Genomic DNA, 72,089 nt, shown 5'->3' on the forward strand with positions numbered 1-72,089 from the left:
GGGTTATAGTTTTAGAATTCTGGTTTTAGGAAAAGAGGAATATAGACCCAGCAGAGTAACAGAGGTGCTAGAACTGAGGGCATTCTGGAGTAGCCTGGGGGTTTCTGATGTGCAGTTAGTTCCCAGACTAAATTCTTCTTTCAGCTTTAGTGTTGGAAATGAACCCATGCTGCCTCAAGATGAAACTCCCCATTCTCTGTGCCTCCTAAACTGCAAAGAAGGGTTCTGATACCTTTGTTGTAGTATGGTTTTTAATGGAATTTAAATGTGAGTATTTACATTTCTTTGGATGATACATATGCAAGACTGGTACTTTCTGAAAGGCTGGCATTTACTGTGCTCTTACTGCTTTCTTTTATCTTCTGTCTTCCTGTTATTCACATATATGCTTTGAAAAGAGAAGGTAAATAAATTGATTCCTGAAGTCAGGGTATTGCATTAGAACGTATTTAAAGTATGACCTCCCCATTCCCTCTTAGAAGTAACTTTCATCTAATAATACTTAATTTCTGGCTTTAACTTTGTGCCTTCAGCTGGTTTGCCTTGACTCTCCTGAGCATGCCACAGATAGATAAGCTCTTTATGTTAGGCTGGGATTTTGCTGCAGTCATCTTTAGGTGGATATATATCTGGGCAGAAGCATGTTCCTCTGCACATGTGAGCCGGCTCCAGCTGGCAGGCGTATCGTCACGGCACTGGCACAGAGCTCGTGCTGCAGGGTCTGCCACCTTGGTCCCAGGGCCGCGTCAATGGCTTGTGCAGGTACCGGACTAGAGCTGGCGTACAAGTCGTGGTGAGGACTGGGAGCTCGGGTCCTCTCGTGCTCCTTTGGGCAACTGTTAATGCTGAGGAAAAGCAAACGCTCATTTCTGAGCAGCGTTATCAAAATAGGCATTTTTTCCCATTTAAGTGTTAAAAAATCGTGTGGTTAGAGGTGCTTGTGTAGAGTGCCAAAAAGCACTTGAGTTTACAAAAAGCTTCTCCTAAGTTTTTGTGCATACTGAATGACATTTTAAAAAGTCAAGCACAAAATGGAATTCATCAAAATGTTTTTCTGGTTGACAACAACAAAATTTTATTCCTTATTACTTTCATAGCTCTTATAGCTACCATTTTTCAAAAAAGAGGTAAGCTGTTTCCAGAATTCCTACCCTGAACAATGAACTTGGTTTTGCTGAAGGCAATGTGGAGTGGAAAATTTTCTATTGACGCAGGCATTATTCTTCAAGATTATTCTGACATTTTTACTGCTTGTTAAATGTGGGAAGGGTAGGAGAAAGTGGCAAGCTCAGGGTGTGCACGTGTGTATGTATGCATGCACAAGACTATGTGTGACTAAAGTTAGCTTTTTATGAGTCTCCAGAAAATTCAGCTCTTATTTTGAACAAAGCTTTAGGAAGGTTCATAATTCTTCTGAATTGCTCATGTAAATCATTCACCTAACCTTTTTTAATTAACAAGAAGAGGGCTCCACAGTGTCTAAATCAGAAGACCGAGGTTTGTTTCTGCCAATTACTTGCAAAGGATTTGGGGATGTTGTGTATTTTAATTTTTATCTTGCTGTAATACTGCCTTGATTCCCTGGAAGCATGCTGACTAATCTTGGTAGGGAAAAAGTACTTGATCCCAGGTGAGTGCAGGAACAGTTGGTACCAGGCTTCTCTGCCAGAACACCAAAATAATTCTGATTAGAAATAAGCACCTTATTTTAAAATATTTTCCATGTTAAAAGTAAAAAAATTATAGGCAAATAGAACTGCAAATTCTTGTACAAATAGTGTGTTATAAAACTTGTCTTTTCTGTGCTTTAACCTATGTTCATTGTGACTTTCAAAGTCAAATGGAACTACTTTACAAAAGCCAAACCTATCCTGCTCTATTCTTCACACTGTGTATGTTTAAAGTAAACATTATCTGTGGCTCATTACCCTGTAGGTTTAACAGTCCTGGAATTGATTGTGATGGCTCAGAAAAAAATTGCCTTTCCCCTGCCCCCTGAGCCCTATGCTGCAGCAGCAGCTGCTCTAAGGCAGTGAAGGGACCTTGGAGGGGAGGGTGATGTGGGTGATGTAGCTTTGGGGGTGTTGGTGCCAGATAGAGATTAATCCCCTCAGCCAGAGACGACTGTCCTGCTGAACCTGTCAGCTGCATGTGAGAGCAGTGCCTGCCTCGCTTCAGTTGAAATGCAAAAGTTTGGCTTAAATTATGCAGGGAGAAAAGTTTATTAAACCAGCTTCTGATCTGGGGAAAAACCCTTTCCTCAAGTTAACATTGAGCTCACTTTTTTAAAAGCCAAAATTGCCACCGCTACCACTGACCTCCCTGGGAGCAGACCTTGCATAAATGCTTGCCCATCCCTGTCGTGCCTGGCCAAGGTGGGGTGTTCTCTGGCCGTGACCCCATGGCTACTACTGCAATGTGTGCTGGCACCCCCCCCAATGCCTGTGGGGCACAGCTGGGGTCCCTTGCTGCTTGTGGGGGTAACTAATGCCATGAACTTGGGTTGAGTAGGCTGGCCATGGACCCTTGGCTGCTGGGACTCCCACCCCAATGGCTGGGAAATAATGCAGGTTAAATCCTCTTCCTCACAGTGTGTGTGAGGTGGTTTGTGTGCCTTGCTGAGGGCTGTTTGTTACGGGTCGCTGGCTGTTGCAAACAAGTTTAATGTACTTTATTTTTGTTGTTTTGATTGTGTGAGGTTTTGACAGATAAAATGTGGTACGTGATGCTTCTAATTCTTTGAATGGTTTGATCTTGATTGTGCCCTAGGTCACTGTTGTAAATATTCTTGCACAAGAATTCCCCATTTGCAGCCTTGTTATTCCGAGTAGTCCTAAAACCCATTTTTGGTACTAAGGCATATGCCACTTTCTGGTTTTGCATCTACAATATATAGCTTTAATGCAAATTACTCAGCAGTCCCAATGTGCTCATAGTCATTCATTAGTGCCATAAAAACCTTAAGATTTATTTAGTAAGTCTTGATATGCAGAATATTTTACTTTAATTTTAAATGGTATTGTGTCAAGGCCTTTCTGAAATTATATCTGTATAAAACTTAGTAGCTATGGGCTTTAGAACTGTGTTTAAAATAACTTTGTCAAGGCATATTTGAGTTTTTATTGCTGTATTAAACCACTTTTTATTGTGTCATAAAATGCATAGGCAGTATTTACACTTCCAAATATTTTAAATATGTAGCCAAGCCTTTTAGAAAAGATGAGATATTGACATCACTCACTTTGGCGAGGTCTTGCTTCATGCAAGTGCTGCTGTGTCATCCTGTTGTTGTGTGGATGTATTTGCTGGAGTATACATACCATATTGGTTAATCTATCTTATATGGGTAGAGAACCCACCTGATAGGCAGCCCTTAATGGAAGGCTTGCCACACGTTGCTGCTGCGGAGGGGCACTGCTGGCCTACTTGCTGGGCTGGGGAAGTGGAAATCCAGAGAGCCGGAGTCTATTCACAGGGCTGTTGCTGAGCCATTGTTGAGCCATTGTTGACCTCGAATATTCTTGAGTGACTAACTTAACTCCTCTGAGTTACCGTGAATTATTGGCTTTTTTGTGAAAACAGGTAATAAGTTACTTGAAATAACTACTCCTTGAAAAGAAATAACTCTTCTTGAAAAGTGTTTGGATACCTGTAGCTGAAAGATTCCAGCAACGTATGTTATTACTGTGAACCCTGCTTTTAGGTACGATTCAAATATCCTTTGCATCAAAGAGGATATTTTTTGACCATTGTTCTTCCATTAGGCATTGCTCACTGAGAATAATCCTGGGTATGTTCCTTAGCAGTGCATAGAAACCTTTACATGCTAAGAATGATGTGATTGTTTTGCTTGAGTGCCGGTGAGCTGCTTTGGCAGAAGTACAACTTCATATATTAAAATATTTATTCCACATTGCCCCATTAATGTACCTTAGCACTGTTCTTCAGCGACTTGTTCTAGCACTGATGGGTTGTATTCAAATTTCTGTGCTAGTGCAATCTCTTGCATCAGCTAAGGCTGCTGACAAGTGTACTATTTCTACAACAGGCACTTGACCTTTAAAAACTAGCCTTGGATCACTTAACCACTTCATATTCATCCCCAAATTGCTATGACAATTTAATGGGGATGAGCCTGATGTTCAGGTTTAATTGTGAAGCCTATTTGGAAGGGGGATGCAAAGTGCACATCATCTGCAACTAAACATTGGATGCTCTAAGTAAACCCAGAGAGAAGCTCGTAGCTTTGATGTGCGTTTTTCTTGGGTCTTAGTGGGTAGGTGGATAACAAAACTTTTAGCAGAATTGTCATCTAGATAATTGTTGGAGCCAAGCTTGGTCAGGATGTTTTAGCTTTTTGGGTTTTTGTTGGGAAGCCAAGCTGTTTTGAAACATATCAAATAACCATCCCTTCAAAATTATCTGAGACCATAAAAGCATTTCTGTTGGAAATGAAACAGTGATGTTTTTTTTACTTTTGTATTCTGTTAATTTTTTGTGCACGCCTCAAACTGTGGAAGAAAACAGTAAAAGTTGCAACAATTTTTTTATGTAAGTCAACAACAATATTTTAATGCTGTTAAAGTGTCATTTTCCTAATATAAGGTACATACATTAATTTGAAATGTTTTTTTTTTTAAAATGATGGTTTTATGATAGAACCGTTTCCTCAGTTTTTGACTGTTCTAGGGATAGCTTTGTGGGATTCGTATTGCAAGTGTGACTGACTTGAACACAAGTTATCCTGAAAACCATATTTCAGCTCAGCAGCTCTCCTTGCTTCCCAAAGAGTCTAACAAAGTTTGTCATAAGGGGAATTCTCCCTTCTAAATAAGTGGGGGGGGGGGGGGGGGGGCCCCCCCCAACACAACAACCCACAAACAAAAACCAAACACCTACCACCTCTCTCAAGTTCCTAATGCAGAAATCAAGGGCTCTTCTAAACTAGGATCCTGAATGAGACCGCCAATTTCAAAGGTTTCCTTTGGAGATTACGGATGGCAGATAGAAGACATCACATCTGGAGATAAAGCTTTAAGAGGTTCAGACCATATGTTTGACAAGTGCTTTTTGTGTAAATGAGCAAAGTAAGTATCTGACTAAAAATGGTGGAGAATTTAAAAAAAAAAAACCAAAACACAACAAAGCCGACACCCTCAAAACGTAAAAACAAGACATACTTTTTTGAAGAGTATACAAACATCTGTTACATTGCTGTGTTAGAGCCATGTGTAACATCCTCTGGGCTGTCCCACCCTCTGCACAGCTCATCCAGTCTTTGATCAAGCATGCCCCCTTCACAAGGGTGGCAGGGTTTTACAGGTGGTAAATATGGGGTAAATATGGCACAGAGAACCCATGAATGTTTCCAGGTGTGTAATTATTGTGTGAGTTTAAGAGTACCTGGGTATTCTATAGCACACTTTGTCATCTGCTGTTAGTGGCTCTTAAAGGAAGAAGCTCTGATGCAGGTGGTGCTTGGGTATTGAGAGGTAATCACCTGCCTCAGGCCCAGGTTTCTGCATCTAGAGCTCTGTCAATACAGCTGCACAGCTTGCACTGATGGTACAAATGCTTACTGCTTGCGAGTTATCATTCTACTGAGTTCACAGTAAACAAATCACTGCATCAGGTTTGAGATTAAAAAGTATAATTTCTGAGTTTCCAATGAGTGCCTGTGCTCAGGGGAGGAGGAGAGATGTGCTGTGTGAGCCACATGCCAATCAAAACAGCTGGAATTTTCAACACTGAATAAGAGCAACTATCTATTCAGGCAGAAGGTAGAAGTAAATAGTAATTCATGGAGATGATTTCATAGATAATTTCTGAATAACAAAATTTATCTGAAAATCATGAGCTGTTCCTGCTTCATTCTGGTGGAGGAATTCAATGAGTTACATTATTTATGACTTATTCATACAGCTCAGGCTGTGCTTCTAATATATATGCTCTGCATCTTTTATAGATGAAGGACTTCCTTCTGCAGGGCTGTGTATTGAGGATCTTTCAAAGCTGCTAAATTTAATTTAGGAATCAGGTGTATATCTGTGACCTCCTTTGTCTCTTCAGTTTCCATTAAAGTATACTTGCTTCCTTTTTTTATTGCATTGATTGAACTTTTTCCATGTAATCGGACAAAATCCAAAGTCCTTCAGAAAAATAAATTTGAAGAAAATTGGTCTTGTTAAAACAACTGATTAGAGGTGTTCTTCCAGTAGTATTCTGGCAGTAGTGGGCTCTGCTTTTCCTTTGAGAAATGAATTCATAATAACCATTGCTGCACATCCCAGTGTGCAGCACTGGAGATACTGTGAAAAAGATGAGCTAAGTCACAAAAGCAAAGGAGTAGTGGTGTGGTGTTGGCAATAATCTTTGCCATCCTGCAGTCACTCAAGCAGTCTCTGGTAATCAGGTGCAAGTTGACTTAGTGGACTGGAAAAGTGGTCAGTTATAAAAGTTGAGGGGAATGGAGGGAGAACACACCTTTGCAGATGCATACAATCCTGGTTTAATTTATGCCTAGTTGTCCATCCAGCTGACTTTGTGGTTTGCATTTGTTGGATATGATTACCAGCAGTAGAAATAAAATAGGTAATACTGATTTAGCATTTCATTTAATCTCCTGATTGGTGCAGTGTGATTTCCTTCAGTAGTGACTTCATGGTGTACTTTTTTTTTAAAAAGGCTGTTCTGTTGCTTAAGGTTTGGCTTAGAAGCTCAGATGGGCCTGGAATACTAAAATCAGAATGTTTGGGTCTTTGTTCATCTAAGATTAATACATTTTTCTTGGGCACCTTTATCTGGCAGGGAAGGTGCTTAGGTTCCTCCTCTTACCCTGTGTTCCCTTTCCCTGTGTTTGGCATGCTTGATGCTGATGACAGGAGGTATGAACGGGTCTCCTGTTGTTGCTTGTAGACTGGCATGTTGCATTACTCTCCTAGTCTGTTTTAGGAATGCATGCCTCACTTCTGCAAGTTAGTCCTGGCTCTGGTTGGAGAATCTGTAAATTAGTAGGCATATTTATCAGACTGATCTAAAAGCAGACATGCCTCACTCAATAGGTATCTTTCCATCTGATATGTGCTTATGATACTACTTAATGCGCTTTCTTTTGTGCAGACATAGGCTTTTATTTTTCTGAAATTTTGCCATTTTCTCTTGTCCTTCTGATTGTTATAAATCAGAATGGTGAGAAACCATTGATGCAATTATGAGGAAAGTTTTTTTGAGCCATAGTTAGTTTTATCTTAAATTTTCAGTTCAACTTGCATTCTTTCCCAATCCACTAGATGGTTGGATTGCCTGTGACTGTCCTTAAAGTGCCTGTGTGCTTATGATGATCAGTTTTTCTGAGATGATTTAGGAAACTGTGGGCACAGAATATAATGGCCAGGATCAACTGGAATTTCAGGACAGGGATGCTTTATTGGGTGCCAAAAACTGGGTAGTCCATGTGTTTAATACTGCAACTATAATTTAGGACGTGTCTGACAAACTTTATGAACTATGATTGTAGTGAGATCATTCAGATAGCATCCCCTCCTCTGCTCCCCTGGTCTCTGCCAAGTGATTGCAGAGATGCAACCTAGACATACTTTCAGGAAAAAAAGGTGAGGAAAACCAATCATTTCAATGTTAAAGCCAGGTATCCATTCCTAGTGGAGATGGGCTTGCTAGCTGCCACAGTTCTAATGAGGAATCAAACAAGTGACAATATGGAGAGGTGGCTCTTGGTGGAGCCTACAGGAGTGTCAGACCCAGTATTATCTTGGCTCAGCAGTGGGGGGTTGGAAAAAATCACAGCTTCTAGTTAAGAAGTTTACGCTGGCTAGACCTCTCAAAATTAATAACTTTACTGCCACATGAGGGACTATGATGAGTTGAAAAAGTTTTATGGAAAAAGAAGTCTCAGTAAGTTATGATGCTGAAAACATAAGTAAAAGCAGAGCAGGATCAGAATGGAGTAAGAAAGCTGGAGATTGTCAGAGCTTTTACCATGGATGTGACTAAGAGGGTGCAGAGAGGGACATGATCATTGGTTACTCAGACAAAATCTGTTTTGATTTGTAACCAGACACATGCTTCTCAGGGTGTTGATCCTAGTGCTTTTGAGAGACCTGCTATGGATGTACTTTATTTCAGGATTCCCACTTAACATATCACCCTGAACAAGAGGCTATAGCTTATAGCTACCACACAGGGGAAAATGGCCAGCAAGGAGCAACCAGAACAAATCTATCCAGGAAGAGATGAGCATCTCTTGCTGTTGGTGTGGTCAGTTTTAAGTGCTGAAAGCTGCTCAGCTGCATGCTTGTCCCTCAGTATGAGCCATATCCAACCAACTTAATCTTGTTTCAGTGGGGGGAAAACTACAGTTTAGCTGGATTTCTCTTTACAGTGAAATATTAAAACTAGATGCTCACTCCAACATTAATGCACATTTTGAGCTTTCAAAAGTTTTGCTACCATAACACCTTTGTTGACTTATGATCAGTTCAGGATACTTCAGCCTATTTCTATTCAAAAGGCTAAAGCAGCAATGAAAATCCTAATGTTTTGATGCTTGCTTGTGAAGTAGTATGTTTTTCTTGTTTTTAAGCAGCTCTTCGGAGTCAATAACTATATTCCTTCTATGTATGATGCAAAATGAGTATTTTTCTGCTTAAATCTCTTATCAGCATGTGCATATGTGGACTGAATCAAGGCAGGAATTTGCATGTTAAGTTATTGCTGTGTAGCTGTTGCCCTTTTCATGATGCACATGATTATTTTAAAAACAAGTTTTTTCACGAGTACATCAAAGATCTCTGCCCGGAAATGGTCATTCTGCTCCCTCTGCAATTAAGCCCACTGGCACCTCTATCTTGATTTATTCTTTATAAATTATCCATATCTATTATGTTCCTATAGATTACTTCAAGATGCTTGCTTTCCCACTTTAAATCATATATTTGATTGAGTTCTAACTAAAATAGAGTAGATTAAAATGCCCATGATCAATCAATCACTTGATTCCCTGGGAGGAATCACTTGTACTTCTCACTTCACTGAGCCAGTGGTTTTGTCAGTGTCTCCTGTTGTTAGTAGATCTCAATTTCAATTGTTTGATATCTTTTGTTTCCTTATTTTCTCAAAACCCTTTGTTTCCTGTACATCGTTGTGAATATCAGAACATGTCTTGTCTCTCCTTAGTTCCATTTTTAAACTTAAATCATGCTGTGATAACACTAGCCTCTCTAAAAGCTGCCACTCCTACTTGTTAAAAATAATGTGGTTTTAAGAGCCTTCAGGCACCACTCATTTAGAGTTATGCTTTTTTGAGTTTTCTTGTTCTTGTAATCTTGTAAGTTCCCATAAAGTTAAATGTGTGTGTGGTGTTCTTGTTTTCTGATGGTCTTTTAAGCAAAACCTGAGTCACTAAAAAAGGCAACCAGAAAAAGTGAGATGGATTCCAGCAGAGACAAGCTCAACTTCAAGTTTTGTGGCTACGTACATCTGGGAACAAGGTGTTCCCTCTCTGGCTTTAGATGGAAATTATGTAGTTGACCTCTCTACTTCCAAATCTTTTGACACTTTTCATATCTTAATTACTATTCCTCTATAGCCATATGACTGCTCTTAATATCTGAGTAGCTCCCAGTATTCATCCTCCCATTCCTGAAGATGGGTGTGAGACATGGGGAAGGTAAACTACTTATCCAACATAATACAGGAAAATGGTGGTGGATCCACTGCAATGTAGCTTTACACACTTATTTTTCATTTTCTCTAAGTTTGAGTCCAATTTTTGTTTAATCCTGTCATTGGAATGGTTACTTCAGCCCCAAATTCCCCCCTCCCCGTGGATGCAAATGTTGAGATAAGTCTAGTGATGTGGGACCAAGTTTTGACTAAACGAGCACTGTGGATACCAAAATACATATGACTGTATTTTAGTGTGTTTAGGTTGGATGAAGATGGCCAGTGTCTCCCAACTGTCACTGTTTGAGAATCTATTTGGAAAAAAAAGTAAACCAAAATCCTGCAAGGTGAAACTAAGCAAAAATGTCAGCAGTGCACCTACAGCACTTCAAAAGCTGATGACTGCTCACTCCACAAGACCATGCTAGACCTAGCATGAATTAAAGGTCCTAGAATGGTTATGGAGTGGACACTGGCCTCCAAACTCTCTGCCTAGCCTGCAGATCAACCTCTGCTGAGCTGCAGTACTTGCTAATGCAAGTGTAAGTTAAGTCTATCAAGTGCTATAGGAGGCCTGCTTTCAAGGCATTCTCATTTTGATTTGCTAATATTTCTGTAATATTTTTTCAGTGAGCCTGAGTTACACGTGCATACTTCTATCCTTTGTGAGCACTAAGATAAACACCAGATATTGGTTGAATTGTGTAAGGTCTTCAAGCATTTGTTGCTCACTGTGGCTGGACTATATTGATGGTCACTTTTTTGGTGCCTTTTATTTGGATGCATTTAGCTAGAAGCCCTTACCGTATGGGGAAGTGTTAGTGCACACTAGCTCTTCATCACATGGTTTGTTTGGGTCATCCAAGCTGTGTGCTATGGTTTAAATGTTGTTGTCCATCTTTGTCTTCCCATTTCCAGCTGGGTAACAGAAATACTCTGAACAAGCAAATAATTGAGACTAGAAAAAGTTGCTTAGGGTTCTACTAAAACTCGCAAGATTTGGCATTTTCAGACACTGCCCAGGATGTCCGGCACAAATGTAAACGTGAATAACAAATCACTGAGTTCCAGTGAATGAATTCTTGTTAATAAGCAGTCTTGGTATGTTTTTGTAATAAAACTTAGCTTTCTGGATAGAATTTTGCTAAAATGTAGGCAATAGGGGGGTAAACATTTTCAAAATAAATCTTAGTCCTGTCCCTGCAGGGTGCTGCTAGGTACTGGGAAGTCTTAAAATCCCTTCCATTACCTCTCTCCTTCAAATCACTTTTTTAAATTTTTTAAAAAAGAGAAATACTGTCAAATAACAGGGCTGCAGAATAAAGCAAGAGACTAGTTATTGTTATGTGTGGTTTGCAGAAAAGGGTGTTATTTTTCTCTTATCCCTGTCTGATACTGCATATCATTAATTTCTGCTGGAAGAAGAAACAAGCAGGTGTCCAGCTCACACCCATCTTCTGCTTTAAATTCATTTAATCTCTTTAATTTCATTTCACTAGTTTATCTTCTCTGTTCCTGCTCTTTCCACTAGGTTCTTTACTACTGTTAGTGGGAGTGAGCAGGACACCCAGAGAACTATGGAATTCAGAGGAAACATCTATAAAGCTCAGGGTGTAGCCAGAGCAGCATTGCTGTTCTGCTTGATGGTAGTGTGCACAGAACTGGCAGCAGCAAAGTACCTTGTGCAAAGGATCCCTTGGGAACTGGTATTGGGGAATGAGACTTGCGTGCAAAATCCCCCTCTCCACGCCCTCCTGCCCCAGGGCAAAGATCACACTAAGCTTGTGACTGGTGTGGTCTAGTTTAACAATATCAGGGTTAGAATAACCTGTATGTACCAAGATGTAAACTTTCGCCAGTGTTAGTTTTTCAAATTTCTTTCACATAAACTTGGGGTGTTAAGTATTTTAAAACTTTACCCTCTGCCCTGAGTCTGTACTTAGTGAATATGCACCTGCAGTGTGGAATAATTCACCTGGGCAATTTATATAAACGTGGTGGCTCTTGATGCATGAAATGATAGGTTATGCAGTGCAGTGCCTGACAAAACGGGGTAGCAGGTGGCAGCTTCTGGCTCCTGGAGCGAGTGAGGTGCTCTTTCCCAGGGGGATGAAAACTTTGGGAACAAGAACATAGACAAACTTGTCACTGGCAAGAATCTAATACAGGGGAAAGGTAAGGGGGGGCAGAAATGAAAACAAAACAAAAACCCCACAAACCAACCTAGTCCTGGTCTTCTTTACCTGGAACTTGATTGATATAATTAAGTTTTGTATAACTCATTGCTTTATATTTGTGTTGACCTGCTTTGCTGGATTAGGGTCTAGTTAAGACATTTTAGCTTCTATGTAGCTCTAAGCCAGTAAGCCCAGTGGTACAGTTGAGGATTATTAACAAAAGCAGACCACTTGCAGTTCTGTACCTGTAAAATGAAATTAAACCCAACTCCCAACCTTGAAATGGACTCTTTTTTCCTAGGCTTTGCATGTGTCTCAACACCATGTTTTAAAAATAGTTTGTCACTGTATTCAGCAACTGCAGCTGAGCCTGGGGCTGAAAGTAAATTTACCAATGTGCAGGGATCCATAGTGCTGGCTGCTGAGGCTGGAGAGCAGTGCAGCACTTGTTTCTTGGCAAGAAATCATGTAAGTAATCAGCAGGGTCCCAGAAGGTCATCTTCCTTCAAGTGTTGCCTAAAAGGCTTTTTGCTCTTTTCCTTTCCTCTGTTTGAATTGATCCTGTCCAACAGGGTCTGGCTTTGTACATAAATCTTCGCTAAGCTTTCAGTCTGCACTCTGGCTGTGCTAAGTCACCTCATGCTTCTTGGTGTACAAAACTCAAAAGATATTCCTGGATGGACAATGCTGATATTTATTAGAGCTGTGCCCTGAAAACAGACTGCTCCAATACTGTACCAACCACTGTGTCTGTAACAGCTGGTCCAGGCTCCTGTCTTGCTGTGCTGCTCCAGAACGGGAGCCTGAGTGGCTTGGCAGCACAGATGATGCGGATGAAACTTGTGTGTTTAAACTAGTTGGTCATGGTTGAGAAATCCCACTTTGCTCCTGGTGTCAAGCAACATGAAGAGCTAGCCCCAGGAAAGATGAGGGTGCTATGAGCTCATGCTAATTAAACCCTTTTCTATGTATTGAAGTATTTTAAAAAGTAAATTAAACTCTTTTCTACTTCCAGAAATTAACATCCTCACCAAAGTTAACCTGTTTGGCAAGATCCTTAACCTTGATATCATGCTATTATGGAAAAGAATATCTAGGAAACTGGTTCAACTTCTCAGATCTGTATAATTTGGTACGTAACAAGTTTTTACTGTAATGAACAAAACTCAGGAATCTTTTTTTTTCCTTTTCTCTGTCCTGTTAAGAAATCTTGTGTTTGGGTTTGCCAGTGTCTAATGGACACTCTCACCTTCCTTTACCAAGATCAGGGCTAAGGTGTCTCTTTTCTATCTGCTGATGAATTTCCTAACACATGTAAGAAATAAACAACTCTCAGATCTCTATTCCTTTGTCAGTTTTATTGAAATACAGATGACTGTTTTGAAATTACCCAAAGTGAATTCATAGACAGTGTGGTTATAGATATACTTGTTCAGTAAGCAAAAATTCTTACATTAAGAACTTCTTGTATTTTATCTTAGATTAATAAATGTACTAAGCTTCCGCTTTCAGTTGAGTGAAAAACTGTATGGTATGTGAAGGAGGAGGAACTGCCCATATTCTTAAGGACACCTTTTAGTTGATTGGGCTTTTAAGTAAAAGCTCTCTAAGATCACATATAACTTCTGAATGGTTGGTTCCAGAAAGCTTTCATGTGTAATGGGTAGACATGTGAAATTCAGTATATCATATCTTTCTACGACTTGTGTTCTCAGTCTTGGGATGATGAAGTGATGTGTATGAGTTTAGGTTAATGCAAAAAAAAAAACACACATGCTTCAAGGAGCAGTGTTTCAAATAACATCCTGCAACTTCAAGCATTTTGTCCCCTCTTGACATGCTGTTTTCTAACTCTGCAACCAGCCAGAGACAGCTAGGTGTAGCACTGTGATCAAAATTGCTTTTAACTTTGGTCAGGGTAGGCTTTCACAGGATAAATGTTTGACCTAATAACACTGGACCAAGCCTTTTATTTGGGAAGCGACATGGCAACTTTCATATCTACTCAGATTAGACAGGCACTTTCATTCCAAGGTCACATCACAAAGACATACACAGAATAAACTGTTGTTCAATTTATCTATGTCAGGAGGAAAGAAAGGGGACCTGACCCTGCTAGAACTTGATCCAGTTGTGCTTTCACACCCAGGTACTGCTGTTCTGGTAATGAGACCCCTGTGCTCCTGGGGATAATGGGTGTCAGCATGATTCTTCTCTAACTGGCCCCAAATGCTTTTTTTTTTTAGAGATGTAATGGTTTGATAGACCTGCATCAGGACATGAACTGTGGAGTGACAGCATTTTGCCTTGCTTGAGTTCCTGATTTTTCAGAGTACTTCAGCTGCTTCCTCTGCATAAAGGGAAATAAGAGCTGTTAATGTGTGTGGTGGTTGGAAAAATTAATTGCTGTTATGTATAAGATGAAAAGAGCCATGTGAGTGCAGAGCAGTGAGGATGATGTAGGCTGTATGAAGGAAGCTGAGAAAACCTAGAAAGAGGATGCTAGCTTTAAGAAAAAAGCCCAACAACAAAAAACCGAGGATAAACAGTATATACTGCTACATCTTTTGTGGTTAGAGCAAGACATTAAGAAAGCCAACACAAAGTATAGAAATATTATGGTAACTCTTTTTAAACACTGGAAATCACATGTAAACTGCTTCTAGCATTCAGAAACATGGCTTCATAAACATCAGCTGTGGCTGTAGGTCTTATGTGGAACTGATTCCAAAACTAGTAAGAAACCCACCAAAAGAGATAAATGTCACCTATGGCAAGAACTTTGTGCAGCACTCTAGTAATATAGAGGCATTCTGTATGCCAGTGTTTCTTATTTGGAAGCATGGGACATGGAAGGGGAGCATGGACAGAGGAAGCTGAGAGTGTTTCTAGTTTTTTTGGACAGCTGTTAGTGGGTTTATTGTTTTTAGTGTGCAACCTTCCTATCTGTATGAATGAAAGTTGAAATTCTTGTCCAGGTCCAGAATGGTGTCCTTCTGTTGCATTAACAAATGGCAGCCTGATGGAGTGATAAATAATTTACGAACTTGGAATATTGATTTTTCTTCAGTGCTTATAGGAAATTATACGCTTGTGGCTTCAAGAAATAATTGGTCCAATTTAGTCACATAAAAATTATAGTCCTTTTTAATTCTTTTCAAATGGAGCTTTAATGACCACTGGGTGTGTTACAAAACAGAGCAGAAGAGAAGGGTGTCTGCATGGACTGAAGAAATAGGAGAGCCAGAAATGGCAGGTTTTACAGGTCTAACAAAAATGACTACTATGGCAGTGGTTTTGAATGAAGGCTAATGGACATTTGTCTGCTCACAAATGAGCCTTTCCACAGGGAAATATTGCAAACTCTAATAAAACCACTTAGTAGTACAATGCAAATTAGAGGTGCAGAGTGCCTGGCATATTAGGAAAAAATGTTCCATTTGTAAAACTTCACTGAATAGAAGGTACGTTTTGTTCTAATGCAATGTAATTTTCTTTTTAGTGTATCTGTCTTATGTAAGCTCTGCATCTGGGAAGCGGGGGGGGGGGGGGGGGGGGGGGGGGGGGAATGAAGTATGGGAAGGAAGCAATTTCAGTAACTTCACCAAAAATAAATCCAAATTATTCTTTTTAGGGAGGGAAAAAAAATCCTATTCTTGGTCAGGATATTCCATGATGTTTCTGACTGATTCTAACTGAAATATAAATACCTTGTGAAACACACCTGCCTGAATATTCAAGTTTGAAAAAACTGCATTGACTAGCTACATAGAATATATATATAAAAAAATTGTAAGGATCTTCTGTTCTCTTTGCTTAAAAAAAAAATCAAGAATAGTCATCTGCATGCAGGTTTTAGTGCAATCACATGGTACTCTGGCTTCTTACCATGCTAGATTTTTTTAAGAAAACCACCAGGAAACTGACTTTGTAAACAGGTATTCTAGAACGAGGTTTCAAGTAACTCTAGAGCAATAGTTAAATTCAGTCTTCAAATTGTAAATGTAAATTACTTCAAAATGTAAAGGGATGAGTATTGTTTGATCCGGCTTAAACTTACACTTTTTTCCAGAGTAAAAATGGGGAAAACCAAAATGTTATTTCTATGTGCAGAAGAGTATCACTTGAATTACATGTAGAGCTTACATAGTCTAAATTGGATGTGAAGCTTCCGTAGTCTAATCCATTCTGCCTATCTGTAGCAGGAACAAAACAAATAGGCACTACTTAAAAATGGAAAAGCTGCCAACAATTTCAGTACTAATAATGAGATGGTATTCATAATAACTCATACCCGTGATCCCTATAATGCTAACGGTAGGCTTAATGTGGCATGTTAAATGTTAAACTGATGCCTGGTGTTAGATTTAGGCTGAGAGTTGCAGAGCATCTCAAAATATTTTCCAGGGGAACAACTAGGTCCAGGAGCTATAAGAGGCAAAAAAGCAAAATGTGTTTACATAATATTGTCTACCACCAGCCTGGGCAGTAAACCAATGCTATATCAAGGCTTCAATCGAAAGTGCTGCCTGCTGAGGGGGGGCAGTTAGCTGTATGTACATAACTACAGTATCTTGGGGCACAGCCTGCTACGGGGATGTACTGAACCTGGGTGTGTTCTGCCCGTATGCTGTAGAGAACGTCCAAGTCTTCTGAGAAATGTGTGGGACTTCTGGTGTCTTTCGGGCACCCTAATCCTACGTCAGATTTGGGGTAAATTTGGCCTTAAATAAGCATGATAGCATGTAGACATCAAGATCAGCTTTCATAGTTGGTTCATTTTAGATGGCTGAAGGGAAAGTTGTGGGTTTTTTCCTCCTTCCTGGGACTCTTGACTTTTCCTCATGTATTGCTGGCCAACACAGAGAAGCTGTGAAATAAGTTCTGGTTATTCTCTTCAAAGCACAACACTGTCACTACTGCTGTGCCAGAAACTACTGTGGTGGTTATGCTGGATATAATGCACTGTTTCTAGATGTGATTTTTGAGTCTGCAGGTTTCTAGTTCAAAACACTGATAATGACTGTACAGGAATGGTCCTGTTGACTGTTTTATTTAAAACTCATGCTAGCTATTATTAAAATGCTATAACTATACAATGCATATGCATGCTACACTTCAACACACACTTTATGACCACCAAAAGTTTACTTTATAATTGGGGTAATAATTTTATTAAATATAACATTATGGGTCTTTGTTTTGATGCACAGACATATGCAAATAACTTGCATTAGCATTTTTATGAGTGAGATTTCAATGGCAAGCTTATTAATAAATCCCTGGGTAGCGCGCAGGCTGATAACATTAGTTCCCTGTACTCTTTTATTTGGGCAGCTAATGAATTTTTTTCCCTTAGTTGTCAATTCTGAATTGATGAGAGATTAGGAACAAACAGGACATGTCTGTGGAATGCCAGAACCTGTACTTTTGTTGTTAAATTCAGTTCAGATCTGTTTTGGGCTGGGTAGTTAGCGCTTTCAGAGGCCTTACTGGCCTATGTGAAATAAGATCTTAATGTGTCCTGCAGCACAGGCACGCAGGAAGGGGCGGATGAGGAGGGAAGCCCATGAGTATGCTCTGTTCTACTTTCTGCCTAAATATCTTCTTTATTCTGGAAGATGGCCTTGCTTTCATACACAGGCAGGGTTCCTGGTGGCAGGAGCTGTTGCAGCATGTGGTGTGCTGCTGCAGGCTCACTGCAATACAGGCTGGAGCGCAATGCTGGGGGGGGGGGGGGGGGGGGGGCGGGCAGTGGGGAGAGCTGATATAGTTGCCATTTGGCAATTTGTTGCTGGTAAAAAGGAAAATAAATTATTTGCTTGGACACAGAGATAGGACCACCTCTGTAATCCTGAACAATGCTGTGTCTAAGGAAAATGTAGCTTTCCGTATAGACAATGTAGTCCCAATATCTCTTGGGACTGCGGCTGAAAGCACAGCCAGCGCAGGTTGTGCTGGGGGACAGCTGAAAGCGTGGAGCTGGGGCTGGGTTCAGCACAGCACGCTGCTCGCCGCTGATGCCAGCGATGCGCTGTGGATGGCGGGGGAGCTGGAGAGGTCGGGGCAGTGGTGCAGAGCAGGTGGATGCTGAGCGACATGTGGCAGGGAGGGAGCAGGCAAGTGAAGAGAAGATCTGAGACAGAACTCAAGCACCTGGATTTTGTTCTTTCTTCAGTTTCCTGCTGTCTGTGACCCTGGTTGTTTAAATGTAAATGCTTCAGAGTCTTTGAAAATACTCTGTATAACGGTGAGGTTATGAGGGGAATATTAGAGCAGATCTTCAGGCTTTTGCAGCACATCTAGAAGTTGATGTCTAGCTGAGGCCCTGAATTAGCAAAACCCTTAGAGCTGGGATTCTATTTAATAAAGTGCTTGTGAACACAATTCTTCTAACATCAATGGTGCTGAAAAATGCCTGCAAACGCTTTGCATGTACAACCTGTAAATTTCACAATGCTACAGATATCCACTGTGTAGCCTGGTAACTGTTTCTTATTCTGGGCTTGTTTGTTTCTTTGCTTGAGAGTATGGATCCTGCACACTGGAGAGAAACCAGAGTTTACTGTTCAATTAGAAAAATTTGTTTTCTTGGAGACAGCATTGATCTCCTGGACTGTTATGCTATCTGTCACTGTCTAATCACAGAAAATGTGTTGCTTGTACAGCACAGTCCAAATGAGACTCTGCTGAAAAGGTAGGATGCTATTTCTGTGTGTAGAAGAGGGTTTCAGAACAACAGGGGTTGGCATTTGGTGTATGACTGATTAAACTTTGAGGAAAAAGACAAGTCTGCTTAGCCTAGCTAAGAGGAAGTGGAAAGAAATAGCCAAAGGGCATAAAGTTTTTCCATCTTAGCATTGTATAATTGGATCAGATTTGATTACAAAATGATGGTGGACAGCTGTGAATTAGGAGGCAATATATTAGTGCTTTGAGCTACTTCTGGTGATATGCTGGACAGAAAGGCCAGGAAAATCATTAAACCTAACCCCTGTTCCCTTGTTCTTTGTGAAGCCACTGACTAAAAAAAAGAAAAAAAAATAAAATTAGCTGACTTTCTTACTGAAAACCAGATTGAGAATCTGTGTGCCAGATGCACACAAACAAAGGTCTGCTGTTTCCATACCTGCCACTTATGTTCTATCAGTCTGGAGACTACCCAGACTGTATACACAGTCCTGTGCTGCAGCTTGTTTGGGAGTATTTTTCCTTTTTGTCCTTTCACTCTTCAGCTTTATCTTAAGATTCCAGATGCAGCCTTGCTGTTGAATGTTTGAGAGTTTAGCCTAACACAGGGTGACATTTCCCAGAAAATATAGCTGTTTCTCAAGATCCCAGAACATAAGACACTTTCTGGCAGTTGGCTGGTTGCTTCTTCATGGGGATCAAATAGGAAAGGGGAAGGAGAAATGGCAGTTTGGAGTCTCCTCCTTTACCACCTCCTCCCACACTCCATCTGCTTGTTTGAGAGTCCCACACAGCCTGCAGGAAAGTTTGCTGGGCTGATGAAACAAGACCCTCAAGAGTGAAAGAGATGGCACATATTTTGGCAGAGGTTAGCACTTGGACGGCAAAGCTACTCATCTACTGTTTGACCACTGCTGCACATGTAGTGTAAACCGGGGCCCCTCATAATTTTTTCATTCATAAAACTGACTGCTGCCCTTCTATAGGGACAAAGAGAAAGATGTCCAAGATGGATAAAAGGTGTTGGTATAAACAGGAGACTGAAACAGCCAAGGAGCAGCAGCAGCTGAAGTATCAAGGCGTGGTGCTCAGGAATGGTAATGACTCTGTATATGCTGTTGTGAAAGCCAGTGATGGTTGCAGTTTAGTGGGAGAAGGGTGCAGAGATGAAAGAGCAAATGCTCCTCTGTATAGATGGAGAGGTGACTGAGTGAGCATGGGCAGGACTGGGAGGCAGAGATGTGTGAGGGCTGGGACAGCCGAAAAGGGGTGGGATGTAAATGACTTGATCAGTTGACTCCTAGGGATGAAGGATTTTATGACAAAGCTGGGCAAACCTCAGCTTGGGGAATTTGATGGCTCTTTAAGGGAAGTGCTGGCAGCAGATGGGCTAACAGCAATAAAGGGAAACTGATGGTGTGAGTGAGTGGAGGAAGTGTGTGGAAGGGGACAGACCACAAGGATAAGTATGGACTAGAAAAAACAGGATACTGTCATCTCAGTGATCCTGAGTCAGTATCTCTCATCCTAGGCTGTGATATAGGTATTCCTTGGTCTTCTGTATAATGAGCTCTGTCAAGAGGACCAAGCACTTGAAAGGCTTGATTTTTATTGCAGTCTAAGCCAGGAAAATTAACAGGTTTAAAACAGAAACCTTTGACTATGCAAGACAAAACAGGGATAAAACACTCTTATGTCACTGCATCGTTTCAGGGAAGGCATTTACTTCCAGCTTTGTTTTTTTCAATTATACTGCTGAGTGAATTTCAGGAGTTGCTGAGCAGCCCTGCCTGGTCCCTGGTTCATCAGATGCCAGTCTATGGGTCTGTTCTTATTCTCACTTCTGCCGCAGGCTGTGCTGAGTTTTGCTCAGACTGTGGGATAACTTGTGCAGGAAGGGACTCTGGGAGGTGTCTCACCTGGTCCTCTTTCCCAGACTAGTGTTTGCTGTGATGACAGGCCAGGAGGTTGCTCAGGTGTCTGGGAAACATCTAAGGATGGACCCTGTGTGACCTTGCTCTGTAGCCTGCTCTGCCTCCCTGCCCTCCACTGGCTAAAGGTTTTGTGCTCCTGTCCCAGCCTGGACAGCTCATCCTCAGGCAGCAGCAACAACCCCCTAATCCAGGCAGCAGAACCATTCCCTGTCACACAGGGCTCTGCAGAACTCAGCAATGAAGCATAGCTGGCGCCACGGTGAGCACCCCCCCCAAATCCTGGGGGAACTGGAGTAGGTGTCGGGCGGGAGCGGAGCGCCGTGATGAGCCGCTTCCCGGGAAACGTGTTCCGCCGGGCCGGTTAGCTCAGTTGGTTAGAGCGTGGTGCTAATAACGCCAAGGTCGCGGGTTCGATCCCCGTACGGGCCACAGCTTTTGCGTGCCCCGACCGGGGGAGCTGGGGGCCGCGGGGAGCGGGCAGGAGCCGGGACGGAGGGAGGGTGAGCGGAGGGGAGCTGGCGTCGGTGCGGGGACCCTCTGCTCGCGGCGGGGGAAGACGCAGGGAAGGTTTGTCGTTTCCCTTCCTACGCGGTGTGTGCCTGAGGAAGAGTCAGGGGGAAGGGATTTGCAGGGAAAGGGCATGGGGGTAGGAAAATGAAATTGCAAATGCAGTAGAAAAGTGTAGATAGAAAATCCACTCAAATTTTTAAATCTTTCCATGGGATGTCACCAAATAGTCAATATCTCTTGCCTCAGAGCATCTTCTCATGTGTTAACTAGCTTTGTGCCTGAAGAAAGCTTGCAGGATTTCAGATGGTCCTTGCTTTCTTTCCCTTCGTAATCCTAGATAATTAAAATTTCATGTCAGGTCTTTAGCTCATAAGTCTGGATGGTTCTCCACTGTCCGGGACTGGAACCAGTGATGCTGAAACAAGTGGGTTTTATTTCTCATCTTTCCTTTGGAGTAGGAGGACAAGCTAGTCAGATCTCCCTGGACAGCCTGACTTTGCAGAGGATGTTCCAAACTCCTCTTGAAAGCTATCCTTGTAAAGTATTGAAACTTAGATATCTGTATAGGAGATATCCAGGCTTGCTAGACACTTGGCAGTTTGTGTCAAATTAATTTTTATTTATGAATGCATGTAAGAAAAAATTCCAGGTCAAACTGAGATGTTCTAATAGAGTAGCAGGTCTGCAAGAGTGGCTGAGATGAATTGTTGCTGGCTCAACTGGCCTCTATGAGGGTGTTTTGTTTCCTAAAACTTCTCTTAGGAGCTCAAGACAGATACTATTTTCCCCTGTCTACCTCTGAACTGAAATGGGATTTCTCCAGAGGAGGGAAACTCCTTAGTGCAAATGTTTTCCTTGTAAAAAACCAGTGGTTTCATTATTGGAGCTGCATACAGCAAGGCTGCAGCTTCTTTGGGAAAATGTCTTAACAGCATGCTATTGGCTTCTCTCACAAATTTGCTAATATGCTCCTTTACTCTCTGGGCCTGTTGCTTAAGGCTTGATTCAAAATAAATGATGATGATAAAGAAATAAGAAAAGCAAATGACACTCATTTCAAAGTCAGTGTTTTGACATGGCATCTTCCTTACAGTCTTGCCAAGGTACAACAAGAGCACATGAAAAGTGTCATTCCAAAGTCACAATGAAATTTTTAAATCATACAGATGAATATTCATGTTATCTGGCATCCAAACTGCTGTCATGACTCCATCAGGTGTCAAGGGAGAGTAATGTGGTGCTGGTTTGATGACCTCCTCTCTTGCTACTCCACTCAATGATCCTCCTCAATTCCTTTGGGTCCAGTTATAGTCATCAGGACTTGACTACATATAATGACATCCATTTTAAATGAAAGGAGAAACAGCATGGCGTTTTCTTTCAGAAAAAATAATCTGGGAATAATATTGTTTTGTTTTTGTTTTCCACATGAGGAATCAGAGTTTTATTGCAGCAATGTTGTTGTATAGCGAAGTTCTTACTATAAACCAAGGTGATGCAATGGCTCCTCGGCCACTTCTTCAGTTTGGTTTGCATTGCTTATATTCAGTGTGGGTTTTTGGCAGCCAGCATTGTATGGGCATATTTCCCCTAAATTTAATTTCAGCGGATGGTTGTCAGACTGAGGGTCAGCCATTGTCCCTAGGGGAGTCATTCCAGAGCCTGTTCTTCGACCTCAAAACCAGTTGGAGAATAAAAGAAGAGATTAAACAAACAAACCCATATAGTGGAATAATGCTCTCATGAGGACACAGAGGCATTTCCATTCTGAGTGGTCTGCAGTGGCAGATGCTGGGGCATATTCTGGGGTTACTGTTCAGTGTTTCATTTAACCATAATCAGATTCCATACACCCAGGCCAGAACTGGTATTGGCTACTGTGCACTCAAAAAATGTGGTGTCAAGCACAGCTCCTCTGAGCACAGTGGACAATGACGGAGAGAATGAACCTTTCTTATTGCCTGTGACAATGCTGAACACTGACAGCTGAGGAGGAAACTTCTAATTGGCCTAGCCAAACCTCTTCCTTTTGTTACTGTTTCAGATATTAACTATTGCATTTTACAGTTATGCAGACAAAATAAGCTAATTAGTCTCATTCTTCACTGAGATATCAAAGAAAAATGCAGTTGCATGAAAAACTACTAGGAGGGCTCTTAAATTCAAATACTTGAAGCTAGTTAGAAAGTAGGTTCACACTGTATTCAATTCAGTAGATGTGTATTCATTCACTCAATCTTCTGAAGCATTTTCTTTTCTGTTCACACCTCAGGTTAATTTTATAACTTCTTAGATGCTCTAGTAATAAACACAATACAAGTGTCTTGTCATCAGGGTGCTTTATTCATTCAGTTTTCCATTGGGGGTGTTAATTATGGTGAAAATCTGAGTGGCAAGGATTCATCTGGTATATCAACAAAGTAATACACAAATACAATCCAGAAAACAACATTATTGAAATCAAAGGCAGGATGTGGTGGAATAGGGTTTTCTTTAGATTAATTTGTGTGCAACTAAGTGTAAGCATTAATGCTATCATAGGTGAAGCTTAACCTTACTTAAAATTGGTGAGTGTAATGTTTACCTTCCATGCGCTAGGAAAAAAAGGCAGCTCCATCAAAAAGCCCAAGTCTCACAACCCCAAACAAAGGTTTTCATTTAATGTTGTGAGTAGCGATGCAGGTGGGAGGGGGGTGAGGAAATGCCATAGAAACAGACCCAGGAAGGAGCCACCAGCCAAGAATGTGGCTGAATGGGCCTGGGCAGCCCAGCGCGGGAGGCCGGGAGCTGGCTAAAAGGAGCTGGGAGCTGTAAGCAAAAGCCCAACAACCAGCCCCCTGTTTGGGTTCTCCAGTGTTTCAGAAACAGGGTTTGTTCAGGAAAGGGGACTGCATGAGAAGGATGCTGGCTTCCAGTTTTTTTTTCTTTGCAACTGAAATAACAAGGGCCCTGAATTTTTGTTTTGCAGCTCACATCAGAATGGGTAACTATACTTATTGCTGCAGCTGGAGAGATATTTTCTTCAAATTTTTATATTCTTAGAAAGCAATCACTAAAATGAAGTATGAGCAAGTCTGAGAAATGTCTTAAAACCCGAGAAAGTGTGTGGGCTAGACTTGAACAGGAATCAAATCTTTGCTCTTGAGATACTGTATAAAAGGATTAAGTAACTTTGTAAACAAAGTATCTGGCATTTTCTCCCACAGTTCTGAACTAATGCCTGCCTGTAGAGTTACTAAGTTTAGCCAAACAGTCCTTTTTTCGCTGTGAAAGAATTCACCGGTAATGCCCACAGTACAACAGGGCTGTGTGGACATCACTGAATTCTCATTTAAACATGTACCATATAGAACCAGGTGGAAGATAAATGTGAAAATATCTGGCTCTTGGTGTGTATTTGTGCTTGCTTTACAAAGAATAAATAAAGTTTTCTTACTAGATCAGGAATAGCTATACATCAATTCTGTGTCAGGCTTCTCTCTGTGGTGAGATAAAACAAGCGTTCAGTTTAGTTGGTATCTAGTCACTGTTTCACAGGGAAAGTAAGCTAGAGATAACAACCATTGGTGACATTCTCAAAGCTTAAAAGTAGTATACTGAAGTCTGGGTGTGAATTTTCTTATTTTTGGAGATGAAGAATACAGTTTTAAAGACAAATAATGTTAATAAATTAATGCAATGTCATTTTCCTCATTAACCAACAATGTAAGGATCAGTGACAGGCAATGGGGGTAGTCTGGAGTCCGTGGTGGTAACCAGCCTCCTTGCACGCACTCTCTGTTAAAGCAAACTGGAAAGAGCAGAGCAAGTGGACAAAGCAGGAGAGCAGATCTCCTGTATGCCGCTCTGCAAGCTTGGCAAACCCTTGTGGCAGGCTTCACAGAAAGCAACTCTGGCACTGAGCTCGAGGGCTGCAGCTCACGCTGTCAAGGTGTGGGACAACTGTCAAGGTGGGTTATCTTTAAGAAATGAGCATCTGACACTGTGCCCTTGAAAGAACGCTTACCAAAATGGCCTTCAGCTACAGCTTCCGTTGCTTCCCGAGAAGTGGTTCAGTCTGTGAAGTGCAGCAGAGGTTTCACTGGGGGTCCAAACCTAACTATACACAGGACTTTTTAGTCTCTGTGGCTTTCCTCCTCAGCCAGACAAGATTCTCGGAATGACAGATCTAGTCATTCCAAGGTCAGGAAGACAGGTGTCAGTGTCATGTCTTCCTAGTTGTGCTTGAAAGCCACTTTCTTTTTGGCTAGAGTGGGTTTTGCATTTCTTTGGCTTCATAGAGAATTCCCCTGAAAGTCAGGGAATGGGACAGTTTGAATAGGACAGTTGAAAAAAATATGGTTCAAGGATGCATAGAGGAAAGGCAGAGATAACTGTCACATGCCCAGTGAAGTTTCACTAGCTTGTTAATATACGCTATCATCACTTTCAGTAAGAACAGCTTTTTGATGGGGAACATTTTGCTCTTGAATTATTAAAACTATTTTTTAAGGAGAAAATCTTCCTGCATCCCACTTAAGCATGACTTTTCTGGTTTTACCCTTATGCATACAAATAGCAAAGTGAATATAATTCTGTATTTTGCCACAAAGTATTTCATTTCAGCAAAACCAAGGCAGCATAGGCTCAGCATGCAGCTAGGAATTAAAGAACAAATGAACATACAGGTTCTCAATTCTGCTTTTGACTCCATGCCGAGGCCTTCAGTTTTTTGTCTATCTTTCTCCATCTGTACAAAAAGGGAAAATGCATATTCTAAGTAGGAAGCACTCATGAAAATCCACAGAAAGTGCTACAAAATCTTTCGCTTTAAAAAGAGATGGCTGCCTTACTGTATCCTAGCTGTAGAACAACAACCTGTTGGGCTCATCTGCACACCTTCTAGTGGTGAATGAATACTAGCAAAGGAAGTAGCTGGTCTGGTGATGAGCTAAAAAAATATTAGCCATTAGAATCTGTTTAAAGTGTGAATTTATTTCTGCTAGACAGAAAGCATGCTGAGACTTTCCTATGGTGACAGAACTTTTTAAAGTGGTAATTTCTGCCTAATATTGGTTTTAATGAGGAAATTGGATTTTCTCCTTTCATGTGTATATAATTCTGCTCTTTTCCAGCTTTGTTCTCCAATAGATAAATTTGCAATAGCTCTGCCAGCAATGTAAAGGGCAAGTTTCCTTTCAAGCAGCTGAGGCTCTAAGCAACTGATGTTGAGGCAGCAGGTAGCAAATACATTTTAATGGCATATTTTGGTGGATATGCTGACCAGGGTCTTCAAGAACATTTATGAAAATATTTGCTTTTTAAGGAATGAATGAGGTACTGTAACTCTGGCATTTTGTGGGCAACAAGGATAAGAAAGAGGTTCCACCGCCTGCATATTCCTTCTCATCTTATTTTGTCTCCTTTTAGATAGCTATTCTGGGAATAGGCTGCTGAAGGCAAGCTGACTGGTTTGAAGTGTAATTTTTTAATGAGGAAAGAGTGACTCTGCAGAGATGAAAAACTAGAGAACCCAAACAGGTCATTCCCTTCAACTCTTGGATTATGATTGTAGCTCACATCATGCCTTTCTTCCTTTCTGCCACTCTCTTAACATCACTTGGTCCTAAAAAGCTAAGGTAGTGTTGTGTAAATCACCAATGCGAATGATTCCCCAATTACTTCTTGTCATCACTGGCAATTCTTCTAATGCTACATGGCAGACAGAATCTTTTTTCCTCTTTGACAGAGGTTGTGGGTCTGCAAGAAAAAAAAATGAGACTTCAGTTTTGTGAGGAGTTCAGTGAGACTTACAAAAGTACAAGGATGAGCTTTGTAAAATAAGAATATGCCTCTCTTCAAGGCCAGTTTTGTTTTCTGACTACAGTTGTGCTTCCATTTCTTCCTCCACAACCAAAGGCAAACCTGATTCTAGATTTGGGCCATTGTCTGCCAGTTGAGAAGAAATTTGAGGGAAATGTCATGATTATAATTATTAGTAAGGGAGGGAAGGTCAATAGAGGGTGGCAGGAGCCCAGAATAGTTGGCCAATCTTACAGTTCTTCCACTCACTGCATGTAAAACTCTGGCTGTACCCCAGCACTCACCAAAGTGGAAAGCATGATAGAAAAATATTTTATTTCTCCCCAGCAATTGATTGGGAGTGGTGGTATCTTAAATGTATTATTCAGAGCAGTTCTGCCTGGCCAGGGAGATCAGCGAGAAGCTTCAGGGCCTTTCATTCTCCCTTGCGATGCTGTGTAATGGTCTCCTGCACTTCAGCTGTACCAAAAAAGCCATAAAACTACCATGTCATCAGACACGTATACACCTGCTCTGGGACAGGTGGGGGGAAGAGGGAAGGTGTAAAATTCTGCTCAGACTCCCAGAAAATTCTAATATCAAGTTTCTACAAGTGAGATGCCAGTGTCTTTACCTTGTTGAGTTTGCTTTTGACTCTTCTGGAGAGAAAGGCCTTTCCAAGGCTACATGCTCTAAGTTCCTGTGAAGCCAAAAATGCCAACAAGAAAAATCTTGACATTTCAAAAATATATTTCAGTCAGTGGAAATGCATTCCTTTTGAACAGGGAATTGTTCTGATTTCCCCATGTTAAACTTGGATATTTGGGATTTTGTCCTGTCTTGAGTCAGGGCAAGAGACTAAAGGGAATCACACATAAACCCCAAATTTGGGTCAGGCCAATCTGTTTACATTTTGTCTCTTACTAGATAAACTTAAATACCTAGTGAAAAAACATTCTGTTCAAATTTCTAAACTGTTGAGATGCTTGGGTATATTTCCCAAATAGTGATGGAAATCTTAATTACACTAGGGATATCTCAATGAACATGCATTTTCATAACCTTATGTTTTGATTGAGAAATTCCTGGCTGGTTCTATTCTCTGGCAGCATGTAACATTTGAGTGAAAGGACATCTTTGGCCTTTTAGATTAGTGGTATTTGAAAAACTTAGGTGTCTAAATATTACAAGATTTTGGGGTCACATCTAGGTGTTGACAGAAACAGCCCTGCTATTCAGCAAGGTATGTTTTTCATCACCTCTAGAATGACTTGAATTCTTCCTCAGAATATTGACTTCCAATCTAGTCACTTTAGAATGGTCTTTAACTGCCCTTGAGTTATCAGCACTTTTTGCAATTACTTAGTCTCATCCCATTTCTCACAGAACTTGTATCCTCTTAAACAATTATTTTCTCTTGTTTTTATGGTTTTGAAATACTTAATCTCCTGTAGCTTGCACTAATGTTCTCTTTCAGTCTGAAACACAGGAATCTTCAACCCTGAAATGGTACTTGTCCTCTCTGTTTAGTTGCTTTAATATGTGTATAGTGCCTCTTCCAGCATATGTACTGTCACTGATACACTTACTGACATATGCCTTGAACCTGCCTGAGTGTAGTTAAGTGTACATATTTGACAGCTGAAAACATGCTCTGATCAGCATTGATCTCTCCAGCCTATTAGTCAACTCTGCTAGACTCTGGTTCTAATTTGTCAATCCTTTCCTGACATTGAGATGTAGGTTGGTGGTGTCAAACTTCATTTGGTGACTTAAGTAGGCACTGATGGCCATAAGCTACAGTACTTCTGAAAAATAGACTTAGCATGCCACACTAAAAAAAAGTTCAGCATATCTATCATACTGAGAGACTTACTGCTGTTTTCCTTTATAATTACTGTACATAATTAGATATGACATTAAAACTGTCTTGATCTCTAGCTATTCAATTTTAATCACCAGGAGGCTTGATTCTCAATAATGGTACATTTCTTCTGGGCTCCTAGTGAAAGCAGAAACAGCCTCCTGAAACTTCAAAGGACAAAATGGTTTACTTCTATGTCCCCAGCCAGATGAGGGTCTACACTGTGGTGCTGTACAGGTACTCCTTGCTTTACAAAAACTCTTACCATGACTTTAATTAGAAGTATATGTGAATTGGAGAAGCCTTTAATTCCAGTTGTATGTGAGCAGTAGTGGTTTATATTCTCCTTTTTTCTTCTCTTAATATTTAGGTCTGGAATATCTAAGGTATGTTGTACCAATTTTTCTTCTCTGAAACCTAGAAGACAGTCTTGGGCTGAAGAGTCAACTATTTACAGTTGCTGTACTACATGTATGCTTCTTTCAACACATGTGCTACCACTGTAACATACTAAGTAGTGTGTTAAAAGTCCAGTACCTATTCTAGGACTATCTTTGATTCATTGTCTCTTCAAAAAGGCAGCTATGTGTGTCTGTATGTTTACTTACATTTTGTACTGTGATATTTTAGATTCAGAAGCCAAAAGAGTGAAATCAGCCTAGGCTCCTAGGTTTTCATATCTTTTTATGAATTCTCACCTGAGCACTTTGCCCTCCTGTTGCCTGGCCCTACCAATTCACTCCTTAAACCTAGGCTTCCCTCAAGTGTACACCTATAATCCTTTACTGTGGAAGATATTTTGGCTTGCAAAGATGAATACTTATTTGAATGCTGAGATGTTAACTTTTGAATTATTTGTATTAAACATTTAAACTGACACCAATTCTGTCCATTTATGCAGTCTTGGTAGCTTCTGTGTAGACGAACTGTTTTCCTTCCTCCTTTTCTTCCATGTTGAGATGTGTTGCAACTGTTCTGTTTCATTGAAGTGATCCCATACATAGGGCAGGTTCAAACCTAAGGGACTCCAAAGTGGAGAGTTGTGTATTATCAGTCTCCCAGGGCAGTTGCTAGCTGCAGTATGTTTTGTCCATAGCTGGTTTGCAGTTCTTTCCATCTGATATCAGCTCTGAAAACCTTTATGCTAAAAATAGCAGGAGAGAGAATTATTTTCTATTTATAACATCTGAAGAGAAGGAAAAAACATTTACATCTGTGCAGTTTTTAGAAATTCTTCATACATTGTAGGTGTAGTTCAAATGAAAATGTTGCCTATATATTTTAACACAAAATTAAAAAGCAAAATTTCTTCCAGACTGGATTGTTTTCCCCTCTGAAGTGAGAGCAACTGTTACAGAAAAGTGAATATATTACATTAATCTTTCTTACATAGGTTAACTTTCCAAGGAGCAGAATATTAATGGGACATTAGAAGATCCCTGTTTAGGAGGGGAGGGAAGGGGAAAACAAATTCTGAGAAATTGTGTTTTTCCACTTCAAATGTCAGTGCATCTCCACATTATGATTCAGCACACACCATTCACACCTAACAGCCTGTGTTCTGAGGTTCTACAGGTTTCATCAAATGCCCAGATAGAGCATTGTAACCCTCTACAAACTTGCACTTGATAGGCTGGCAGTGATCCAAATACTGGCAGAAGCACCTGCACAAACACAAAATGTTAGCTTTTTCTTCTATTTTCTGCCAGACACAATTCAGCAGTGTTCCAGATGACACACCTTCTGTTAAGTAAGGGAAAAGGAGTGATGAATGCCTTCAGAAGGGAAATTGCAATGCAGTGGCATCAATTCAGCATGGTCTTCCTTTATGGTTAGTTCTAGTTCTCCTTAGCTGCCTGATTTGGATGATCAAAGATTGAGCTCATAGCTGCAAGGCCTTTTTAGATAAATCCAAAGTGATTCTAGTGATCTTGGAAAGTAAAGGGTGAAACTAAGTTAATGATGGGAAAGGGCAGAGCAAATGGGGGGGGGGGGGAACCCACTATCATGGCAGCTAAATATGTACTGTCTCTTCATGCTGCATCAAATTACACTGAAGGATACTTTCTGTTAAAACTGGTTAGTAGCATGGGGCTTCATTTGCTTTTGCCACCTAGTCCTCCTCTGTAGGCTGAAAATGAGCTGTGAGGCTGACACAGTTGTAGAGACTTTAGGCTTTCTGTGGAGGCAAAGGGTACACAAGTATAGGGAGATAAGAGAACCAGCTCCTCTTCAATTTTTGCTAGAAGCAGCCAAGGTGAGACTGATTTATCTCCAGGAAAGATGTCAAAAGATGTCTGAAGTATTGAAGTCCTATCTCTGAAAGTATAGAAATAAAGTATTTGTTTCTGAGTAATACCTCTTAGGCCTTTTTTGCCTTCTCTTCTGTTCTTTGTCCTGTAGGACTGAGAGGGGCGGAAGAGCATTAGTGTCCTGGGAACTGTTGACTCTTCTCTGAAAATGACTGACAGTAGACACTGCTTACAGTGACCCTGCATTTCACCAAGGGATGCAAAAATCTTCACTACAGGCAAAAAGAAAAGTTACAGAAATACCCTTTAGCTTGTCTCTTTCTCATTCCCTATAAACAGGTACCATGGACCCCTGACAAAAGGGGTTTGTAGTACCCATGGTAGAAGACCTAAGATCAAAGGGTCAATAATACCCTAATCAAATCACTTGTTCAAAAAACACCATATAAACCCAACCTTACTTCATTTTGCTGTAGCCAAGGTCACTGCAGGTCTGAGTTAAAGGCCTTGATCTTAGACCACAAATGCTAGCAAGGACACAATACTATGAATTTTGTGTGTGTGTGTCTGCTAGTTCAAAGCAAGGACCCCTCCATGGACAGTGTCCTTCCTGCTGCTCAAGCAGTGCTTGTGGCAAGCACAGGCACTTGGGCTGTTGCTGCCTGGGAGATAAAAGTTGGTAATTGGGTGTTACAGGCAAACTGGAGCTCTGAGGTGACTGGGGAGGGTATAACTGCAGTTCATAAAGAGATGCACTGAAATGGTGAATGGGGAGTGATTGCTTAGTGTCTATCAACCAGGGCAACAAGTGCAACTCACTGGTGACTCCAAGTGCTCCAGCAGGTGCTATAATTTATATAGTCACAAAAGTGATTGATCAGTTCAGGAAGGAACGTATGTTCCAGGATTTTAAACGCAAAAGTCCTGGGCAGCCCAGGAGGTTCCTGGGCTTGAAGGTTGTTGGACAGAGGGGAAGGGTGGTACTGCAGAAGCATCCCTAGGTGTGAGTTCAGTTCCTAAGGCTCTGCTGTTTCTAAAGGTGAGCAGAGGATACTGGGCTGGATGGACCTTTAGTCCATGTGCTTTTCTCACAAAACCCTGTACCAGACTGAGATCAGGTACATAAGGTGGGGCATTTGGGCTGTGTTTTGCTTTGGAGGAGTGGAAGCAGCAGAGACAACTGCCCTCTGTGGTCAAAGTCTGTCCTGTTATCTGCCAATTGATTTTTTCTTTTTTTTTTTCCCCCAGTGACTTAAGCAATGGATCTGTGCTACTTTTTTTTTTATATCTCTTATATAAGGGATTTCTTTTTATCCTCTTTAGGTAGTGATAATCTGGTTTAAGAAAAACCTTCACTTTTTTGGAAATGTTTTGACTGTCCTCTGTATGTATAAATACATATGTATGTATATTTACATCAGCTTCAAAAAAATAAATTGTTTAACCAATCTGTTATAATGGTAGCAGCATCAGGTACATCAGCTTGTGAGAACTTGTTTTCCTTAAAGTGTAGCATTTGCATATGCTGAAGGGTAGCAAGTTAAATCTTTGACAACTTGATCCTTGTTTTTTCTCACATAAGTTATTCTGAAAATTCTGGGAATAACATAATATGCACCATTCAGGCTTTGCATGAGCTACTCATGTGTTTGCAAAGGCAAGGCAAATATCATAAATGTAGCTACCCTATGAAAGCAGATTAATAACATTTGCAAAGGAAGCAGGGATGAAGAATGCCGAAGCTAATGTAAGAATCAATATGATAGATGGTCTAGAATAAGTTTTCTGCATTTCTGGGGTTTCACAGTGAATTTGGTTGTCCATGTGATAAATTCAAGGCATAGGAATGTTGGACTGGAAAAGACCTGGATAATTAAGTCCATTCTTGTAGGTAACAGTATCATGTAATTATATCATAAGTGTATTAAACCCACATTTCCTCTGGCTTCATGCTATCCAGCAAAACTGATTTATGCTCTCTTGAGTAGCTGAGCAGCACTTGTTGCCTGCCAGAGAATTTGTAGCAAGTGATCAAGATGTTCATCATTTTTAAAGAATAAAATCCTAGTTCACTAGAGGGGAAAAAACTAAAACACAACCGACAAGGAAAACAGGTGAGATGTGTTAATAAGTTGACAGCAAATATTGAGATCACCAATTCAGATTCATCCTTTGATTAAGAGGAGAGGCTGCTTTCTAAGGACAATTGAGTAGAGAAGAGGGACTTCACTTCTCTTGTCTTTGAATCACATACTGTAACTCATATTCAAGTGGTATATGTGGATTTTAGTGCCTGGCTTTGTGTATTCACATTTGAAGACCACACCCTGTTTGCTCCCAAGCTCATTGTACTAAGAGCTAACAATAGAAATTTAATAAATTTTTGTTTGCATTAGACCTTGACTGGAAAAGGTTAAAAGATCTGAGGGGGGGGGGGGGGGAAATATATTTTGTTGTTGTGTGATTTACAATAGTAGCATGTCTCATCTGTATCATTGCTATATGATGAAAGAGAAAAATGTGAGAAGCAACAAGAATGAATCATCACAATAACAGCAACAATGTTCTTTATCACTTTGGACTTGCTACTCTTGGAATGATTAGATACTTGTCCAATACATAGTAGGTGGTGTGTTTCCAAAATGAGTTAATGAATTGGATGTTTGAGATGCAAGCAGAATTTTTAAAAGATATTCCATAAAGGTTTTTTGAGTTTTGATAAATGATCCAAAAGCTATTGGATTTTTCCTATTCCATGTTTTTTTCTGGTGATGTCAGTAATTTTTTTGACCTTACCTTTAGTACACCTCTGAAGTTTCCTCCTGTAATCAGCTTGTTTCTTTTCCCATTTACTGGTTAGTTTGGGGATATGAAGATGTTAACAGGTAAGGCATTCCCTCCCTATTTGTCCTTCCTACTGCCTTCATCCCTGTCCCTTCATACTGCTAAGAGGAATGTTAATATTCAAAATGGAGATGTTTTAAAATTGATAATTCAGCTGCCCATGTTACTAACTGAATATGAATATCTTTGATAGTGTTGTTCATTCTTTTAGTAACAAGTGTTCATTAATGCTGGATGCTCTGTCAGAGCCAGGGGTTATGACTTGCACCTGTTTCACTGTACCATAACCATATTCTGTAGATATCTAGACCTGCATCCCCAAACAGTCTGCATTCTTACAAGAATGATTTTTCCAGCTTGGATAAAGTCCATTTAGCTTAGCATCCTATCTCTTATATGGTCAGTAATGTTTAGCAGAGGGTATGGGAGCAGATCTGGCATTTAACAGTATTTTCCCAGAACATTCTCCCAGACAGAGCGATTTGCAACATGGAGGCATCCTGAACCAGAAGTTGTGATTTGTATTAATAGGCCCCAGCAGCCTTTTTGTACTTTCTTCTGTGTCCAGCCTCTTTCTGACCTACAGAAATGTATCCACAATGTTCTATAGCAAGGAGCTCTGCAGTTCAAATTCCTATTACTTTAAGAAACTCCTTGGGCTTGATACTCCTATCTCCTGAGTTTCTCTTGGTGCTGTACTCATACTTGCTCCATCATTCTTTATCTGGAAGCTGGCAATCATTTTGGCTTTATATTCAGTATCCTCACCTGTACGTGTTTTTATTGTACCTGTCTTAGGTACCTCTTTCCAAACTGTACCCTCACTTCAAACTTTTCTGGGTGAACTGAGATCATCAGTCTTAATGATTCCCATCTGACTCCTTTCCAAATGGGAGGAAAAAATCAACTCATCCTGTTAGTTAACTACTGCAAAGTTGTTGGAGAGAGTAAAGCAGGTGTTACCCCTGCTCTAAACCTGCTTGGGTGGTGTCACTCTTCCGTGCTGCAGCAGCAGGACATGCAGCCACTGCTCACTGGGCACCAGGGCTGGTGCTTGCAGGACTGAGTGGAATTTCCACTGGTTCTGAACCTGATTTGGTTTTTTCCCCTCAGAGGAGGTTAGAGCTCAGTATCTCCTTTAAAGTGAAGAGAGGGCTCAACAGCTATGAAAATCAGGCCATTAATATCTTTGTTACTGGAGCCTCTGAACTTCACTTTTTGGCAATGTTTCCCTACCCTTCCGTTCTTGTGAAACGCATCTCCTGGAGTCGCTTCTTCATGGCTTGGTAGAAGTGTTTTCCTGAATTGCAGGGAATCAAGATACTTTGGTTTTTTGTTTGTGTAATAGTTGCTGCTACTTCCTAACAGCTGAACTGAGCATTTGGAGACTTTAATACAAATAGGACATTAAGAACTAGGTCATGCTTTTTCAAGAAAAAAGACTATCTTCCTTTGGACTGGTCAGTACTGATAATTGTGCAAATATACTCCTGTGAGACAGAGGTGGGCTAAGGTTATATTTCTTTACTAAGCTGGTTGGATGAAAAAAGGGACTCCAAAGAAAAAAGCTTTCTCTGGATTGCCCTTATTGGTATTCTGTTAAGATAATAAAAGATGCAGAGCTGTTTATTTAACCACTTTCTACTCTTTCATGTTTCCCAGGGAACATGGGTAATGTAGAGACCTGCACTTGGAAAGGGAAGATAATTGGCAAGCCTCCTTCAGCAGAAGGCATATAAGAATACCCTTCAATGATCTGCGTTTGCACTGTGTGCAACTGTGGTTTCAGCTCTGCCCTTGAAACACAGATTAAGCAATGCTGCCAACTTGTATTCTTCTGTCAAACATTTTGCTGGTTTGGGAGTCTGTACACAGCTTACAGTGTATGTTCTCTGCCAGGGTTACGGCAGCTTGGTGCTTGGTTGTGCCTTTTTTCCTCTGAGCAGAGGATGCAGTTCATATACTCATTTTATCTGCTCCTGAGACAACATGAGTCCTTGTATTTACTGTTTTGAATATTCCAAATTTGTGTTGTCACTGCTGAGGAATTCACTGACTGTGAAATAAAGTTGCTCCTGCATGGGAAGTGTAAGGGAGGGTATCGCCCCACACAGCATCTTTCTGTTTCTTTCCTATGCTGCTCTGCCTTTTAGGCAGCCAGCCTCAGCTTGCTCTTCCTGGCCCCTTTCCACATAGTTTGCTCTTTTCTTTCCAAACAGACTTTCAACAACAAAGCTTGCACACAAGTCTGCTTATGCAACCAATGCACCCATTGTTAAGAAAAATTCACTGACTTAATATTAACATGCTTGCCCCTTTCCTTTAGAGTTAAGTATTTGTCACTCTTCAGGGCCACCCAAACTAGTGGCTCCTACACATATGAAAACGTTTGAAAGCATGATTTCATGTACATAACTTGAGAAATTCCTAAGGAATGGGCAAATTCTTGAGTATTTTGACCCTCTTCAGCACCAAAGGTACTCATGGGTAGTTCCTCTGAACTTTCCCTACTTAGTTGTTTTCTTTTGCCCTAGTGTGTTTTAAAATGGGTCACTAGATCCTTCACAAACTCCAAAGCTGTGGCATTTATGCTCTTGTGAGGCTCTCTGGCTTGACTTGTGATTCTGAAGTGTTGGTGTTGGGTGGCAGAAATGGTGTGCAAGGCCTGAGATGTAGTGAATGTTAGTGTTATCCAACATTGGAGAATCCTCTTGCAAACTGGTAATCCATTAGTTTTTAGGCTTCTATTAGTATAAATATGCTGGCAAGAAAGACCATACCAATCTTTTAGTGATGTATCCTAGCTGATGGTTCCAGCAGGATGGAGAATGCTATTTAACAAAATCTGGGAACAACTGCTGAGTTGTAGTTGTAAGTAAAATTCATTTGTAGCTTTAATGGATGATGTTTTCTTTTGGCTGGCAGTAAAACGTTTGTTGATGTAGTTTTGTGAGAGAAGCCACTTATTTTGGATCTGTTTTTAATTTACTTTCTTTTAGAAATGTTGATTAGGATATTATGCTTTTGAGGACATGTAGTTCTTATGTGCCCAAATCTGTATAGCTAAAGGATGAACTGGTCTTTTGAGGAGAGGCATGACACTTTCTGAAAACTGAGGGTTTTTTAAACTGTGTGTAAAAGACATTGAAAGGCAATTAAAAATAAGGCTCTAAACTAAAAAAAAATATTTAAGAAATCAGTGACCTATTGAAGGCTTGTATTTTATTGTAGTTTAGAAACCTGATCTGAGAAAAGTAGAGAGAGAGAAGCAAAACTGCTAAGGTTTGCTTAGAATTTAAATCTGCACAATGTGAACTGAAATGCCTTTCAATGTCAGAAGGAAACTGGGATATGTTTTTTCTTGGTTTTTTCCCTACTCCTAAAGAATCACAGAATGGTAGGGGTTGGAAGGGATCTCTGGAGATCACCTAGTCCAACCCCCCTGCTAAAGCAGGATCACCTAGAGCAGGTTACACAGGATCGCATCCAGGCGGGTTTTGAATATCTCCAGAGAAGGAGACTCCACAGCGTCTCTGGGCAGCCTGTTCCAGCACTCGGTCACTCTCAAAGTAAAGAAGTTTTTCCTCACATTCAGATGGAACTTCCTGTGTTCCAGTTTGTGCTTGTTGCCCCTTGTCCTGTCACTGGGCACCACTGAAAAGAGTCTGGCCCCATCTTCTTGACACCCACCTTTTAGATATTTATAAGCATTGATGAGACCCCCTCTCAGTCTTCTCCAGGCTAAACAGACCCAGCTCTCTCAGCCTTTCCTCATACGAGAGATGCTCCGGTTCCCTAATGATCCTTGTAGCCCTCCGCTGGACTCTCTCCAGTAGTTCCCTGTTGTTCTTGAACTGGGGAGCCCAAAACGGGACACAGGACTCCAGACACGGCCTCACCAGGGCAGAGGGGGAGGATAACGTCCCTCAACCTCTGGCTGTGCTCTCCTTAATGCACCCCAGGATACCATTGACCTTCTTGGCCATGAGGGCACATTTGCTGGCTCACGGATAACTCGTTGTCCACCAGGACCCTCAGGTCCTTCTCCAGAACTGCTTCCCAGGAGGTCAACCCCTAACCTGCACTGGTGCTTGGAGTTATTTCTCCCCAGGTGCAGGACCCTACACTTGCCCATGTCGAACTTCATTACGTTCCTCTCTGCCCAACTCTCTAGCCTGCCCAGGTCTTGCTGAATGGCAGCGCAGCCTTTGGGTGTATCAGCCCCTCCTCCCAGTTTAGTATCCTCCTTCTCTGTACCATATTTGTGCACTACTGGCACCTTGTCAATCCTTAAGAAAAAACTTGGAAAACATCTGCTGCATTCACTCAGCCAGTAAAAATGCTCATTTAAGAAATGGAAAGCAAACCCAAAATGAAATAAAAGGAAAACAGGAAACTGATTTGTGATGAGTGTGTGTTCTTTCAACTATCTTTTTCCTCCCCTTCCATTTGGTTAATATGTTTGTTTTTACATTTTTTTCCTTGCTATAGGGCTTGCATTGTACATGTGAGATATCCCTGTGAATCTGGATGCTGAACTCTATCCTCTCTAACTACTGGTATCTAAACAATACTGCATGCAATTTCTGCCCTTGAATTGAGTGCATGAGGAGAGTCAGGCAAGCAGGCCAAGGTAATTTCACCTAGAAGTGAGACTGTAGCTGTCTCTCCTGTGAAAAGCAGGACACAGGTGCAGGGAGAGAGCTAACAGTAATTTTGCAGGATTTACTTCAGAGCATGTTATGTCTCATAGGATCAAATTCTCAAGGGATGTGGGAGAAGTGAAAGTCCTTGGTATGTTGATACCTTCATTGTAGTGAAGTGAGCATCTGGTCAGGGCTCTGGCTCTCTTGATGAGAGAGTTTGATACAGCCATATGTAGCAGTGCTGTGGTCTAGCCCCAGCTGGCATCTAAGCACCATGTTCACCAATCTCTCCTGCCTACCCCCAGTGGGATAGGAAAGGGGAAACAGAAGAAAAAGGTAAAACCTGTGTGTTGGGATAAAGACAGTTTACTAGGACAGCAATGAAAGAGTAAAATAATAAGAGGCTTGGAGATCAGATCCTCTCCTATGAGGACAGGCTGAGAGAGTTGGGGTTCTTCTGCCTGGAGAAGAGAAGGTCCAGGGAGACCTTATAGCAACCTTCCAGTACCTAAAGGGGGCCTGCAAGAAAGCTGGAGAGGGACTGTTTACAAGGGCATGTAGTGCTAGGACAAGGGGTAATGGGCTTAAGCTGAAAGAGATTTAGCTTAGGTATAAGGAAAAAAAATTTTGCACTGTGAGGGTGGTGAAGCACTGGAACAGGTTGCCCAGAGAGGTTGTGGAGGCCCCATCCCTGGAAGTGTTCAAGGCCGGGTTGGATGGGGCTTTGGGCAACCTGGTCTAGTGGGGGATGTCCCTGCCCATCCCCCACTAGATGGATGGAACTAGACGATCTTTAAGCTCTCTTCCAACCCAAATACTCAACCCTTCAAGCCCCACACTAGGTGCCAAAAAGGACTGTTGTGGTTTAGCCACAGCTGGCGGTTAAGCACTATGTGGCTGTTTGCTCACTCCTTCCTAACTGTGCCCCCACCCCCAGTGGGAATGGGAAGGACAATTGGAAGAAAAAGGTAAAACATGTGGGTTGGGATAAGGACAGTTTACTGGGACAGCAAAAGAGGGAAATAATGCTTATAAAAGAATATACAAAATGGGTGATATGCAATGCAATTTGGTTATTGCCTGGAACCTGGTGCTCAGGCCCTCCATGAGCAGCGATTTCCCCCTCCCTGGGTAGCTTTTCCCCTTGTATACTAAGCATGATGTCAATAGTATCAAATATCCCTTTGGCTAATTTGGGAGAGCTGTCCTGGCTGTGTCTTTTCCCAGCTGCTTGTGAAAATTAACTCTATCCAGCCTGAAACCAGGATGAGTGGGACTCCTATGACAATGACACCTTCCCCTCCAAGGTCCTTGGTCTGTTGAACTTGAGATCTGTGATGGTATGCAGTTACTTACATCAGTAAAACTGTAGGTCAGCTGACTCGGGTGCAGACCTGAAATGAAGCTTAGAGCAGGGCATCAGGGGCTGGAAACCAATGTGGTTGCTCAGCAGTATAGTGATTTTTAAGTTGTTACTTGTAGTTTAAACACTTGGTCAATCTTATTCTTGCAAAGCTCAAGTCTTGTGTAGACTTTCAGCTCTTAAACGTTTAACTTTTCACTTGGGTGAGATGCACTCCTATGGGTTGGATTTATTGCAGGATTGACTGAGGAGGTTACATTGATTCAAAGCTGCCTACTGAATTGTTTCAAAGTCTTTGCATGGTGGAAGGAAAAATTCTACTAGCTGTATCTAACAGCCTAACAAGCAAGGCCTTTGCTTCCTTGTTGACAAATAGATATAAATATATATCTGTATACATACATTTGCTTAATTTACCTCATTACAGGAGTAATACAAACTGCCTATTGTTAAGCTGGAAGGTAGTAATAGCTGGCAGGTGGAGGTGGTAGATTTCTCTAAAGAGCCTGAAAAATAACCTTTTAATGACTCCAGAGAAGTAAAAAAGCTGTTTTAGCAGTAATGAAAACAGCTGTGGACAAAAATATGCCAGCCTAAGGAGGGTAGGTACCTATAGCAGGTACATTCAAGCTATAGGCACTGAGAGGTGTCCTTGATTGCAATAACAAGGCATGTTTTTTTGCTACAGGCTGAGCATGTAGAAAGAGTAAGTGAGAGATCTTTGCCTTGATAGGAGCTGAAGTAGCTCCTCCAAACAGAGCTTATGTGAGAGACACTTGAGGCTTCTGAGGTAGGAAACTGCCAAGCCTTTGCTTCTGCTTTATTTGAAAGATGGGTGGATGTTTTTGAGCATGTTTGTAGTTAAACTGATTTGCAGATACTAATTTGTGTTCTAACAGAGGTAGAGCTTTGAATATTAGCCAACTGCTTGGGCCAAGAGACACACACATCAGACCTCTTGGATTATCTGGATGCTGATATGTGAAAACTCATGTTTTGGGTGAATTGATCGAGAGGCTTACAGTCTTTTTGGTGGGTGTGATGAGCCCAGAGCAGGATGTGTGTGGGCAATGTGCCAGGGCTCCTGTGCCCCATCAGAGGTCCGCCGGGTGTTGGGACCTCCGTTGGTGGCATTGCTCTTGTTGTGGCCAGCTTCTCTCCTCTCTCTGGCAGCAAGTGTGACCCGGAGTGCAGCTGCAGACAGCTGATAAGTGTGCAGGAGGTGTCCTGGAGTATGAGACTTGGCAAGTTCAATAAGTCCTTTTTTCACAGGCAAACAAAGCAAGCTCCTGTTTAAACTTTTTCCAGTCATAACCTTTCTAGTGCTAAACAGCCTATAATGAAGTTGCTTAACATGCGCCACAGCATTAAGTTGACACAACTTTATTAACATTCAGCTTTGAAGTTTTACCTTTTGATAACATCTTTTAGTATCTTTTTATTTCAGAAGTGTGCGAATCAAGCTTGGAGAGATAGTGACTCAAAGTTGGATGTTTCTAACTTCGATGAAATAAGCTGCAGTGAGAGAGTAAGGTATGGCAGGTCAGAGATACCAAAGTGAGAAATAGCAAGGGTTTCTCTCAAGGATTAGGCAGTAAAGTCTCACTCAGTAATTTAGGAAGAGAGCTGTTCAATAGCTTAAAAGCATGAGGAGAGCATCCCCTTGCCTCAGGTCAGAAAAAGGAGTGTTACTTTTGGCTCCTGAGACCCCAATTCTCGGTTGCTTTCTTTGAACCAGAATGTAATGTAACAAGAAAGAAGGATAGCTGCAATCCACCTTTATATTCTGGGCCAACTGACAGCTCCTAGGTATAGTATTAGAGCAGATTCAGAGCATCCTGAAATTGCACTGTGCTTTGCAATCTATGCCAGCTGTAGAGGGACCATAGTGTGGGGTCCTTACAGCTTGTGTGCTCTCTGCTGCTCTCTGCCTTTGGCCTGCTCCTGGTCCATTGTGTTCTCAGGATGGCATTTCTAATGCCATTAGGTCTTTTTTTTTTTACCTCCAGCCAGGTGGAGAAAACTGACTCAAGCTCAAGAGCTGTCTATCCCAATGAGCATGCAATCACACAAAGGTGGCAGGAAGTTTGCAAGGAGCTCCTGACAAACCTTGAGCACAAAAAAGGGAGAGCATAAGAGGTGGAACTAGGGTTAGGTGGCCCAGCCAGTAGGTAGAGTAACTGTCCAAGCCTGCAGGGATGGGGTTAGGAAGGCCAAAATCCACCTGGAGTTGAGTCTGGTGAGGGATGCGAAGGGTGTTATGAAGAGCTTCTTAGCAGTACATCAGCAGCAAAAGGAAGCCAAGGCAAAACATGGACCTGCTGCTAAGTGGGGCAGGGGGTCTGATGACAAAGGACACCAAAAAGGCCAAAGGTACTCAGTAGCTTCTTCAGCTTGGTCTTTAATGGTAAGATTTACCTTTTAGGAATTCCAGGTCCCTGAGACCAGAAGAAAAACCTGAGCAAGGAAGACTTAACTGTCAGTGGTAGAGGATCAGGTTAGGTAACAAACTAGTCACATGTAAGCCCACGGGATGGGAAGCCCCCATACATGCTGAGGGAGCAGAGAGATGTGATAGTACAGCCACTCTGTTACCTTTAAAATGTCACAGTGATTGGGAGATGACTGACTAGAAGACAGCAAATATCACACCTTTCAAGAAGGGGGATCTAGGGAACTACAGATTGGTCAGCTTCATCTCTATCCTTGGGAAGGTAATGGAATAACTAATCCTGGAAACAGGACAAAAAAGTGATCAGGAGTAATCAGCATGGATTTATGAAGGGGAAGTAACACTTAACCAGCCTGATAGCCTTCTATGAAGAAATGAGTGGTCTGGTGGAGGAGGGAAGAGCAGTGGGTGTTGTTTAACTTGTCTTTAGTAAGACATTTGACAGTCTTTGACAGCATCCTTATACAAAACCTAATGATTTACAGACTATATAACTAGACAATGAGGTGGACTGAAAACCAGCTGAGCTGCTGGGCTCGGAGGGTTGTGATCAGTGGCCCAAACTATAGCTAGATGCCAATCACTAGTGAAGGACCCCGAGTGTCAATACTAGGTCCAATGTTGTTTATCCTCTTGAGTAATGATCTGGATGATGCGAAAGAGGACTTAGGGACTTGTATTTTCTGCAAGTTTGTGTTGTGGTTTAATACCAGCTGGCAGCTAAGCACCATGCAGCTGCTTGCTCACTCTTCCTGTGGTGGGATGGGGAGAGAATGAGAAGAGTAAAAGTGAGAAAACTCGTGGGTTGAGATAGTTTCACAGGTAAAGAAAAAGCTGTGCACACAAGCAAAACAGAACAAGGAATTAATTCGTAACTTCCCACTGGTGGGTAGGTGTTCAGCCATGTCCAGGAAAGCAGGGGTCCATCACACACAAGTTATTTAGGAAGACAAACACCATCACTCCAAATGTCCCCCAATTCCTCCTTGTTCCTCTAACTTTATATGCTGAACATGATGTCATGTGGTATGGAATATCACTTTGGTCAGCCGGGTTCCCTGCTGTGTCCCCTCCCAACTTCTTGTGTATCTCCAGCCTGCTCACTGGTGGGGCAGTGTGTCCTGGCAGGCAGCAGAGGCCTTGACTCTGTGTAAACACTGCTTAGCAATAACAAAAACATTCCTGAATTATCAACACTGTTTTCAGCACAAGTACAAACCATAGCCCCATGCTAGCCACTATAAAGAAAATTACCTCTACCCCAGCCCGAACCAGCACAATCACACAAAACTGGAAGGAGTGGCTGATATGCCAGAGGGTTATGTTGCCATTCAGAGGGAGCTGGACAGGCTGGGAAGACTGGGCAGAGAGGAACGTCATGAAGTTCAATGCAGAAATGCAAAGTTCTGCACCCGGAGAGCCTCATGCAAATGTACAGAAGCTTTCCTTCTCACTTGTACACAATCTCATCCAAAGCTGTGCCCAGATGAAGCCTCTTTCTGCTCAGCTGCATACTACTGCTCTTAAAACTGCTGCAATTTGATTCCTGTTTATGAGGTCTACCAGGCTGTAAATAAGATTAATATGGAGATACACTTACAGTTATGGAGTTGCCTAACAGATTGAACTTCCTTTAAAAGGTTTAGTGATCCATAATTGCATTCTTTAGTAATTGTATTAAACAATATTCTTTACATTGATCATTTTAGTTGTGCTTGAATTGTTTTTGAATTGATCACAAAGAAACTGAATGTGTTCTGGCTGCTTATCTTTAGAGCTGAACATGAAATGATCAAACTCAGTTTGTGGAAAATGTCAGAATAATTTTCAATTTTCTAGTAAAATGTCTGTAAACTGAACACTTCTACACTTAAACTTCTTCAAAATAGGAAATCCTAGTCAGTTGCAAAGAGTATATGGGTCTTTGGGGGGCTGCAAAATTGGAAATATCTCAGGAAAGAAAGAAGATGATCTCTTTAAGTATCAAGACAGTATTTTGCAGAAGGTAAGATATTGATCTTTAAGTGAATTTAGGTTATACTCTTGTTCTACCCAATATGACCTATGGAAACTCCATGAGTTTCAGGATCATCAATTTTGTAAGTGGTAATAGTTAAACTGCTTTCACTTAAAAATTTAAAAATAATAAAAAATTAAAAAAATACTTGTATCTTAGTCACTTCCTACCTCTTTGACCTAATAAAGTTGAATAATATATTGATATGAAAATTCAAGGAAGAAAAAAAAAATCTGAAAAATTCTCCTCACTTCTAATTAACACCCTGCCCCTCCCCCAATTGTTTAAATTTAATAGCAAAAGAACAAAATCACTGTATGATTGTCTGCCCTCCTCTCTCCAATGTTCTTTTGGAAACTCTTAGCTAGGTCTGCAGAGGTAACACAGTCCTGACAAAGAAGAAATGTTGAGCTTCTCAGACTGGAAAGGGAGTTAGTTGCTGGTTGGTGACTCACCAAGCTACTTAGTTCCCCTTTCCTTTTTTCCTAACACCTCTCTTGCTCCAATAAAATTAAATTTAGTGTCTTACTTGGAAGAGGATGGCAAAATGGGATACTGGTTTGGATGTTTGAAATATATGCAGTGGCACCACTGAAGGCATCAAGACTGCAGGAGTTTAAAAATGAGACTATTTTGCACATATATAAAGAGAAGGCTTTTATCCTAAAATTTAGTTTGGCCTCCCACATAGGACAGGCTTATAATGATTTCACGAACTCAATTTTACCTCCCAGTCACAATTTCTGCTTGGGTTGGTGTAGCTTACCCTAACCTTAGGCATTGGTATGTCAACCAGGAAAAATGCACTCAAGGCCTGAGGGCAGGGGTAGGCCTCTCAAATAGCATTATGTTTGATGCACGGGGTGGTATCTGATGAGGCAGGAGCTGCAGGCTTCTGCCGGGGACCTGGTTGGTTAGCAGGCTTTCTTTGAGAATGGGGCTCTGCTAGGTGAAAATATATCCCCAGGTGCTACCTTGTTGCTTGCAACCCTGCACAGCAGTGTCTGGTTAGCAAAGCAACCCATAAGATGCACTGGCAGGTGGAGCCACGAGCTGCAGCAAAATCTCAGGTGACGGAGGAGCGTGGCAGTCTCATGTATACAACACTCAACAGGTCTGTATATTTCCCAGTGTCTTAATTAGCCTTTTATTATTCCTTTAGGGAAAGGAAATGTATAGTGGCTACTCTGATGGAGTTGTGGAAGCTGTGGAAAAAGGCCTAAGGCAGAGTGGAATTTGAGCTATCTATACCTGATGCTCTCTGTGATGAGTTTGCTTTAGTTTTTGTCCCTCAAGCTTTTCCTGTGTCTGTGATCAGCTGCATTCAAATTAATGTGGTGCTTCTGTATGTACAAACAGGCTGCTGCAAGCAGAATTTATTTTTTCTATGTCTGTGTTCTGAGTGGTGATGTATGGCTTGCGGTCCGCTTGTTGCTTGTAATTGCAGTGTCAGAGTTGGCTTCTCTCAAGGGGCAAAATGAAACAAAAATAGGAAATGTGTGTTTGGGTGCCTACCCCTGCCCCTCGCCGATGCAGCAAAAAGACTTCAGGTTTCACTTGCTATGTGGAACTTTTTCCCCTGTCACTTCTAATATTGTGCTTCACACATAGCTAAGGGCCTAATGTTGCTGATGCAACTGCACTTGTTTAATTTTATCCCATTGACTGTGTCACTTAGCGTGCTTAGTCATCTGCTGAAAATCCTTTTGTTAAGATCGAGAACCAAATACAACACCCAGTGTTTGATCCTACCTACTTATGCATGGCTAACATCCTTTGCTTTTATGTTTAGCTTGCTGCAACAAAAATAATGAAGTATTTATTCAGCTGTCAAGGATCAGAGTTTTCCTTCTCTCAAGATTAGATGATCTGCAGAGGATGTTCCTTAGAGAAGGAGAAAGGCTCTGGCATTCTCCAGGAGAGGCTGTATGCTGAGGTGGGGCAGGTATTGTTGTCTTGATAGGCTAGACTTTTTTTCTCTCAAAGGAACTGCGGTCAAACCTCTTAAATTTTGGCATCTTCTGATGTCACAGGTAGCTTGCTGTGGTCAGCCTGACTTCTGATCATCTGTTAAATGCTGTGGTTCTTAGGCAGTGGGATGCTCTGCAGCCTGTCTTTTTTCTGTTTGGTTTTGTAGGATTTAAATCAACATAGCTGATATTACAATGAGCTGCAGGGAGTGCAATGCTGTATCACTATAAAAATCAATGAGGACTGGATCATGATCAGATTTCTAGGACTAACCAGGAAGGAGACTTTTTTTTTCCCTTTTCCACTTTCTAGAGCATGTAGTACCTTTCACCTGGGGATTTCTACCCTGTCAACTGAATGTTGGGTATTCTGGGCATCTCACCTCAGGGATATATTCCTGTACAGATGAAGCCAGCTGAGAAAAATCTTCAGCATATTTAGCTCACCATGTGTTTTCAGAAAACTCTTCTCCTGGAATGAAAATTTTTGAAAACAAGCATGCTAACAGGCTAGCATCTGTTCATTTAGTTGTCAAGACCTGGAGTGCGCTTAGAGAAGAGACACTAAATGATAGAGATGAGGGAAGGAGAAAATATAATTAAATGACCTCTGCCTTCCCCCTCAACAGTCAAACACCCACACACCCTAAAGAATCACCAGTTTCTTGATGCTGTATGATTTTTCTTATTTCCATTAGATTAAACATTTACTGCAGGGGTATGTGAACCTCAGGCTGAACTTCAGGTTGAAGTCTAGTTTTTGTATCATTGAAAATCTCAGCCAAATTAATCTGTTTCTGACAATGATGCTAGTGGCAAAAAAAAAAAGGGGGGCATTTTATTAGCTTAATTCTCTATCAGTGGCTCTCATATGTCCAGGTCTTGAAGAAGGAACTTGAAACTTAAAAGAAGCTGACTTTTCTGTTAGAGTTCAGCCTCTGTCAATTCTGTGAAACACTTCTAAAGTGCAGCTAAGCAAGAAGCCTGTGGAAAAATATCACAGCTTTTTCATGCCTTGTCAGTTTGTTGTAATTGCCGGGTAAGATTTTTAACTGTTCTGCATGTGCTGTGTGATTATTATTTTGTTGTTGTTTAAATTCCGTCTTTTGCTGCTTCCATGTGGAATGGCTCTCCAGTAACATCATCCTGGTCTGCAACACAATCACTGAGAGCAGTGGCATCATCACTTTATTTTTTTTTCCTCATGCAAGTTTGCATATAAGCAGAGTATTGGTATTTGAAAATGGGCTGGTCTCCGTGTGTCAGAAGAATCAGGTACACCCCAGTGTGCACAGGGATAGGCAGTGAGCATCCTTTTTTATAAGGACTTGTAGGTAAGGTTACAGATATGCATAGAGCCAAGCCTCATGGTTTTCCTAGCAAGAGCAGCAACTGAAATTCTTACAAATGTATTGGGTTACGTGCAAGAAGGAAAGTTGGGGAGGAACCTCAGGGGTTTAGGAAGGCTTTTACTGTTGCCATCAGACTGTGGTTTGTTATAAAATTATGTTGGCTAGCATTAAGTCCTCCTTGTTTGCATTTGGTCTGTATCTGCAGGGCTTTGGGGGAGCTCAGTGGTGTTCATTTTAGGGGTGAGGCTAGGTTTTGCATTCTGCCTAGCAATAGCAAAATATAAGGCACCTGGACACAAAGTGGAAGAGTGCAGGTACTTTTTGAGAGAGGGTGAGCTAGGCCTCAAGGTCTTTATAAAAGAAAGTTCAGCTGATCATCCAACAGGGTGGTAAAGCACCCCACTGTTGCTGCTAGTTTAGGCCATGGAGCCCAACCCCTCCTACTTCAGAAGAAAGAAGCCTCATCTTAAGGCTTAGCATTTGGAGAAAAAAAAAATGGGAAGGAGAAGGGAGCTTGGCATTGAGCTATAACTCATCCTTGAGTTTAAGGCAGCTCCAGGTTATCTGCCCTTGTTTACTGACTTCTCAGAAGACTGAAAGGCCCATGTAAATGCATTTAAAGAAGCAAGTGAGATCCCAGCTTTTCTGCTGAAAGGGTTCCAGAACATAGCAGACATCTCCAAAAAGTCATAATGCCTATATTCCCTCTTGGTGCTGTAGAATGAAGGCTTTAAGTGCAGGATGTGACTGGTGGCTGCCATAGAAATTGAATGGAGTTTGGAGCATGATATTCTTGTATTTTCTAAGCCATGTACTGGCATAGTGGTCTGGAGCAGGAGGAAAGATAAGAATGTGGGACAACAGAAAGGAGCTTTCCCTAGAGATGCCGGGGTTAAGGTGGAACATGCTTAGACTGAGGGGTAAGCTCAAGGGGGAATTGATTTCTTTTGAGTTGTGTGGGAGTCTGGCACTGTGCTATTTTATTTATTTAGAGTTCTGAGACTGCTAAAAATGGCCCCTACTATGCTCCAGGTACTTTTGACATAAGTTAGAAATACATGACAAAAATACCCTCAGTGCAGAAGTACAAATGAATATTTCAAGGAAAATGACAGTAAAATGAATTTAGGGTTGAGAGTTCACATTAATAATGCAGGCTGATCTACAGCACCTTCATTTTTCATCTGTAAAATGGGGATAATGATGCTGACCTGGTTTGTAAATGAGCCCTGAGATCATCTGATGAAAAGCATCACCAACAGAAGTGGTAGTGGTAGAAATTGGTGTTAGAGATGTGGTATAACTGTTTCAAGCTAGAATTTTATAACTACTGGGGAATCCAGAACAGAAGTTAAAGAAATCAAAATATTTTTGTGTGGAAATGCTCTCACAAGGTATATGAATACTTCTGCTGAGCAGTGATGCCATATGGTAACCACGCAATTACAAGCAGTATGGTTTTTTTATAGTCATGGATCAAACTGATCTTTTAAAAGAAACATAAATTTTCTTGACTTGATTCCTTCTGCTGTCTGTCACTGTCACTCATCAATTCCACATCACAGGCTGTTTCTCACCACTCTCTTCTTTTACTGCTTCCTGCTTCTGAGGCCCTTTGGCCAGCAACATACCACTGCTGAGCACTTTGTTCTTTCTGCAGTGTTTTTGATTTATGTACCTAGGCAGTCTCTGTTGTCTTTTTCCTTCTGACTGCTTGTCTTAAGCCTCTGCTATCAACTCCTCCCAACCTCTTTACTCAGGCTCTGGTACCCTGAGAAAGCCCCTTTGTCCCTGGTGTCTTTGCTTGCATACAAGTCTGAGTTCTGCCCCTACTTGTCGAATGCTTCTGCATCTGGCTCCCCCATCCATCCTTCACCTCCACACACAACTCTCTCTGCTACCTTTCCCACCATCCTCCTGACACGGTCAGTCTGGTTTTTTACCTCTTTGCCATATCCCAAACTTAGTTTCAGCCTCCTTTCTCCTTTCTGGCACTTTGACCTGGGACCTGCAGCTGCCTTCTCTTTCACTCTGTCCAGTGCTGCCAGAGCCAGCTTGCTCTTTGCTCCTTCGCTTTTGCAACAATAACAATAAAGAGAAAAATCTGTGCAAATCTTGACCAAATAAATAACTAGGAAATTAATAGATCACTTAAAGTAAAAATAAAAATGTTACTCTCCAGTAACATTGTCACTTGTCTAGAAAATAAGACTGTACTTCATTTTACTAATGTGTTTTATTGACCTTGCTCACATTTAAAAAAAAACCCCAACCTTGGCTTCTGAACCTAGCTGTACATATTTAATTTTGTGTGCAGTGTATTCCTTTGGACTCCAAGATAAACAGGTGAATAAGCCTTTCCCAGATCAGAGTGTTGGAAGGCAAAAAGCAAAGCGTGATGCGGTGGCAGAAAGACCACAGGAGGTGATAAAATAAATGGTAGTGGGTCTATGTTCACATGCTTCTTTTTAAGTGTTCTCCAAGGCCTCTTGCTTGTCTTTGATTCTGATGTGTAGAATGATTGTCAAGGAAGTAAAGAAAACACTCTTTTCTCCATTATTTTTTTGGCTGTTAATTTCTCAGACTGCTAAAACTTCGAACTCTAGAGGCTTCACCAGGACTGATGGCTTTTATTGTCTTCTTTGGACTCGTGTGCCTGAGACCAGAACAGGACTGACCCTACGCTAATAGAAAGATGGAGTTGACTGAAAATTCTGCTAATAATGGAAAACTACCTTCCACTGTAGCTATGCAGCAGGCACTCTGTAATAATAAATCTGTCAAGCTTTCTCCCTTCATGGTATTACAAATGTTTGCAGACTCTCTAGCAGAGGGGACATTTCTGTAAAGGAAGGGAAGAAAGTTTATATGATTTCTTTTCTGATACGCAAGTTTGGTAAAATGTTATGTGTAGCTTTTGTAATTTTAAATCTATGGGGGTTTGAGGAGTAAGTGTTACTCCCTGTTTTTTGACAATGCTATTTGACAGATTAAGAAATAAAACACTAAAGTAATCTTGCGTCTGAAAACAAAGATGGAAATAGAGCAGATGTCATTTTCCAAATGGGGAGTAAAAAGGTTTTTGCGTTTGCCATTGTGCATAGTTTAGAATAATTTCGGTGCATCAGGAAATGAGCTTTAAATTATTCTAAAGTGGTTGATAAATGGGAGCAACACAGTTAAATTTATTAAAGCTTTTTTGTAAATAATTGATATAATGTTGCAATAAGAGTACATTATATATTATAAAATGATACATTATGTAAATAGATGTAGCACGCTTTTCCTTCTGCTTGATATTAGATTCCACACTTTAATAATTGTGAAGGAGCTCAGTCTGTTTTTCTCCAAAAGCCATGAGTATTTTAGCTGTGGAAAATTGGCAGGTGTGTTATTTAAATTACTTTCCCCATCTCTATAGAGCTTCCAGCTTGATTTAGAAATAAAATAATAACAATAATTAAAAAATCAGCCCTAGAGGAGAAGATAGGCCAGCCTGCTTACTACAAGTAGCTGGAGGAAAAGACTGGGAACTTGACGTTTCCCCCAGTGTCACCTGAATGATGTTCAGGGACCTATTGCTCTGGGCGTTTTGCTGCTGTTGAACTCGTACGGTCTTCTACACCTAATCCAAATGCTGGTTTGAATACAGTCTTGATTATCTCTGACTGTGGAGAGTAGTATATTTGTGCTTTTATTAAGGCAACAATACTATTAAAGTTAAAAGACTGTTATTTTCAGATTTTCCAGAAGTCAGGTTTAAGGTAGAGTGTCTCTTGAGAATTCTTATCTAGTTAACACAATAGTCTCATTTGACAGGGCAAGCCTCATACCATGCCTCAGCAAGACCTCTCTAATAATTGCAATGTGACAATCTGTTCTCTTTTTGCTGTTAGTGGATTGCAAAAATTTTTTCACATTTACTGCCAGAAATGGGACTTCCAGTGAGTTCATAGTTTGTGTGGGCACCTTGTATATAAAAGTTTTGCTAAATGGCTTATGAAAGCTTTACTAAATGTTGAACAAAGGTACGAAGTGTAAGTACGAAACAGCTATTATGTCTTCTGCTAGTAAGTAAACAAAATATCCATTAACTACTTCTGGCAGTCACCAGTTGTTAATCCGTTACCAGATGAGGTCCTGATGACACCTTTATTTAGAATGTGACCAGACTCTCCCTCCCAGGCTCTTAGCTCTGAGGGAGGGAACTAGGAATATTTCAGAGCATGAAAATGCACTACCTGCCTGCTATACCGGTTAAGGCTCAGCATCTCATTTAGTGGAGGAGGCACTAAAGTCTCGTCACACCATTCCTGTATGCCGCTATAAACTTAATCCCAAATACCATGCCCAATCCATGTAGAAAGTCTCTCAGAAAAATTATTCAGGACTGTGTGGCATTGGGCTGTCACAATATTACATCGTGATTATGTGCCTCCATTTTTTTCCTTGAATTTTAAAGAGCAATATTATTTTTCCCCATCAGTATCCCATCTGTCTGATCTCTCTGGACAGGTAAAGACACTTTGGTAGAACTACTAGGAACTGCAAGTGACTTCTACAGCTGACTTCAATCTCCACACTCTTCCTGATCTGTATTTACTAAGTCCTTGTAGGTGGTATGTAAATAATTATGCAGATGATTAATGGGTAATGTATCTCCTGTCACCCCCAGATATTGTCAAGACATTGCCAGAAGCTCTAGAAGGGACATTAAGGAATTAATTTACTATGGTGATGCAGCAGTCTTGTGGTCAGCACTATAATAATGATGTCCTTACAGAAAAGCACTGCCTATGTAACTATCAGAAATCAAGTATTTTTTAAATGTCCATATTTTCCAGTAAGATGAGGAGTCAGAGGTGCCTCTTTAGCATGAGACAGATACACAGCAATGTTTCATATTGTTGCAAAGAGTGGATAGGGAAGCACCTTCTCCTTTTCCTTCTGCCTTGCTGTGTGATACAAATTTGTCTTGTGGCTATAGTGGTATAAACCCATAGAAAAGTCACTTGAAGTAAATGGATTTTCTGCTGGTGTGACTCAGAGCAAGTTTTTTTCCTCCTTCTCTCTAGAGTCTTTATCTAAGCCTGCTGGCATTAGTAAAAGACGACAAATAGTTATACAACAATAGTATGGAAAAATTGCTGCAATTTTCCTAAATGCATCAAGATATTTATGTTACATCCAATTTAAATAAAAGATATGCAAGAAAAGACTGTGGAGTTTAACACAGCAAGTTCAGCTCCATGTTTAGCTCCACTTCTTTTCTTCCTGTGACATTTGGTTACTTGTTACATTTTCCCTCTGTTCCTTCCAGGTGCAAGCTCCTACGTTCAGGGGTATAACAGTCATGGTGTAACTATGCTAGTGCCTGCTCAGGTTAGATTGATCTAAAGAATTAATGTAAATTGTGTTCATTGTATTTGTATCACAGGTTAAGTCTTCTCAGAGCCGTACCTTTGCTCAGCTGTGATATGCCCAATTACCCCTTCCTCCGAGTCCTCCTCCAACATTCCCGCCTTCTAGGTTTGTCACATGGATGTACTTTGCAACGTTCCTTTTCTTCTGTCTTTCTCTAACTGGTTCACAGCAGTGTGCTTAAACTGTGTGACTCTGATCCTTTTAGATAATCTGAAAGAAAGGCACTTAGGATCAAAAATGTATTCTTGTGTAAGTGGGGGGGGGGGGGGGCGGGGAGGAGTGGGGGAAACTCACACTGAGGGGAAATGACCCAAAATCCCTCGGTACACACCTGTGGTCCCTGCTAAGGGATATGGAGCCCATGGTGTTGTGGGGTAGAGGGAGGGGGACCCAGAACCACAGTGTGGGAAGGGAGTGGGACGCTTGGCTGGGGGGCAGGGGGGCTCAGCAGAGGATGTATCAAACCTGCCACTGGGCAGAGGAGGGATGTCTGGTACTTAGTGATGGAAAAGGAGCAAAGAACTGAGAGGTGTTATGAAACACTTCTGGAGTGGTCATTGAGCCTGTTCCTCAGTAGCAAGAAAGAAATAGACCTTTGTACAGTATTTAAATTGAATCAGATACACAGTGACCCTTTTGGCTGGGTTTTTGTCTGGCGTTTCTGAATGCAGCTACTACTACTTTTAATCAGTCTTTGAGCTCTGTCAGTGTTTTCCTCTTCCGTGTTGTTTTCTTTCTCCTCCTGCTTTCTCTCTGACATCTTTCTCCCTGAATCTACAGTTCCAGTTGTGGCTTCAGTCCTGCTGCTGTCTGACTATCTGTAGACTTTGAAGTGGGAGGCAGAGCAGGAGTAGTAAGCGCATCCTGCCATGGGTCGCATGGCAGTGAGGGGACTGACCCCTGAGGATCAGCTCTCTAATGGGGCTTGTGAAGATAAGGGGGAAAGACAGAAGTAACAAGGCAGGTTGTGCAAATCATGTTGCTTGTTTTCAGGATCCATGCTCTTCCGGTTCAAACCAAGTATTTGAGCATCCATGTAGGGTGAGAGAAGCGCATTTGAAGGTACAGGGTGTGTTGAAACAATTATGATGTTCCTGGTTTGGATTAGGAGAAACTTTCCCCTTCAGCTGTTCTATCCTCAGTACCGGATTTCTGTCTCTTCTTGCCAGCTGCTGGCACTTCTGACTCTTGTTGGGCATTATCACAGTTAGTTTGTGTGGTGGATGGCCTTTTGTAGGGGGTTGCCATGGGATGTTGCTTTGTCCAGGAATGGTTATTCCCTGTTGGTCAGCTTTTATCCTATCTTAATTCACTCTAACACAATCGGATTTCTTGGCAAAAGAGTCCTTTTTAATATGTCTGATGGTAGGATATCACTTGTAGGAAAGGAGTGGATTAGTGTGCTGAAATTGTCTGCAGAACTATAAAAAGATGTTTTATTTTTTTCTGTAATTGGGTGTGACAGTGTTGTGACAGGGATTTTATGGAAAGTTGGAAGGAAAAGCATTTTGGAGTAACCCTGATATTCTGTTATGTCCCCAACCCTGGAGCCCAAGCAGCAGTCATAAGGCACTTCTGTTTTCTTCCCTGCTCTTTCTAGCTTCCAAGCCCTATGCTGTAAAGTGGGTTTTTGAATAAATTCCTGTAGGAGCTGTAAGAAATACACGTTTACTGTTGGCTAGGTTTGCCAGAGCTGGAATTATGCTTGAAGAGCGCTGCACAGGTTATTCAGAGGGGGAAGCCTCATCATCCTGGGAGGCAGGCTAAATGGCAGTAGATCCCCTGCCTCCATCTCTGACAGCTGATTTCCAGTGCAGAGTTTAAAGCACTAACTGCATGCCACAACACTCTGAACTTATTCTTTGGTTTTGTTTTTTTACAAATTCTTTTTCCTCCTGCATTATCCAGAATTGACTTGAACTGAACTGCATTTCCCCAAGTCCTGTATGTGTGTGAGCTGGATGCAACGGGAGCAATCAGCAGGAAACGGGCTGTAGATGGACTGAGATATGGAGGTGGGTCGGGCTTAGTGATGGGATGCCAAGTGCTTTGCTTCATGATGTTTGGTGGTTTGTTAGAGGCACACTCTTCCCTGCTGGTGGTCTGTGCCTGTGTTTACTCCTGATGCTTACCTGTGATAGCACAGTCTGATCTAACTCCGCCCTAGGTGGGGGAGACAGACTGACAGGTAGATGTGTGAGAGAACAGAGGAAGTGTGTCTAAGTGTAAACAGCAGGTGAGAGCACAATTCCTTCACTGCAGCATGCAGAGTATATGTGAAACACCTGTATGAAATGACAGGCAGTAATGACAACAGCGGTTGTGCCAATGACTTTTGTTGTGGAACCATCCCGAAGAATAGCTTATTGAAAGTTTTTCCTTTGGGATTTTCAGTGTATTGGGGCAATATAATAAGGGAAGCAGGAAAATACCATCTTGGCCAAGGACAGCCGGCTTTGGTTATCAGCCGTGCTTTTCTATTTTAAAAATTACAGTGTGATTCCCCCCACTGCTACCACCTCTTATGTCTCCTGTTGTGTGAAAGCTGTTTCTTTACATTCAGTTACTAGTTAATACTACATACGGCTTAGTAGAATACTATTGACCATCTCTTCCCACTCTGCAAGTTCTCTGTGACTTACTGAGGAGTTATTTACTTTTCCATGCCTTCATTGGCTGTTTCTCTGAAGACCAGATTGATCTGAGTTTAATTGAGTGCACGCAGTACTTATTTTTAAGGTGGTCATCTTAAAAGTTGCATGTTGTAAAACTGTCCAACGCTTGGCCTGCTCATCAATAGGTGGTGCCCTTTGCATTTGAGACCTGCAGACTGTTTTTCAGAGTATTCTTATCAGTTACAGCCTCAGCTGCATCATGATGTTGTTAGAGGCAGAGCAAAGTCCATGAGTACTCATTTGTGTTGGGATAATTGGCTGGTAGCTTCCTAATCCTCAAACTGGGTGCTTCACCTGTACTGTATAGAGCTACTCTCAGGACTATGAGAATGGCAAGACCACTGCTGCATGTCTGTTTACAATACTTCACTTCTAGCAGTTTGTGTGCCATGGCAAGTCTTCACCTAGAAGCTCAAGCTCATGAGCTCACAAGCAGAAGTGGACCATTACCCTCCCCAGGATAATAACTGGAGGATGAGAAGAAAAATTCTCTATTGGGATCTATGACTGTTGCATCAGAGGGAGATGAATGTTAGCTGATACTTAGAGGGCAAAATTGAAGTAATTGATAAAACCCCACTTTACTACAGTGGGACAAAATTGACCCTCGGGGTTTTATAGATGGTTCTTGACTAGTCACCCAATAGAGAAGCTGATTTTTATCACATTTAAAGAGGCTTCCCTTCTCTAAGCTATTGAGCTTATTAAAGACTGCTTAAATAAGCTGTTTGTAATCACTGCTGATTGTTTCCCTCTGTTTATTTAACAGACTAAATATATTTATAAAATCTGTTTCTGTTCCCCTGTGACTAGCATTAATGCATTTGGTTATTTTACTTCCCTTATCACTGTTGTGTAACCCTGAACAGATTAATACGTATTGTAGTCTGCTGCCTTCTGATTTTTTTTCTCAGTGCATGTTCATTTTTACCCTTGTATCTTTGAGCAGAGTCTCGTAAAACCACATTAAAAAAACTTTGTGCTTTTTTGACTAATTTATAGATCTTTGTAGAGATTTGCAACACGCAAGCCTTCTCCCTGCTGGAAATCCCATGTTTTTTATACAGTATTCTCAATTTTTTTCAATAGTGTTTGTATATACCTGTACAGTAAAATATGGAAGGATGATGAAGAACATTTTTCAAGAGGGCTTTTGCCTGTTATTTAATATTCCATATAATTCCATCATGAGAAGGGTAGCCATTGCTCAGCTTCAGAGGCTGCAAGTATTGCTACAAGTTTTGGGGTATTGGCTATCTTTACACAAAGAGATTGGTATAGCAGGAAGAAGAGATGCAGGACTTCATGGATCTTTTGATTGTTTATGTGATAATACAGCAAATAAAGCCAGACAAATAGAAAACCAAGGATTGATGGATATTTACGCACATTGTGCTAACTTTAGAGTAACCAGCTCTGGTAGCTCATGTTTGGGTGATGTGTGTTCCTGTATCAGTCTTGACAATGAAAAAATCCTGCAGCGATACCCCAAAACCTCTGGGGTCTAATGAATTTCCATAGCAACACAGGCAGCATGTGAAGGCAAGCCCATGCAGCTATGGGGCGGACTCAACAGGAATTGGCTGCAAGCTGCTGGTCTCTAGTTCTGAAGAAAGAGAGCTTTTTGCTTTTGAATCAGGGAATGTGGGTTTCCCTGAAGCCCCATCAGGGAAAACAGTCTTTTTTTCTCTTTAGGGACACTGTTGTCCTGAGGAACAACCATGCCCTGGGAGCTTCCAGTTATCTAAAACTACAATGAAATATTTTTATTGCTTGCTGTCAAAATAGGACAAAATCCTAACAAACCTCAAACATCTTCCTACTAATTGCATTTCAAATTGCCAGCTCTGTTCCTCAACTGTAGTTTTTGCAGTGGTTTTAAGGATAGTCCTTTGTAAAACTTTTAAAACTGTCATTTTCTGCCTTAAGCATAGGCTCTAAATTTTTCCAAGTTGAACTTTCTACATCTCCACTGAGATGAGCTGAAACTTCCTCCTGTTGAAGAATGTTGACACCCAGTTTTCAGAAGACCTGTGAGAAATATTAGACATAAACTTGTTCTGGGATCATGAAAAAACCTAGGGTTATATAGTGGGTTGACCCTGGCAAGGGGCCAGGTGCCCACCAGAGCTGTTCTATCACTCCCCTCTTTCACTAGACAGGGGAGAAAAGGTACAACGAAAAGCTTGTGGGTTGAGATAAGGACAGGGAGAGATCATTCACTAATTATCATCACAAGCAAAACAGACTGAACTTAGAGAGGAAATTCATCTAATTTATTACTAGGCAAAACAGTAGAAGAATGAGAAATAAAATCAACTCTTAAAACACCTCCCCCCACCCCTCCCATCTTCCCAGGCTCAACTTCACTCCTGGCTTCAACCTCTGCCCCCTCCCTCAGTGGCACAGGGGGACGGGGAATGGGGGTTACAGTCAGTTCACCACACATTGTTTCTGCTGCTCCTTCATCCTCAGGGGGAGGAGGACTCCTCTCATTGTTCCCCTGCTCCAGCATGGAGTCCCTCTCATGGGAGACAGTCCTTCACAACCTTCTCCAATGTGAGTCTCCTCCACGGGGTGCAGACCTTCAGGAGCACACTGCTCCAGTGTGGATCCCCCACGGGGTCACAAGTCCTGCCAGCAAACCTGCTCTGGCATGGGCTCCTCTCTCCACAGGGCCACAGGTCCTGCCAGGAGCTTGCTCCAGTGTGGGCTTCCCATGGGGCCACAGCCTCCTTCAGGTGCCTCCACCTGCTCTGGCATGGGGCCCTCCATGGGCTGCAGGTGGAATCTCCACACCCCCTCATCCTTCCTCCCTGGGCTGCAGGGGGACAGCCTGCTTCACCATGGTCTTCACCACGGGCTGCAGGGGGATCTCTGCTTTGGTGCCTGGAGCACCTCCTCCCCCTCCTTCTGCACTGACCTTGGTGTCTGCAGAGTTTCTTACATCTTCTCCCTCCTCTCTCCGGCTGCAAAAGCGCTCTCTAACTTTTTTTCCCCTTCTTAAATATGTTATCACAGAGGCGCTGACTGGCTTGGCCTTGGCCAGCGGTGGGTCTGTCTTGGAGCCAGCTGGAACTGGCTCTGTCAGACACAGGGGAAGCGTCTAGCAGCTTCTCACAGAAGCCACCCCTGTAGCCCCCCCCCCCCCGGTTACCAAAACCTTGCCATGGAAACCCAACACAGGTTATTTACAGTAAGACTAACAACTTTGGAAGAGATGTCTTCCAAAAATACTAGAAAAGCTTTTTCTGTTGATGACTATCCATATTTGTGGAGACCTACACAGATTATGTTCATATGTGCAGTGGAAACTCTTCCATGAAGCCAAGAGCCAGCCACAATGATCTATTGGTTATTAGCCAGTGACTATAGCTCTGGTCTTGTCTGGGACTTCCTAAATTCCTAAACATCATGTTACTTCCATTTGTCCTGGTGCTGCGGTAGTTGTACTGCAAAAGTGCTTCATGCTCATTCTTGGACGTGGAAGACAAAAGTAAGAGGCAACCTCAGTTACAAAACAAGAGCTGAGTGGTGCAGGGCTTGCCCTCCAGCATGTATGGATTTGTTGATTAAGAAAATACCTGGAAACTGCCTCCTTCTGGGCCCTTTTGACCTTTTCTGCCCTCTCATTTCCCCTTGACTGTTTCTTTACTTTCTTGGTGTCTTCAGGGGGTCCAAGAGTTTTCATATTCAAATGGCTGAGGGATGTGCCATCTGTCTAGCAGGCACAAAAATGCCCTGAAGATGGTCTAATTCAGCAAGTGCATAATAAAATACAAGCCTTTCTTTTGTGACATGAGAGCCAGGATTCTGGATAGAATCATAAAATCAACATTTTTCTTTTACAGTGAAAAGGAAAAGCCCAATTATGAGCAGTGTCTGAAGAAATTCATGCTGGGCTAGGCCATTGGGCCACCTCCGCATGTGTTGCCAGGTCTGTTTTCAGAGGAATTTGGCTGTGTAGTGCTGAAGACCTTCAACATCATTTTTTTTTCTTTTGGTGGTTCTTTCTTTATTTCTCTCTCTCTCCTTAACGAAACTGCTCCCACTGATTGATATGTTTTTAATGATTACCCTCACCATATACTCCATACTATGGTGATTTACAGTCTTTAAGATCCTTTTTTATTTGACAGCTCCTTCCTACTCATTTTTTTGTCTCTGCGTGGCAGATACTGCAGTGATATTGTAGTGCTGACAAAATGGGAATTACAGAAAAGCACTTACCAACCTAATGAATCTGTGGGGGGAGAGGGAGAGACAATGTGAGTGTTTAAAACCACTTTAACTCATCCACCTGAGCAATCAGTGTTTATATTGAATGGCCTTGTTCATAATTCTAAAAAAAAAAAAAGGGGGGGGGCAAACAAAAACCCAACAAAACTATTGTCTTGAAAGATCTTGGTCTGGTCATTTAATGGGAGAATGGCACCTGGTGCAGGGCATCTTACAAAGATCTTCATCAGGCAGAGACCCTTTGTATTTTTGTAAAAACATTTTTCTTTCCCACAGGGCTGATAATATTCTCAATTGCTAAGATAGTGGCCGTGATATCCAGAGGGCGGAAATGGAGCCCTAGGGACTTGTGTGTTAATCTGAGAAGAAAGAAATGCCAAACAGAAAGAAAAGTTTCCTGGGATCTAAACATTCTTCGCTTATTACTGAAAAATAAATTGCATTGGCTTTTACTGTTTCCTATTAAGTGATCATAATCTCTCATTTTTTTCATTCCAGCTCTGTTTTGCTTGGTAGAGAGCAGCCTTCTGAGAATTCCCTCCCAAGGAGTGGGGATGCTTTCTGATTGAACACCCCCTGTAAAAATAGCCAAGTCACTTTAAATGATCAGGATTTGTATCTCCCTTCAGCTTAACTGGTTCCTGTTTCCCACAAGACACTCTGTCATTGAGCTACTTAAGCCATATGAACAGCACAGTGACAACATAAGGAAATCTAGGTTTGGTTTATAGCATTTTACTGTCTCTTTATGGTCTCACTGTATTGTAGGTGGTGTTGTTTCTGAACTGGAGCTGGAGAAAATCTATTTGAAGCAAGCAGCTCAATGAATAAGGCCTTTTTATTCTGATAATGAATTATCTGTGTGAAGACTCATATGAACAGAAGACTTTGTTGCTAAAAAAACTATCCCAAGAATAGTTTAGAAAGAACATATTTTGGCTGACCGTCTGACTGGATGCGTGCAGCTAATGTAATAACTATTACTTTAGTTTATTTCCTAGACCTAACTTGCTATTTGCTCTTTGTGGCTGATGTCCTGTGTCAGGTGGTATTGCTTTTTCCCACCCTCTGTGTCTGACTCCCAAACCCACAGAGGAGCTATCAAATACTTGGGAAACGCATGTTCTCTCCATACATCTAACTGTTCTGACAAACAAGAATGTACCTGTACTATAGTATTTGTGTAAAGTGGGTCAACAGAACAGGAAGGCAATCAGGAGGATTTATATTTGAACAAGGGTTCACAAGTAGCTATTTTGCATTATTTGCCCAGCTCAAGCATGAACAAAGCTGATTTAAGTACTTTCCTTTTTCACAGATGGCACATAAATAGTAACTACAAAAGTACTGTGCTCTCTACATAGCTAGATGTTGTTTCCTTTTAAAGTCTCTCTGCATTTTTTTAATAGCAGTTTATCTGAGCTACTTCTATCTGCCCTATTATGATAGTATCTGAACATCTCAGGATCCTTAATGTATTTATCCTAATAATACCTCTCAAAGAATTGGAGGCCCTATTATCTTCTTTTTATGGGCCTCTTATTTAGAGTTCTATTCCTTCGAGATTGGAGATAAATTGGCTTGAAGAGGTAAAATCCAGTGGTATACACCACCTTGATCTCCCCAACCAAGTCACCATTAAAGGTTGCCAATCCTACCCCACAACCAGGCTGTGTGAGGAATTCCCTAATGCATTTTGGGCAAAATGAATGGAGGAAGGAAACACTACTTAATTCACTAAAATAATCTGACTCCTTTTGACTGACATCAGGGCTTTTGACAACATGCGAGCAGCTGAGGTGAAAGGTGTGAGGTGACAGTGGCCAGAGGAGAGGAGCTTGGGCAGGATGAAGGTCACAGGAGGAGGAGGAGGTGGGTGGATGCCAGCCCTGAAGGGTGTACTGTGGTATTGTCACTGTGCCAAACCGGTTGTAGGTGGCCTGTGAAAAGGAGGATGCACTTCATACGTGCGCGGTCAGTTTCCCTTGTGCCAGCGCTGCCTGATGCATGGTGCACTGGCCTAAGGCCCTTAAACCAGAGGAAAGCTGACTCTGCAACAAAAGATTGAGTAGTTTTCAGCAGGGATTTCTCCTTCCCCAGCTTGCAGTGGTCAGGTAAGCATCTGTGCTGGAGCAAGGAAGTAAACAGAAACATGCCACAGGTGGTTGTTGCTGAGGAAGGGCGGAACATCCCCTATTTCAGCAGAGACTGTCATGAAACTTCACCCTGACAGATTCTCAAGCACACTGCAAAACTACATGTGAAATGACTCGCCAGGGTTATGCGAAGTCTGTAGGGGAGTGAAGATCTTTGGTCCGTGTTTTCCAGGTCCTTGGCTGCAGGCTGACTTTGTCCATCTGTGAGCTAGTACAGTTCTTTTGGTCTCATCTACTTGCATCTGCTTTTCTGTTGTCTAATCCTAAATGAGGTGGTTACAGATTTTAAAAACAGTATTTCACATGAGGCATGGTTAGCTACAGGATTTATAGTGTGAAATAGTCTCATGCTTGGTATTCTGGGTTATGCTAAAATCTCCTTCTATTAAATAGTATTTCCATACTTTTTTTTTTTTTTTTTGCAAGGGGATGTATTGTTAATTGAATGCTAGCTCTCAGAATTTGTTGGAGCTACATGTGAGTTTCTAGTAGGCATATATGGTCTGTGTCCCTAGTTTCAAATTACCTAAGTTACTATTAGCTGTTAACAGCTGTTAATGCTATTAAGTGTTAACAATTAGCTACCTTGTAGCAATTTCAATTTGAGAAATTGCTTTTGTAAAAATGTAAATTATTTTTAGATCTTTCTTTATTTTCCCCTTTTCTGGAGGAAGTGTAAGAAACTGAAATGAAGATATGTGAGGTCCTTACATTGGGCATATCAAAATGAATGCAAAATAATATATTGAAGTGAAACTTTAGTGTAAGAAAACATATTTTTGTACTTGGTATCCTCTTCCATATTTGACTTCATAAGAAATTTTGAAATTTTATTTAAACTTTTTTTATAATGAAAAAGCATCAGGCATTATACAGTCTGTTAAATGATGGAAAATCTAGCTCTGATCAATTCTCCATGTTGATGCTCTGAAAACTGGAAAAAAAAAATCTGTTTCTTAACAGATTTGATAATAGTTTATATAATTTTTGGAAGCAGTTCAGAAGAAAGTTTCATTCCTCTGTCCCCAACAAACAGAAAACATGGCTAATAAGTGTTTTAAAACAAGCTGTCCATAAAATAAAAAAGACACTGCAATAAACAGGAGATAGTAAGTGTAACATTAGCTCTAAGAAACAGGATGAGTAAGAACATTAGAAAAAACACGAAACAGAAGGAGTAGAAGACCACATTGAAAGCCAGATTTGACTACTGTTCTGTTAATATACCCTTCCATTTTAATTAGGAATGGGCAAATCTTATCTCATGGCAGTCTATATAAACAAGGTTCTCTGAAGTTCCTAGGCTGCATTCTTCTCTGATTTAGAAACCTCATTGCAGAGAGTTAGGGCAGAGCCCTGTCCCTAGCAAGTCTGCTAGAGTATTTTTTCAATGCTTTAGTTTTCCAAACTACTTGGGAGTTTTTATGAGAATGGGCTGGGTTTTTTTGTCTGTATTCCCAGGTTTGAATACATGCTATGGAAAGTCTTCCTTGCATCACTTCTAAGCCTTTCTCGTAGACTTTTATTGATGACTCGAGTTCCAAGCCAAATTCAGGGTCTCCAAAATCTGTTTTGTGCCTTGAGACTCTAAGAAAATGTTTCACTATTGTTAGCAATGTAGCAAATCTTGGAGACTTTATAGGAAGGGAAGATGATTTTATTTTAAACCAAAGGTGATTTCAGTTGTTTGTACTTCTGCATCCAGCTTCTTGTAAGTATGCATGTAGAGGAGTGTGAGACCAAGTAGTCTGTTCAGCTGTGTGGCTCCAGGATTTGTGTGTCCTCGTTGTCTGTGCAGGACTTTGTACAATGATACTTGTGATACAAGGGATGCTATTTACTGGATCCTCAACAACTCCTCCAGGCTGGTGGCTGTGTGGTGGTTTTGGGTGCATGTTTTTGTATTGTATATGAGCTCGTAATTGACAAGCCTGTAGGAGACTGGAAGTGTCTCCTTCCTCTGCCACCTGTGTGGGCCATTGGGACTTATTGCCTGGGATGCATTGCAACCTGGGTGTCCGGAGAAGCTGCGCAGAGATGTGTGCTGGGGTTGTGGTGACTAGCTAATCTGAGATTTACCAGCACTTGCCCTTCATACGGTCCTGCTCCTGCCCCTCCTCAATTCCAGTCATTCTCCAGACCTATCTGTCCTAAAATTTCTTTGCAGGGGGAATTGGTGGCAGTAGCTGTGCGTAAGTAAGTAGGGTTGTGTGTTATTCTCTGGGCTTCAGTCCCAAGTCTCCTTTCTCCCCTTCTTGGTCTTTCTAATTGTATTGAGAGGCATGAAATGAAAAAATATCGACTGAACATTTTTGAACATTGGACAAATAAAGCAAAATCACATTTTGAGCAAACTGGCAGGTTGCATCTCACTGTACTTGAATTTGTTTATAACTTAGCTGATAAAAATATGCTGCCATTTTTAGGAGAATTCTTTTGGGTATTATGTATTACATTGCTGAAAGAGCTGTTCAAATCAAGTTTTATGCTAAGGCAATTTTGTTTGGTGATTGTTTGGTAGAATAGTGAAAGAAAAAAATGATTGTTTTAGTAGTATCCTCTGTGAAACCATGTCTCCTTCCGTTGTTATTGGTTCCAAATATTTCAAACCAGAAGGAATCCTTACTGTCATCAAGTATGACACTCATGTAAAAAAGAAAAAAAAAACCAACACAGTTTATCCAGTAGGTCTTGTATCCATTCTTTAATTTCTGCAGAGCTAGACCGTAAAAAGGTATTCTGGAGGAATCGGGTTCTCTAGCCAGTAACTCTCCTGTCTACTTTGTTGAATAGTTTGCAGCATAAGTTAGGAGTCACTGAAAGTCTTTCTCTTCAGATTATTGTTTTGCCTAATGTTAAATGCATCAGTGGGCCAGGTCTGGTTTTAGATGTGTCATTAACAGGAAAAATCATCAGAAGCAACCTGTGATTTGTCTAACTACTGCTAGTATGCTCACCAGTGCATGCAGAGCTGAAGGAACCATAGTCCTTTCTACAAGGCCACTGTGTAAAGTGTTTCTCTGTGGGTTGCCTTGTAAGAAATGCTGTAGTACCTGGTGTGGAAGTAAGATGCTTTCAGCCTCTTACTCAGAAAAGAAATAAGTTTTTGATTAAACATGATGTAAATTTAGGTGTACATCATTGGTATGTAATACGCAGGCTCTCTAATCCACAGCTAGCAATTTTTTCTCGTGTTTAACCTGTTTTACCATCTGGGATTATGTCAGCATTATATGAAGCAATCTGTTGCAAAAATTAGAAAGAATGAAATTAATGTCAAAATCAATGTTAAAATTCATCTCATGGTAAAATTATATATATACATATGTGCATGTATATATACACAAAAAATCTTAAATGCCCTTAGTTTTCTTAATCTATATCTAGTTTCCTGTCTAAATTATGTTTTAATATATGAACAGAATTATTGCCCAAATATTCAATATTATGCCATGAAAATCATGTGAAATAGTGAAAATATAAATCAGAATATCAGTAATATGAATTTGTTTTCTGGTTTTTGTGTTTATTATATAGAGTTATTTTCTTTTTATTTGCAGCCATGAGGTCTGGAATTATAATCCCATTTTAATGAAACCAGTGTGGCAAAACACTTAATAGCATGAATTTTAAGAAGCAACCTGTCAAATATTGCAAATTTAAATAATGGTAGCAAAATGGCAATATCTTAACAGAAAAGAGTTTTCAACAGGTGGGGAAATGTGCAAATTGTGATTTGGGATTTCTTTCTGTCTTTATTCTTTGCTGTCTGTGTCTTGATGTCTATATTTTGGTGGTCTTTATTTAATTAAAAAAAAGCTAGATTCTGCAAGAACTTGTGCAATTGAATTGGGTCATACAGTTTGCACACTTAAATTGTTCACGTGTAAGAGGTTTTGCTAGATTGGCACCTCTATTTTTCTCCGTTGCCAAAATGTCTCTATCTGCCATGACAAAGAATTGAGATGTGTGTGTTTTTTCTTGTTAACTTAATCTTGCAGAAGATTGTTTTCAACAAACATGATTATACTGGTCATTAACTTTCCCTCCTAATATATTCATGGTATAGGAAAAATCAAAACCTGATGAGGTGTCTATTTAAATATTGGTTTGGTTTTGTGTAAAATTCATCTTGGAGATGCTATGGATCTGCAATCTAACCAAAACGGTACGCTACAACTTGGTGTTGCTGAAGTGCGTGTGACTGGGGTGCAGCATGTCAGATCCTGTAAAGTGGAGCAGATGTTTCTATCCCAAGCTCTGCAAAGTGAAGCAAAGGAAAGGATGGGGCTGTAACTCTACCAGGAGGACATGGCTTTTAATTGTTGCAACACTTGCACTATTGTGTTAATCTATAATCGTATAGTCATACATATGCTTTAATTTTTATTGAGGAGGGGGTGGGGGAGAAGAGGGAGAGTTTGGGTATGGACAGGAGGGACGTACAGATGTGCCTTTCTTTGCTGTGGTTCATGAGGCATATTGACCAAAACTCCTCGACCAGCAGCACTGAGATGTTCTGGGCTCTCCTCCCAAGAGAGGAGGTTACAGCTGTGTCTTTCCTAATTCTTTTTTTGTTCTACTGTATCAATTATCTCCATTTTCCTGGACATCGGTTTGTGTTGAGTCTTCAGGGAGGACACTCTTGTTCTCTCTGCATGATTATCTAGTGCCCCAGGAGCCTCTGAAGGTGGGCTCTCTCTGCTAACAGTAATGGACTTTCTGCCTCAAGATGGTTTTACCTTTAATTCTTATGGTATAGCTGTCCCTTGATCTTTTATGATAGAAGTATAGTGGCACAGATAGACCAACTTTTAATTTGACAAAAAATAGGAATTAGTGTGTGTGCACAGTATGGCCAAGTTCAGCTCCCTAAAGTCAGACTAGCTTCTATTTTTAACCATGTAAAGTAGAACTAGTTAACATATGCAGGGAGTGGTTTTTTTTTTTCTTTATCACAAGCATTAGCTACAGATCTTTATAGAGTTCACTTTAATTCAGGCTTTTCCCATCTGTCAAGTAGCTGTAAAATTAGGACACATCCCATCCATTGCTTAGTGGGGAGCAGAGGGCTGTTCTCTGCATGGAGGTTTACTGCAGGCGGCTTGTGGCAATGTCACCAAACAGAGGAGGATCTATAGATCAAAAGAGTGCTGAGCACAACTTATGCAGGGTATATGTATTTTCAGGGGTGTTTGCCTCAGACTGCCCTCAGCTTGGACGCATGCTCTGAACGGCCATTCACAAATGCAGAGCACTAGGTGTGATGCTAATGTGTGTCTCCCAGCTAAATTTCATTTGGAAGGGATCTCACTGTGAGGCTGCTCAATGATGCAGACCAAAGTGGAGATCAGACCTGCTTTGAAAGCATGGTCCCTTCTGACCTTAAAAAAAAAAAGGGGGGGGGGGGGGGGGAAGGAAAAAAGAATAAAACCCTACTACGTGCACCCAAGATATGATGAGGTATGTTTGGGCCCTCAGGGCACCATCAGCCCTGACTGTCCCTTGCCAGTGCCCCCAAGGGCTCCTGCTGCCCTGCCCAGGATCCCATTTCAGCCTATCACAGCCTCCCATGTCCCAGGACCCTATGTCAGCTCCCCTGGGCCACCAGCCCCTGCCTCTGCAACACTGCAGCAGGGCTGGTCTTCAGCTCCAGCTTGCCCTGCCCAGCTATGAGCCCAGAGGAGCTAAGCCCACATCCCAGCCTGGCTTGCCTCATCCCCACGGAGGTGCCAGGGGCTGCCTTAGTGCCCCCAGCTGCCCTGCTCCTGGCTCGGGGTGGGACAGACCCTGACCCACTCCCAGGGGAGCCCTCGCTGCTCCTGGCCCCTGCACTGCCCTGATGGAAAAAGGGTCGTTTTAAGGCCTTATGTATATTGGAGGGGACCCCAAGCTTTGCAGATAGGGATTCATGTGTTTGGACTCCCAGAAAACACCTTAGTCCCTCTCTTGTTGAGGAGGACCTATGTGCTTAGCAACTTCTGGAAAAGGAGACTGCTCTTGGTTTCAGTGCCTGAATGCAGATTTATGTCCCAGATTCTTTGAAGTATTTTGGTGCTCCATTACTTTTCCTTGTAACAACAATCCTGGTTTGTTTTATGTTTGAAAAACATTGGTGTTAACCTCCTGGTGTGCTCACTTCCTCACTTCTACTCCTGATACCTGAGATACTGTGGGCAGCTTCTGTGTTGCTTGATTTCAAGTGGCAGACACGGTACCAGAGGGGAGAAGCATTACAGCTGTGTGTTTTGTGGTATTCAAGTATTGTCAGTTTTCTTCTTCTTCTGCACCTCTGAAAAAGGATATGCTATGCCCAAGAAGTGTGGGCAGGCAGCTTTGAACTGACAGAAGTCAAAGGTGGAAGATGAGCCTGTTGTCCCCAAGAGTGTGCTTTCTCTTAATTACCTCTAGCTCTTGTTTTCCCATGGATCTTGTAAGTCAGCTTTTGCTATGTGGTGTGCTGCCATTTCTCCACAGATAAGGCCTTATTTTGTGTATATTTTAGACAGTTGTGCTTTTTTCAGTTTGTTTCCAAAAATGTTTGGGATCCATCTGATTCTTAAGCAACTCTTCCACTTGCATTGATGAAGAGAGCACAGATGGCTTCTGAATTAGAAAATTGCAATACATCCACTTTGCCCTTCAGTCCAAAGCTGCACTGTTCCAAAAAAACCACAAAACAGTGGTATGTTCTCAGTCTTACATGCTCTAAAACAACAACGTTAGCTGGTGCAGAGTGAATTTGAGGAAGCAGACATTGTTCCGATGTGGAGGGTGCAAATCAAGTATTTAACTGATGGAAGCAAGTTTTCTACTCTGGAAGTATTGACATTCTCAACTACAGTGGCAACATCAAAGCTTTCTGCATGAAGCTTTAGCCAGCCCTTGAAACATATGGTGGGATATTTTTGTGATGCTGCTGCTGCTCTACTATGGTGTATTGGATTTGCGCTTGCATCATTTTCTCCCATTAGTTAGGCTCACCCTACTTCACCTTTCCAATTTATTGGAACTTAACTGTTCATTGTCAACTGACTCAGGAATGCAGAGCTATGCTCTGTAGCCAACATATGGCCTGCCTGAAGTTAATAAATTTAAATGCATGAAGTAAATTAGAATTAGTATGTTAATGTTGATAGCTTTTACCGCAAAACTCTTATTACATCTGTTTTGGAGATTTTGATTTTTTTGAGATGTTCTTCATGCACATCGTATTGTATGTACGCATGGTATCACAACTCTTTTTCCTTACAGGGGCCTAATGGGAAAGCATGAGTTTTGTACAAATAAAAGATTTACATTCACTGAAATAGAAATGATACAATTTAATCTTTTAGTAAAGACCTTTGCTGATATTCTCATAAACAGCAAGAAGAAAAAAAAGGAAAAGCATGTTGGGATCTGGCTGAGAGAAAAGCTCTTTCCTTACCTGGAAGAAGAAATTTTTTTCTCTCTCCCTCCCCCCTCATACTGACAAAATATACAGGTAGTAGTAATATGTGCAGGCAAACCTTTCCTAAATAAACTTCTGTTTAGGCTTATGGAAAAAAAGATCTCAGATCTGAGTGTGCTTTCACTATGTGTATTCATTTTATTTGTGCAAAAAATGCGAGCAGTCCAGTTACCTACAGGTACATTGTCTGAATTTATTGACCTCTCCTTAGGTTGGCTTGGAAAGAATATTGTATTGTCCCTGTGTATTGGCTATGGGTTAAGGATACAATTTTATTACCCTTACCATCTAAAGGTAGGTATTGGTTTAACTCAGAGGTCTGAGTTTCACTTCCACATTTCTCCAAACTGGTGCAACTTTAGCACTTTTTCCACCCAGAATTTGCAGGGTGGTTTGGTTACTTCCTGTAGAAAGCTACGAGCCTCTCCTGATCAATATTAAGATTCCGCTTCACTTTACTCAAAGCCATCATTCTCTCATTTGTCCTGATTTTTATTGATGCCAGTTTCCAGGGCTGCTCTTGGCTTTAACAGGAGCAGGACAAATACCTTTGCTGATCCTTTTTCCTGTTCTCTTCCTCCCTCCAGAACTGCAGTGATCGGACATCAGTATTTTATTTTGTTCTGAAAGTTCTGGAGGTGGAAGGAGACTGCTGTGGCACCCCTTCTGGGGATGGAGTGGCAAGATTATTCGGGTCAGTGATCCGAGACCAGCTGAAAAGACTACACTGTTTTTTTGTCTTCTTTCCCCCTCATAAGACTCCAAATGACAGGCTGAGAGTTGACACCCTTGAGGCTTTGGTAGGTGCTCTCTCCACTGTGAGCCTCTGGACATCTCAGCCCAGAAGCCAGATTTTGGGGTGGCCCTCAGCCTGATGTGCCCTAAATCTTGCTTCCGCTTTCCTGCACAGCAGGCGCTCTGTCCAGGATGGAGGTCGGGCGGTGGGGTGCAGCTATGCCTGCGGGCAGACCTAGCAGCCAGGGCAGCTGCACAGTTGCCCTTCGTGTGCAAGCACAGCAGTGCTGGGAGTGATGAATGTGCCCAGGGCACTCATGGCACACCAGGGCTTCCTGCAGCCACTAGTCCCCCTGTGATGCTGGAGGGTCTCGTGATACTTCCTTTTATTCTATCTTGGCACACCTATGCCAGCACATTTTTTGTATCAAGTATGTGGAAAATTGACCTGTGTGTTTTGTAAATAACTGTTGAGCACTTAGGGGAGGAATGGAAAAAAGCTTGGTTCTTGATGGACATCTGCTGGTATCTTTCTTCGGCTCCTGTTCCACCCCTTCTTTCTTCCCAGCTCCATGCCAAGCTCCCTGATCTACTCTCCCAAGCCCTGGAAACAGAGGAAGGCAGGCAAGATTGGAGAATATGGCAGCTGGAGTAGAGATTAAGGCATTACGTGGTCCTGCAAAAAAACCTCCATATGCTTTGGCAGCACCCGCTTGTATTGCATCTCTGATTACATGGCTGGATGTCATGAAGCCATTGCACGTGGCAGTGCTCCATGATTTCTGAGGGTTGTTCAGTAGTTCGAATTCCCACATACAAAGAACTGGCCAAAACACAGTTTTTGTGGAAACATGTCTCATTATACTTCATGTTGGAAAACAAAAGAACTGACAGTGATTAAGTATGGATATACACAGATGGCAGAAAAAAAACCCCTGTATGAAATAGTGTAGGATGAAGTAGCCAGAACTGGTACACCAGTCATTCTGCTGTTAAGTATTTGTGTTAGCCAGGGGAACAATTTGGATGGTAAGGGCATATTGTTCTGCCTCAGTTAGAGGGAAGCCAAGTAATGGAGAGGCTAAATGTCTTCTCTGAAGTTACCCAGCCTTGTGCATGTTCTGCATGCCCCTGTTTCTCTCCCCACATTGTGCCTTAGTCCCAAAGCTGTATCTTTTTTTCTTGTTGCATTATATATGTCTAATATATATGATTATCTGAACTACACTGTTAGTTTAGTTGTGCTTTGGTTTTTGGTTGTGGTTTGGGGGTTTTTTTGGTGTTGTGGGGCTGTTTGTTTTTGCAAGGTCAGTTGACCTGATAAATCTTAAACCGAAACCAAATAGGTTTAAAAAAAACCCAAACCAAACCACCCTTTTTCAGACTGACTCATCTGTTTTGTCTATGCTCCCCAATTCTTTGACAAAAAAGTAAACAATCTTATGGACACTTTAAAAAAAAAAAAAAGCAAAGGAAATTAATAGATACCATCCCCAGAGAGGAGGAGGATTTTCTTGCATCTCCTACTCTGTTTACCAGTGGTTAAGGATGCTTGTTGAGGTAATAGGAGACTTGAATGGATTTTCCTTTTGTGTCAGAAGAAATGCGAACAACCTCATGGAAAAATGTATGCCTTATATGTAAAATAGGTGTGGATGTTATAACCTTCTATATATACAGTGTATAAGAAAGCATTTTTTTTTTCATACTAGATGGCTGGCTTGAGAGGGAATCTTATGTGAAAGTATTGAAAACCTTTGTGGCTGAGGTAGGAACCGAACTCAGCTCTCTTTATTGTTAGATGAGCAATGAAACTATGAGACTGTCCTTCTATATGCCACTGTTTTGGTTACCTCTCCCCAAATGGAGTTGAG

General features: G+C 41.4%; 1 non-coding gene across 1 annotated transcript; it reads left to right on the forward strand.

Annotated features, from left to right (window-relative positions):
* Positions 1–20,837: 20,837 nt before the first annotated feature.
* On the forward strand, positions 20,838–20,911 carry TRNAI-AAU (transfer RNA isoleucine (anticodon AAU)). The gene has a single exon. It is a non-coding gene; the product is annotated as a tRNA-Ile (tRNA).
* The last annotated feature ends 51,178 nt before the right edge of the window (positions 20,912–72,089 follow it).

This window comes from Balearica regulorum, chromosome 1 (assembly GCF_011004875.1).
Source record: "Balearica regulorum gibbericeps isolate bBalReg1 chromosome 1, bBalReg1.pri, whole genome shotgun sequence".
NCBI classification, from domain to species: domain Eukaryota; kingdom Metazoa; phylum Chordata; class Aves; order Gruiformes; family Gruidae; genus Balearica; species Balearica regulorum.